This window comes from Dermochelys coriacea, chromosome 24 (assembly GCF_009764565.3).
Source record: "Dermochelys coriacea isolate rDerCor1 chromosome 24, rDerCor1.pri.v4, whole genome shotgun sequence".
Taxonomy (NCBI): Eukaryota; Metazoa; Chordata; order Testudines; family Dermochelyidae; genus Dermochelys; species Dermochelys coriacea.
Genome location: NC_050091.1, coordinates 16171024 through 16231971, shown reverse-complemented (window position 1 = coordinate 16231971; position 60948 = coordinate 16171024). Strand labels below are relative to the sequence as shown.

The 60948-nt window shown below is 52.8% G+C and overlaps 1 protein-coding gene and 1 long non-coding RNA gene across 2 annotated transcripts in view; one reads left to right on the top strand and one right to left on the bottom strand.

Annotated features, from left to right (window-relative positions):
• The first annotated feature begins 404 nt into the window (after positions 1-404).
• On the top strand, positions 405-40626 carry LOC119847611 (IgGFc-binding protein-like). The gene is given in 31 exon segments (XM_043502324.1): positions 405-462; positions 5768-5821; positions 9165-9574; positions 9685-10388; positions 10805-10905; positions 10908-11161; positions 11981-12326; positions 12365-12553; positions 14091-14359; positions 15410-15919; positions 16578-16674; positions 16677-17164; positions 21012-21494; positions 21496-21592; positions 22534-22730; positions 25903-26044; positions 26621-26735; positions 26737-26798; positions 26801-26949; positions 28367-28937; positions 29721-30020; positions 30140-30333; positions 32128-32400; positions 33096-33357; positions 33360-33643; positions 35040-35494; positions 35496-35608; positions 37170-37316; positions 38338-38393; positions 39219-39614; positions 40393-40626. Coding segments are annotated over 31 exon segments (8010 nt in total).
• Positions 40627-57118: 16492 nt separating this feature from the next.
• The window catches only part of LOC122457375, a 9099-nt gene continuing 5269 nt past the window's right edge, over positions 57119-60948 (bottom strand). Inside the window, exon 3 of the long non-coding RNA XR_006276882.1 lies at positions 57119-58462. This is a non-coding gene — a long non-coding RNA (uncharacterized LOC122457375). The remainder of the gene's footprint in view (positions 58463-60948) is intronic.

Sequence of the window (60948 nt, the reverse complement as noted above, 5' to 3'; positions counted from 1 at the left end):
TCTGTAAATCTGGAGTGACTCCACTGGGCATCATTCCGGATTCACCCTGTGTGAGAGAATCCAGCTCCATAGCATCTCCATTACTCACTAAACATACTGAAACAGCTAAAAATAACCCTCAAAGCTCCCCTAGCACTGACCGGGTCTGGTCTTCTCTGCCCATGTGGGCTTTGGGCCCGTTCCCCCGCTGCTGGCAGTCTGCCGTAGCACCTCTGGAGTCACGGAAGAGGGGCCGGTTCACACCTGCAGGGGATCCGGCCTTGAGGCCATGGGAGCCTGGGGCATGCGGGCCGGGTGAGGGGGAACTGCCTGTGGCTGGGCTGTGAGCTGCATGGGAACAGGGGCTCTCCTCCTTCTCTCCTCCTAACCACACCAGGCAGGGGTTAGCGCTGAGCATACAGCCGATGGGCCTCGCCCACCTGCTCCCCACAGCCACCTGGAGACAGGCAGGCGAGAGGTTATGTAAGGGCAGAGAGCAGGGCGGGGGCTCAACAGGGGGCACTGTGCTGCAGGAAGGGGGGGGGTGGGGGCTCAGCAGGAGGTGCCATGCTGCAGGGTGGGGGCAGGGGGCTCAGTAGGGGACACTGTGCTGTAGAGAGCAGGGTGGGGGGCTCAGTATAGGGGGTCATGCTGAAAGGAGCAGGGTGGAGGACTTGGTAGGGGGCACCGTGCTGCAAGCAGTGGGGTGGAAGCTCCACAGGGGACGCTGTGCTGTGGGGAGCAGGGCAAGGGGCTCAGTAGGGGGCGCTGTGCTGCAGGGTGGAGGCAGGGGGCTCAGTAGGGGGCACTGTGCTGTGGGGAGCAGGGCAAGGGGCTCAGTAGGGGACGCTGTGCTGCAGGGTGGAGGCAGGGGGCTCAGTAGGGGGCACTGTGCTGTGGGGAGCAGGGCAAGGGGCTCAGTAGGGGGCGCTGTGCTGCAGGGAATGGGGGCGGGGGCTCAGTAGGGGGTGCTGTGCTGTGGGGAGCAGGGCAAGGGGCTCAGTAGGGGGCGCTGTGCTGCAGGGAACGGGGGCGGGGGCTCAGTAGGGGGCACTGTGCTGTGGGGAGCAGGGCAAGGGGCTCAGTAGGGGGCGCTGTGCTGCAGGGTGGGGGCAGGGGGCTCAATAGGGGGCACTGTGCTGTGGGGAGCAGGGCAAGGGGCTCAGTAGGGGGCGCTGTGCTGCAGGGAATGGGGGCGGGGGCTCAGTAGGGGGTGCTGTGCTGTGGGGAGCAGGGCAAGGGGTTCAGTAGGGGGCGCTGTGCTGCAGGGAACGGGGGCGGGGGCTCAGTAGGGGGCACTGTGCTGTGGGGAGCAGGGCAAGGGGCTCAGTAGGGGGCACTGTGCTGCAGGGTGGGGGCAGGGGGCTCAGTAGGTGGCGCTGTGCTGTGGGGAGCAGGGCAAGGGGCTCAGTAGGGGGCGCTGTGCTGCAGGGTGGGGGCGGGGGCTCAGTAGGGGGTGCTGTGCTGTGGGGAGCAGGGCAAGGGGTTCAGTAGGGGGCGCTGTGCTGCAGGGGGGGGCGGGGGCTCAGTAGGGGCACTGTGCTGGGGAGCAGGGCAAGGGGCTCAGTAGGGGGCGCTGTGCTGCAGGGGGGGGCAGGGGGCTCATAGGGGGCTGTGGTGTGGGGAGCAGGGCACGGGGCTCAGTAGGGGGCACTGTGCTGCAGGGTGGGGGCAGGGGGCTCAGTAGGTGGCGCTGTGCTGTGGGGAGCAGGGCAAGGGGCTCAGTAGGGGCGCTGTGCTCAGGGAACGGGGGCGGGGGCTCAGTAGGGGTGCTGTGCTGTGGGGAGCAGGGCAAGGGGTCAGTAGGAGCGCTGTGATGCAGGGAACGGGGGCGGGGGCTCATTAGGGGGCACTGTGCGGTGGGGAGCAGGGAAGGGCTCAGTAGGGGCGCTGTGCTGCGGGTGGGGGCAGGGGGCTCAATAGGGGGCACTGTGCTGTGGGGAGCAGGGCAAGGGGCTCAGTAGGGGGCACTGTGCTGCAGGGTGGGGGCAGGGGGCTCAGTAGGTGGCGCTGTGCTGTGGGGAGCAGGGCAAGGGGCTCAGTAGGGGGCGCTGTGCTGCAGGGAATGGGGGCGGGGGCTCAGTAGGGGGTGCTGTGCTGTGGGGAGCAGGGCAAGGGGTTCAGTAGGGGGCGCTGTGCTGCAGGGAACGGGGGCGGGGGCTCAGTAGGGGGCACTGTGCTGTGGGGAGCAGGGCAAGGGGCTCAGTAGGGGGCGCTGTGCTGCAGGGTGGGGGCAGGGGGCTCAATAGGGGGCACTGTGCTGTGGGGAGCAGGGCAAGGGGCTCAGTAGGGGGCACTGTGCTGCAGGGTGGGGGCAGGGGGCTCAGTAGGTGGCGCTGTGCTGTGGGGAGCAGGGCAAGGGGCTCAGTAGGGGGCGCTGTGCTTCAGGGAACGGGGGCGGGGGCTCAGTAGGTGGTGCTGTGCTGTGGGGAGCAGGGCAAGGGGCTCAGTAGGGCTCTGTGCTGCAGGGAAGGTGGCAGGAGGGGCTCAGCAGGGGGGACCGTGCTGCAGGCAGTGGGGTGGCGGCTGCACAGGGGGCTGTGCTGTGGGGGCTCCATGGGGGTGCTCATTCTACCCCTCCTCTCATGGATGCTCACAGCCCTGGCTCCTCATGGCTGCTCCCCCAGGCTGGGGGTGGGTATGGCCGCTGGCACGCTCCCTGCAGTCAGGCAGAAAAGTTCCCCAGACAGAGGTGGTTGTGGGATACAGTGTCCAGGTGTGGGATCCCCTGAGCTGTGATGACAGAACGAGGAGTAATGGTCTCAAGTTGCAATGGGGGAGGTTTAGATTGGATATTAGGAAAAACTTTTTCACTAAGAGGGTGGTGAAACACTGGAATGCGTTACCTAGGGAGGTGGTAGAATCTCCTTCCTTAGAGGTTTTTAAGGTCAGGCTTGACAAAGCCCTGGCTGGGATGATTTAACTGGGACTTGGTCCTGCTTTGAGCAGGGGGTTGGACTAGATGACCTTCTGGGGTCCCTTCCAACCCTGATATTCTATGATTCTATGATTCTATGAGCCACGGTCCGCCTGGCATTCACTCAACCGTGGCCAGTTTGTGGGGAACCAGCCATGCCAGTGATGGACATGTGGAGCCTACCGTACACACTGTGTGAAAGGGCAGTGTACTGGGGTCCCAGCCCTGCAGCGACACCAGGCAGGGATCCAGGCAGCGGGTGAGGTGGGTGGCATGGGGAGTGCAGGCTGAGGGGAGGGGGATCAGGGGATCCTGGCAGCAGGGAAGGTGAGTGGTGTGGGGAGTGCAGGCTGGGGGAGAGGGGAATGGGGGGATCCTGGCAGTGGGGGAGGTGGGCAATGTGGGAAGTGCATGCTGTTCGGGAGGGGGATCGGGGAAGCAGGGGAGGTGGGTGGCGTGGGGAGTGCAGGCTGGGAGGGGTTGAGGAGGATCCTGGCAGTGCAGGAGGCGAGTGTCCACGGGGTGTGCAGCCAGGGGAGATAAGAGAAGGATCCTGGCAGAGGTGATGCCCAAGGAGCACAGGAAGGGGGGAGAGGGGGCTCAGGGAGAGATCCTGGCAGTGGAGCAGCTATGACAGTGCCTGCCCTGCCTCCACTGGTGTCAGTGATGGGATGAGGAAGCTATGCCTGCAGTGGCCCTGACCTGATCGAGCCTGGGTGAAAACAGTCACAAATATTGACACTAATGCGGGAGTGCTGGGTCAAGGGGTGGGGCCATGTTGGAGTGGGGGATAGGGAGAGGATGAGGATTCAGGGGGACAGAGGGAAGGGCTGGGAGCCAGGACTCCTAGGTTCTATCCCTGGATCTGGGAGGGGAATGGGGTCCAGTGGGTTAGAGAAGAGGGGGCTGGGAGTCTGGACTCCCAGGTTCCATCCCTCGCTTTGGAAAGTGAGGGGGGTCAAGTAGCTGTACAGGGCCCTGCAGCAGTGGCTCCTTTAATCGTGGGTGAATGGAGAGGAAATAAATTGGTGAAACACCTTCTCCCAGGAGAGGCATCCGACTCGCATCCCCCATCTCTGCCATGTCCACCCACTCACAGATGCTGCAGTATGCTGTCTCTGGCGGTCTTAGGGTTAGGGTTTGGCACAAGAAAGTAAAGAAACCGGCTAGCGGCATTTGGGGGTGGCGGGGCATTTCCCTTTAACTCAAGGCATTGTGGGTTTCTATCCCATAATACTCTGAGGCTCCCTCCTCAACTGCAGCAACTACTTAAGAACCCTGCCCTTTTTGCAAGCCCTGCTGAGTCCTTGACCTCAGGGGCACCCTGTGGCGAGGAGTTCCACAGGCCTCTGTTGCATTGTCTCATCCCCTCATTCTTTGAATTACAGGGCAAGGGGACCTGACTCTGCCTTTTCTCCCAGTCCGGAGATTGTAACCTCTGACAGAGCCCCTCCTATTTGTCATCTCTCTACACCTCATTCTCCAGCTCCCTTTGCCCTGACCCGACTCTGTGTAGAATTGCCCTCCTCCAGGAAGCTGTGATGGAACCCGGCCCATTTGCCTCACCCATTTGCCTCATTACCCTCCCGGGGGAATCCCTTGCCATATAAGCCCCACAGGCTCCGCTGCTGAGCTAGCCAAGTGCTCCCAGCAGGTAAGTCCAAATTTTTTCCTTTATCTCTTGCCCCAGCCACTCACTCTGTACAGGAGTGGGGTGGGGGAATCGGAGGGGACATTTTGGGGGCAGGAGATTTAATGCTGCTTGAATTCAAATTCAGTGGGCGTCAGATAAATAGATAGACAGATAGAGGTGTATATGGGGATAGAGAGAGGTGGGGGGGAGAGAGAGAAAGTTTGTATATAGGGATAGATAGAAGGTGTATATGTAGATAGAAAGATGATGGGTTCACATGGGGATGGATGGGTGGCTAGCTAGCTAGATGGTGGGTGTGTATGGACATAGATAGATCAATAGACAGCCGGATGTGCATTGAGGCATAGGGAGAGAGACAAGAGGGGAGCAGATACTCAGATAATGGAGGGTGACAGAGGAGAGCGTGGGGTAGATGGAGAAGGAATAGGAGAAGGGGGTTGCTCTGGAGCAGGACCACAGAGATAAACGACAGACAGGTATGCTTCCGTGGATGCTGTTTTGGGGTGGGGAACATATTGCAGGGCCCATATAAAGAATCATCTCTCGCTAGACCCAGGGGAACAGAGCAGACCAATGGGCCCATCTACCCTGGTATCCCGTCGCCAACAGCGACCAGTTCCAGCTGCATTAGAGTAGGTGCAAGACACGACCTGATGGCCAATGAAGGAATGATGTGCCACAGGGGAAGTTGCTGATTGACCTCATGCCAGGAGGGATGGGTCTCGGGGGGATCTGTCCATATGGGACCACATGCTTGGGGGTCTCCAGCTCCTCCTCCCACCTCCATTACCACTTTGCTAAGGTGATATATAGAGGTGGATGGTCCTATTTTAACCCTTTGTGGTTGGGACAGTATTGGGGTGTGGGAGAGATTGAGGGATAGCGAAATTCATCTGCATTAACCTGTAACAGACAGGAGACCCTCCGAGAGCTGGGAATAGAACTCAGAAGTACTGGCTCCCTGCCCTCGTCTCTAACCCACTAAACCCCTCTCCCCTCCCAGAGCTGGGGGTAGAATCCAGGAGTCCTGGCTCCCTGTCGCCTTGGGAATCCCAATTGCCCATCAGTGCTGCCTTCCCCCATCCCCATTCTCAGTGGGTCCCTGGTCTTCCCACCTCTGCTCCCCCCAGGCTCCCCAAATTTTGGAGCAAAGGTGATACCAAGTCCCCACTCCATCTCCCCTGACTAACCCCCTGATTAATCCCCTTGTGTTTCAGCCATGGTGACAAGAAGGTTGCTGCTGCTCTGGGCCGGGCTGGTGCTGCTGGCAGGTGAGTGGGGATCCAACCCAGGGCCTGGGGAGCTCAGGGGGAGGGTCCCGGGGGCAGAGCAGGGCATGGGGTTACTAGAGCTGGGAGTGGGGCAGTAAAGAGCATTCAGGGGCTGTGACCAGCCTTGGCCAGGGAGGGATGGAAAATTCTCCAATCACCCTGGGTAAATCAGAAGTGGCTCCACTGGGATCAGAGGGGCTGATTCCTCTTTCACACACACTGGTGTAAATCAGGAGTGACATCACTGGGGTAAATGAGGCTGATTCACCTCTTGCTCACCTCAGTGTAAATCTGGAGTAACCCCACTGGAGTCGATGGGTCAGATTTTTCTCTCTGTGTAAACTCAAGCTCACTGCTGGGCCAACCCCCTGAGCTAACCTCTGCAGTGCCCAGCATAGTCAGGGTCCAAGGTTGCTGCTCCAGATGGTCACAGTTCACGCAGCCGTGGGGCTGCTGTAACATTTGCAAATTGCTCCTGGTTCAGGGGGTGGGTGGCGGGGACCACGCCCCCTTGCTTTAGCCACGCCCCTATGCTGAATAAGGGGTGTGGCATAACTTCAGCTACTGCCACACTCTACCGGGGCATCAGCCATCTGCCCACCCCGGGTTGGGGCCATGCCCCAGATGTGCAAAGCTCAAGTGGCTTCAGTTTGCACACTCAGAGGGTGCATCACACTCACTTTTCACATGCAACGGGGGAGGGGGAGCTGAACAGAGCTCATCAGTGTGTGTGTGCTAGTGCATGTGTAAGCATGTATGCTATCGTGGATATGTGTGTCAGTGTGTGTAGATCTCCGTGTTTGTTTGCGTCAGCATGTGTCTGTGTCTGTCAGCGTGTCTCTGTGTATGTCAATGTGTGTGTACATCTGCGTGTTTGTGTGTGTATGTTAGTGTGTGTGGCTGTGTGAGCCAGCATGTGTCTCTGTGTGTCCCTGGATGTTTTATGTATGCCAGTATGTGTCTGTATGTCAGCGTCTCCATGTGTATGTCAGCATATGTTTCTCTGTATGCAACGTGTATGTGTATGTGTACGTCGTGTGTACATCAGCATGTGTGTATGTGTGTCAGCATATGTATGTGTGTCTCTATGTTTGTGTATGTCAGGGTGCAGGGGTGGTTTAGCTCTTCCCCTCTGCCCTGCCCCTCCTGCAGCCCGGTTCACTCCCAGCTGGGGAAAGGGGCTATGAATACAGCTGAGGATGGACGCAGAGCAAGGGTCTGCTGGCCAAGCCCCACTTCAATTTGACCACACCCACTTTCCCCTTTGGCCACCCCTTTCCTCTCTGAACTCACCCCTTTGCCTGCTGGTCACTCTTACATTTCCTCTGACCACACCCCTTCTTCTGCTGATCATGCCGCTTGTCCATCTGACCACACCCTCTTTGTCCACCCTTTTCCCCTCTGACCTCACCCCTTCTCCTGCTGACCACGCCACTGTCCATCTGATCTGACCACACCCATTTTCCCTTTCCTTCTCTGGCCATGCCTTTCCCTCCTGGACACATCCGCTGTTCGACCATGCCTGTTCCCCTCTGGCCATGCCTTTTCCCTGACGCTCAGCCTCACTTGCCCACAGCAGTGCTAGTGCCAGGGAGGGGTATGGTGGTCCCCCCAAGAGCTGGTTACCCCAGATTTAGGGGTGCTTCCTGCCAGGGTTGAGCTGACCTTTGAGGCTTGCAAGAGAGGCGGGGGGCTGGGAGCCAGGACTCCTGGGTTCTGTCTCTGACTCTGGGACTGGGGTCTCGTAGTTAGAGCAAGGGATTGGGAGCCAGGTCTCCTGGGTTCCATTCCTAGCTCAGGGAGATGTTTAGGGGTTAGAAACAGGAGTATCTGTGTAAGCGGGGGAATGGTCCCACTATTGTGGGGAACTTTCCTCGCTTATACACGACCCCGGTGAAATGGGCTAGCAAAAGGATCTGAGTCCTTGCTCCCACTACCTTTACCCAGAGACCTGCCTGACCTCTTCCCTTCCATCTCCTGTGTGGAAGAGTCATAACCCCAACAGGGCTGGGCCCAGGATTCCTGCGGGGCTCCATCCCCAACCTTGTTGTGGTCACTAAGGGCAGGGGCCAGGGTGTCCCCACTCCGGATGCTCTCTCTGCACTGGATGCTTCCCTGACCCACTGATCGTTACATACAGTTCAGAGCAAATACTACTTGATAAAACAGCAACCAATTTTAAAAAAATAAGGAAAAATGGGAAAGATTAAAGGAAAACCTGTCGCCCCGCTCTGTGGCACAGGGATGTCAAAGCCAGCGTCTCTGGGATGTCAGGGCAATTCAGTCTGTTCCTCACACGTCCCAGGCCCTGGCTGTGCTGCAGGGAGGCTGCGGGTCGGGCACTTGCTCTGGCGGTGGCCACACGTCCCCAGGCTCTAGGTGGCAGGACCCAGCATCGCCCCCACCCCGTCGGGGTTACGATCCCCCCCCAAGTCTGGCCTGCCAGACGTCTTGGCTGGGGGGTGTCTCCCTGCGCTGGGCCCACTGCCAGGGTCTCCCTCGCTCTCCCCAGCTGCTCCCCGCACCCAGCTCTGGACAGCTCCAGCCCCAGCCCCAGCTCCAGCTCCTCCATTCTGCCTCACCACTGATGCTGCTGCTGCTGCTCTGCCTCCAGCCCCCTGGGCTGCTTCTCTGGCCCGTCTGGCCGGCGCGGCCCTGCTCCCCAGCTCTGCTCAGGCCCCTGCTCTCTCCTGAGCTCGGCCCCACTCTGTCTGACCCAGGCAATTCCAGCTCACTAGGCGGATGGGACCCCCCTGGCCTCCTGACTCCCGCATTAGCCTGTCCGCCCTGTCAATCAGGCTGACAGGAGCATTGGCCTCTCCCCATTGCCCCTGGGGGCTGTCAGTGTCAGGGTCTGATTTCCCATCGACCCTTCCCCTTCCTTTTGGTCCCGGGAGCTTGCCAACCGAAACCCCAATGAGTTTTACTAAGGGGCCAACAGTCCCCTTATATTTGGAATCTGAAATCTGGTCTCCTGGCTCATTGCGGGTAAATCACTGGCATTAGGGATGAGCTGGCTCCAGACAGTAACAGCAGCACCTGCACTCAGCTCTCACACACCCGACTGTAACTTCCTTGGGGTTACTCCTCATCACACTACACTGAGCGAGAAGGGAATTGGCCCCACGGAGTGGCAAGCAGAGCTGTGTGAGGGGCTGCCCACGGCTGGGATGACAGGGGTCTACAGGTCAGGACTGAGGGGCATTGGCAGAGCAGTGTATGGGTTATTGAGAGCTTTAGCCATTGCTGTTAGCTCTTTTCCATCACTAAGACACATAAAAGCAGCACCAAAACCCTCTAGAGCTGCCGGCTTGGTCACCCCTCTCTGTCCCTCTCCCCTCAGGCACCGGCACGGCCACCCCCATGGGCCGGGAGTTCATCACGGCCCTCATGCAGAATTACCAGATTGGCTACTCCCAGGCTGACTTCCAGCTCTTCATCTCCGGCTACTCGCTGTCCAACACCATCACCGTCGAGATGCGTAAATCTCAGTTCCGCCACACTTTCCAGCTTGGCCAGGGCCAGACGGTCTCCATGAAGATCCCGGCCAATGCTGAGATGTCCAGCACCACCAAGTTCTGCGGCACTGTCCCGGTGCAGGCAGACAAAGATGTCTCAGTGATATCGCTCAATGCCAAGAAGCTGACGGCCGACACCAGCATGGTGTACCCGGTCCAGAGCCTGGGCATAGAGTACTATGCCATCACGCCAGCTGGAGATGTCTCTGGGACCTACAAAGAGTTCTCCATCATGGCATGGTGGGAGCCCTCCACTGGGAAATTCACCTGAAGGGCAGTGTGAGGTTCCAAGAGCGGGTCTACCCGGCCAGCAGCAAGATCACTGTCTCCCTTGCGCCCTACCAGGCTGTCCAATTCCAGAGCAACCAGGATCTCTCTGGCACCCGGGTGGTATCCCTGAAGCCGGTGGCAGTGCAGAGTGGGCACAGTTGTGCCCAGAAGAACACCAAGTGCAACCACGAGGCTGAGCAGCTGTTGCCTGTCTCCGGGTGGGGCACGGCTTTCTTTGTGCCACCAATGCCCTTCCAGGCCAGCTACGACCTGGTGTACATCGTCGCCTCCCAAGTCACACAGCTCACCTACTTCTCTGGCGGGGCCCAGAGGAGCCAGGGTCTGGTATCTGGGCAGGTCCTTCAGTTGGAGGTGAGTCTGGCCAAACCACTGTACTTCTCCGCCAGTGCCAGCATTCAAGTCTTCTTCTTTTGTATCGGTGGGACCCAGGGCACCATGCATTACGACCCCTTCTTGGTCAGCATCCCGGACATCTCCAGCTACTGCACCTCCTACTCCATCGCTGGCCAGCAGGGGTTCAAAAACTGTCATCATCGTGGCCAAGACCGCATCGGCCGCCGGCATCCCCATGGATCGGTGACTCCCGAGCAGGGTGAGCTGGAAATCGATTCCTGGCACGGAGTATTTCTGGGGAGTGTTCAACCTGGGCATCAGAGCCAGTGCCCACTCAGTGGAGAACCCCAGTGCTGCCTTTGGGCTGCTGAGCGTCGACATCGCTCAGCAGAATGGCTACGGCATGGCCACCCTTTGCCAGAGAGGTGAGTGGGGGGTATCTGAGTGAAACGGGGGCTATGGGGTGTATCTGGGTGCTTGTCCTGTTGTAATTGTGAAATCTTAGGGCGTTGAGCAGTGTGAATAGCCCCTACGGGGGACCCCATGCATGGATGGGTGTGGGGGTGCCTCTAGGGCAAGGGTGTTGCACAGGGAACCTGGCATGATCCTGTTGTGGTCACCCCAATAGCATTCACAGCAAAATCGATCCATCCATCCATCTCCAATCAATCCCACCAACCATTCTTCCCTTCCATCCATCCCTCCATACTTCACCATGTTATAATGCCATGTCTATCTGCTCTAAGCCACTAGGTCAACCCACTAGACCCTCTGGGTCGACCTAGTGGCCAGTTTGCTTCCTGTTATAATGTCCTGTCTATCTCTCTGCTTGCCCTTTCCTTCCTATCCTGTCCGCAGCATCCCCGGTGCTTTCCTGCAGTTCCGTGCAGTGCCAGAAGAAGGAGACCTGCCAGATGACCAATGGCAGACCCGTGTGCATGGCCACTCTATGGCAACTTGCTGGGTGCTGGGTGATCCCCACTACCACACCTTCGATGGGCGCAACTACGACTTCATGGGCACCTGCACCTACACCCTGGCCAAGACCTTTAGCTCAGATTCAGCTCTCCCAGCTTTCCACGTCACGGCTAAGAACGAGAACCAGGGCAAGCAGAGATTTGCCTACGTGGGCTTTGAGACCGTGCAGGTCTATGGCTACACTGTCTCCGTAGTCAGAAATGAATACGGGCTTGTGAGAGTAAGAGTGTGCCCATCCCCTTTTTTATCTATCCATCAAACTTTTCTTTGCTTTTCCTTCTTCATTTCTTTATTTTTCTTCCTTCATTTCTCTTTCTCCTTTCTTTTCTTTCTTCATTTTTCTTTCTTTTTTTTTCTACCTTCATTAGTCCTTCTTTTCTTTGCTTTTCTCCCTTTATTTTTTCTTTTTTCTTCCTTCATATTTCATTTTCTTTTCTTTTCTTTTCTTTTCTAAAATAAAAAAATAATTTCTGGTCAAAACAAAAATAATTTAGAAATTTTTGGCAAATTGAAAAGATGACTTTTTTGTTTTGGGTTAAACAAAAGTTTCATTTTTATTACAACATTAAATTTTAAAAAATTAAAGGAACTTTCGAATTGAGAAGTTTTCTCGAATTGAAAGATTGAAACATTTTAATTTTTTCCAGAATTTTTTTTTGAGGATTTTTCTTTTTCACTGAATTGTTTTGGTGTCATCAAATCTGCTTTTTTTTTGTCTGAAAAACTATTTGAGTTGAAAATTTCCTCCGGTTCTATTGCCAAGCAGGGCTGGGGGTCCACCTATCAGGGTCCCACCTCTAGCGGTAGCAGATGTTTCAGGGGAAGGTGAAGGGAACCTGTGGGAGGTGGTGGCAGAGTTATCTGGCCTGGGAAATCTCTCTTGTAAACACCAGGTGGCTCAAGGTGAAGTGAATTCTCTTGACTTGGCCTGGGTGGGCTTTGGACTTGCCTGGTTTTTAAGGGAGAGGTTGTTGGGAATAGGACATGGGCTGAAAGTGTTGCGTGAAACAATGACCATTGCTTGTGGTTGCCCTCCCAGGTGAATGCCCAGCACTCCCGCCTCCCCAACTCCCTGATGGAGGGGAAACTGAAGCAGTATAAGAGTGGGGGCTCTGTTGTCATCGAGACTGACTTCTCCCTGATGGTCTCCTATGACTGGGGCAGCTCTCTTGTGGTGAAGATCTCCAGCAGCTTCTGGGAGAGTGTGCAAGGCCTGTTTGGCAACTACAATGGGATGCTAGGGATGACTTTGCCACCCTGGCTGGGTTGCTGGCTGCCAGCCCTGTGGAGTTTGGGAAGAGCTGGAAGGTGGAGGACGGGGACAGGTTCTGCTGGGACAACTGCCATGTGGAGTGCAGGAGCTGCTCCCCAGAGCTGGTTGGCAGGTACAAAGCTGAGCCCTTCTGTGGCTGGATCACCAAAGAGGCGGGGGGCCCCTTCAGCCGCTGCCACTCCATGATCGACCCCAAAATCTACCTGGACAACTGTGTCTACGACCTGTGTATGAATGACGGCCTCAAGGAGATGCTATGCCGGGTGCTGATGAGCTATGCTGATACTTGCCGGAAAGAGGGGGTGGCCATCTCCGAGTGGCGAAGTCTTGCAGGCTGCAGTGAGTGGGGTTAACCCCTGGTTTGATTATGGCAGCTGGTGCCAAAAAAATTCAGAGCACTGGCTGGCTCAGGGGATGGGACATGGAGTCTTTCCCCTCTAGGGGGCACTGGCTCCCATCCGGCCCCAGGGTGGGGGACTGGCTGGCTCCGGGGGGGCTTGGAATTGGGCATGGGGTCTTTCCCCTCCAGGTGGTGCCATTGGGGGATGTGCTGTTTTAGGGAGGTGGGAACATGCTGGCCCATTTCTGGTGAGGAATTTGTGGCAGATCCTTGTTACACATTGCCTGTAACGAGGGGCTGGAGAGAACGGGTCCATTTATTAGCACATCTGGTCTGGGGAGGAGACCTGGAACCCACGTCTGTTGCCTCTCAGAGCTGCAACAGTGGTTCTCGACCTATTTACCATTGTGGATCTCATAACAATGTATTATGTGGGCTGCATCCAATACGACCTGTATGGCCATGAGGATGTCACATGGGCTGCAGCTGTGTGCTGATTGGCTGCAGATTGAGAACAACTGCGCGCGATAGTATCAGGAATTTGCCCTTAATAAATAAGGCAACCACTCCTCCCCCACCTCCTCCCCATTGTTCCAGTGGGACTGAAACTAGGCTGTACTTATGGGGCTCTGCTTCCAGGCAATGGGGGGTGAGGGGATAGGCTTGGAAGATGGTTAATTTGGGGGGCAGAGGAGGCAGCAGGGAGGAGACTAGGGAGCAGGCGAATATGGGAGGCAGGAGGGAAAGGGTCTGGGGGACAGAGGAATGCTGGGGGAGCAGTATGGGGGGCAAGGAGAGTTGGGGGGCAGAGTGTGCTGGGGAGAATTGTGAGAGAGCAGATGAGTGATAAGCTGGATGTTTGGGGTCCAGAAGGGGCTGAGGTTGGAGGACAGGGAGGAAAAGATGGGGTAGAAAGGGGGACAGCAGGAACACACACACAGAGCAGTGCCCATCCCCTCCAGCAGGGGGCAGCATAAACACACACACACACACACACACACACACACAGAAGGACCCATCCTCTCCAACAGAGGGCAGTGTTCACACACACACACACACACACACACACACTCTCTCTCTCTCTCTCTCTCTTAACCTGAGACTGTTTTACAATGCACCCTCCCCCAGTTCCCTCAGGACAGGGCTGTTTTCTGTGGACTCTGGCCTCTGCCTTGTTGCAGATGACTCCTAACAACAGTTGTTGGTGTTGGTGGGGAGCTGCAGGTTACAGAAGCTGGAAACGACCAACACCCACCTGGCACAGGATATTTATTTAATTTAACCTACAAAAATTTCATGAGTTTTGACCAATCTCCCCATTTTTCGGTGGGCTGGCTGCGGGATTATTTTAAGTGTCATGCTTGGTGAGAGCGCAGGTCTCTGGTGCTTGAGCTAAAGGAGAGCTCCCTCAGTGGGCAGCAGTAGTAGAGCTCTTATCCTGTCTCTGAGGCTGATGCAAGAAGCTGGTGGTTCAAGCTGCAGCAAGTGCTGAATGCAGCGATATTCCCAGTGACCCATGTCCCATCCCTTTGACAGCTCTGCCCTGCCCAGAGAACAGCCAGTACCAGCTCTGCGGCTCCGCGTGTCCTACCTCCTGCAATGACCGAGCGGCCCCTAACAACTGTTCCTTGCCCTGTGTGGAGACCTGCCAGTGCAATGATGGCTTTGTGCTGGATGCTAGGAAATGCATCTCCAAGGCCGGCTGTGGGTGCAAATTTGAGGGATGCCTCTATGCCCCTGGAGAGCAATTCTGGGGGGACAGCGCCTGCACGAGACGCTGCGTCTGCAACCCACAAACCAGGCAGGCGAGCTGCCAGGTCGCAGGGTGCAGGGCTGGGGAGCAGTGCCGGGTGGAGAAAGGCATCCAGAACTGCTACCCCACCAGCTATGCCAGCTGCATGACCAGCGGGGGCTCCCACAACCACAGCTTTGATGGGCAGAGGTTCGACTTCCAGGGCACCAGCTCTCTGGGCTGAGCAAGAAGAGCCAGGAGCTGGTGGATTTCTGAGTCCTGGTGCAGAACGCCCACTGGGGCGGCTGAATGGTGTCCTTCAGGAAAGTAGTGCAGGTCCATTTATATGGAGTGGAGACACCGTCAGCTGGGCCTATCGGGGAAAGATCATGGTGAGTGAGCCTGGACTGGAGAGACCCCAACCGGCCAAGGGCAAAGACCATCTCCCTAGCTGGTCTGATTCTTCGTCAGCCTGAGTTTCTGCATTTCCTGTCCTAAACTCTCCGTCCAGCAGTAGCCTCCCCCCCGGGCCTATCAGAGAAGTCCAAAGCACAGACGTTGATACAACCCCTTCCTGAGGCTGGGAAGTGCCCATTTCACAACTGGGGAAACTGAAGCTTTGACAGATTAAGGAACTGTCACACAATCACCCAGCAAGTCTGGACTAGAACCTATCATTACCCCGCCGGTGTAACCAGTAGACCCCACTCACCTCAGAGATGGGAACAGAACCCAGGAGTCCTGGCTCCCAGGCCACCCGCTCTAACCCACTAGACTCCACTCCCCTCCCAGAGTCAGGGAGAGAACCCAGGAATCCTGGCTCCCAGCTTCCCCTGCTCTAACCCACTTGACCCCACACCTCTCCCAGAGCTGGGCAGAGAACCCAGAGCTCCCAATACTGTGCCTTTACCTTGAGACCATCTGTTCTCCTCAGTAACTTGTGATCTGTGAATCAGCTTCCCTACCCCAGATGTGGCTGCATCTCAGAGCTGGGCAAACCATCCCTATGTGGCATTATGTCTGGCTGTTCCCCAGCTGCACCACCTTAGACGCAGTTGCATTTCTGCACTGGGGCTCAGTGATCGCTGCAGTCTTGTATCAAGGTGTCTGTCTCTATCCCTAGGTGAATGGTATTTTGACCAACCTGCCATACCAAGTGGGCACAGGGAAGATCTCCATGTACCAGAGAGGCTGGGATGCCATGATCCAGGATTTTGGCCTCACTGTTACCTTCGACTGGCACAGCCGAGTCACCGTCACCGTGCCCAGCACCTATGCCAGCACCCTGGGCGATCTGTGTGGCAACTTCAATGGGGACAGGAGTGACGAGCCAGCTGGGAAGGCCGGCGCAGGTGCCGGGCGCAGCTGGAGAGTGGCCGAGCCCCTGGGCTGCAGCGAAGTTGATGTGCGGGCCTGCCCTGACTTGGAAGCTCTCGCCCATCGCCAGCGGGGCATCAACACCGAGTGCAGGATCATCCTGGAAAACACCAGCCCCTTCAGGGAGTGCCACAGCAGAATTGATCCCAAGGGCTTCTTCCTCAACCGTGTGTCCGACTACTGCATGTCCAAGGGGCAGTTGGCCGTGCTATGGCAGGTGGTTGCTGGCTATGCCTCAGCCTGCCAGGCCGCTGGGGTGACTACATCCCTGGAGATACCATGTCTTCTGGAGTGAGTGTGCGCCCGTCACATGGCGCTGTCCGCTGGGCAGGGTTCCTGGGCTGGGCTACCACACACGGCAGGCCGCCCTCCTGGCCTCCGATCCATGACCCTATGGATTGCTTTATCCCTAATGAGGGAGAATATTTACAAACCTGGATAATCCAACCAGATCCCAGCTGGGGTCTATTGGCTGTACCTCCACTGGAGTCAATGTGGCCAGATCCCAGCTTGGGTCAATCAGCCATAGACCCATTGGAGTCAATGGGGCCACATTCCCCAGCTGGTGAGAATCTGCACGATTGCATTCAAACCAATTGTGTTACACTGACAAACAGCAACTGAGGTTTTGCTCTGTTTTTATCCCCTGAGCTGGCTGAGAGAATGGGCTTTTCCCCTCTAGGGGGCGCTGGCTCCCATCCAGCCCCAGGGCGGGGACTGGCTGGCTCAGGCGAGGGGGGGCAAGGAATGGGGCCTTTCCCCTCCAGGGGGCGCCAGCTCCGATCCTGCCCCAGGTTGTGGGGCTGGCTGGCTCAGGGGGGAAGGGAATGGGGCAAGGACCTTTCCCCTCCAGGGGGAGCCAGCTGTGATCAGAAACTGCTGCTCTGACACCTCATTCTGTTCCCGTCGCAGAGCCAGCCTGTCCCTGGAACAGCCACTACGAGGTCTGCGCCTGGGGCTGCCAGCCGACCTGCAGCAGCCTCTATGCCCCAGTTCAGTGCTCGGCCCAGTGCTGGAGGGCTGCGTCTGTGATGAGGGCTTTGTGCTGAGCGGTGACCGCTGGGTGCCCATGTCCCAGTGTGGCTGCATCCACCAGGGCTTTTACTACCAGGCCGGGAAGACCTTCCACCCAACATGCCAGGAGCAGTGCATTTGCCAGGCCGGCAGGGACGTGGCCTGCAAGGGCTTGTCCTGTGGCCCCAAGGAGGAGTGTAAGGTGGCGGGCAGTGTCCGGAGATGCCACCCTGTGGGATCCGCCACCTGCACGATCTCTGGAAGCTCCCGCTACATCACCTTCGACGGCGCTGCCGCCAACTTCCAGGGCACATGCACCTATGCCCTGGCCACGACCTGCACTGACGCCCAGAAGCTGATGCCCTTCGCTGTCCACCTGGAGAACAAGCCGTGGGGCACCGAGCAGGTCCCCGTGGCCAAGCTGGTGTCCATCCACCTCTATGGGACCACCCTTTCCCTGCTGCAGGGCATGAGGGGGCTGATCAGGGTAAGTCCTGCTCATGGGACGGGCCAAGTAGGAGCGGACTCAGTAGTGGGGTGGGCAGAACAGTAGGGCCGGTCCTTATATCTCAGAGACACCAGAGTGCCTGTTAGAATCATAGAATCATAGAATCATAGAATATCAGGGTTGGAAGGGACCCCAGAAGGTCATCTAGTCCAACCCCCTGCTCAAAGCAGGACCAAGTCCCAGTTAAATCATCCTAGCCAGGGCTTTGTCAAGCCTGACCTTAAAAACCTCTAAGGAAGGAGATTCTACCACCTCCCTAGGTAACGCATTCCAGTGTTTCACCACCCTCTTAGTGAAAAAGTTTTTCCTAATATCCAATCTAAACCTCCCCCATTGCAACTTGAGACCATTACTCCTCGTTCTGTCATCTGCTACCATTGAGAACAGTCTAGAGCCATCCTCTTTGAAACCCCCTTTCAGGTAGTTGAAAGCAGCTATCAAATCCCCCCTCATTCTTCTCTTCTGCAGACTAAACAATCCCAGCTCCCTCAGCCTCTCCTCATAAGTCATGTGCTCTAGACCCCTAATCATTTTTGTTGCCCTTCGCTGTACTCTTTCCAATTTATCCACATCCTTCTTGTAGTGTGGGGCCCAAAACTGGACACAGTACTCCAGATGAGGCCTCACCAGTGTCGAATAGAGGGGAACGATCACGTCCCTCGATCTGCTCGCTATGCCCCTACTTATACATCCCAAAATGCCATTGGCCTTCTTGGCAACAAGGGCACACTGCTGACTCATATCCAGCTTCTCGTCCACTGTCACCCCTAGGTCCTTTTCTGCAGAACTGCTGCCGAGCCATTCGGTCCCTAGTCTGTAGCGGTGCATTGGATTCTTCCATCCTAAGTGCAGGACCCTGCACTTATCCTTATTGAACCTCATTAGATTTCTTTTGGCCCAATCTTCCAATTTGTCTAGGTCCTTCTGTATCCTATCCCTCCCCTCCAGCGTATCTACCACTCCTCCCAGTTTAGTATCATCCGCAAATTTGCTGAGAGTGCAATCCACACCATCCTCCAGATCATTTATGAAGATATTGAACAAAACGAGCCCCAGGACCGACCCCTGGGGCACTCCACTTGACACCGGCTGCCAACTAGACATGGAGCCATTGATCACTACCCGTTGAGCCCGACAATCTAGCCAGCTTTCTACCCACCTTATAGTGCATTCATCCAGCCCATACTTCCTTAACTTGCTGACAAGAATGCTGTGGGAGACCGTGTCAAAAGCTTTGCTAAAGTCAAGAAACAATACATCCACTGCTTTCCCTTCATCCACAGAACCAGTAATCTCATCATAAAAGGCGATTAGATTAGTCAGGCATGACCTTCCCTTGGTGAATCCATGCTGACTGTTCCTGATCACTTTCCTCTCCTCTAAGTGCTTCAGGATTGATTCTTTGAGGACCTGCTCCATGATTTTTCCAGGGACTGAGGTGAGGCGGACTGGCCTGTAGTTCCCAGGATCCTCCTTCTTCCCTTTTTTAAAGATGGGCACTACATTAGCCTTTTTCCAGTCATCCGGGACTTCCCCCGTTCGCCACGAGTTTTCAAAGATAATGGCCAAGGGCTCTGCAATCACAGCCGCCAATTCCCTCAGCACTCTCGGATGCAATTCGTCCGGCCCCATGGACTTGTGCACGTCCAGCTTTTCTAAATAGTCCCTAACCACCTCTATCTCTACAGAGGGCTGGCCATCTCTTCCCCATTTTGTGATGCCCAGCACAGCAGTCTGGGAGCTGACCTTGTTAGTGAAAACAGAGGCAAAAAAAGCATTGAGTACATTAGCTTTTTCCACATCCTCTGTCACTAGCTTGCCTCCCTCATTCAGTAAGGTGCCCACACTTTCCTTGGCTTTCTTCTTGTTGTCAACATACCTGAAGAAACCCTTCTTGTTACTCTTGACATCTCTTGCTAGCTGCAGCTCCAGGTGCGATTTGGCCCTCCTGATATCTTTCCTACATGCCCGAGCAATATTTTTATACTCTTCCCTGGTCATATGTCCAACCTTCCACTTCTTGTAAGCTTCTTTTTTATGTTTAAGATCCGCTAGGATTTCACCATTAAGCCAAGCTGGTCGCCTGCCATATTTACTATTCTTTCGACTCATCGGGATGGTTTGTCCCTGTAACCTCAACAGGGATTCCTTGAAATACAGCCAGCTCTCCTGGACTCCCTTCCCTTTCATGTTAGTCCCCCAGGGGATCCTGGCCATCTGTTCCCTGAGGGAGTCAAAGTCTGCTTTCCTGAAGTCCAGGGTCCGTATCCTGCTGCTTACCTTTCTTCCCTGCGTCAGGATCCTGAACTCAACCAACTCATGGTCACTGCCTCCCAGATTCCCATCCACTTTTGCTTCCCCCACTAATTCTACCCGGTTTGTGAGCAGCAGGTCAAGAAAAGCGCTCCCCCTAGTTGGCTCCCCTAGCACTTGCACCAGGAAATTGTCCCCTACGCTTTCCAAAAACTTCCTGGATTGTCTATGCACCGCTGTATTGCTCTCCCAGCAGATATCAGGAAAATTAAAGTCACCCATGAGAATCAGGGCATGCGATCTAGTAGCTTCCGTGAGTTGCTGGAAGAAAGCCTCATCCACCTCATCCCCCTGGTCCGGTGGTCTATAGCAGACTCCCACCATGACATCACTCTTGTTGCACACACTTCTAAACTTAATCCAGAGACACTCAGGTTTTTCCACAGTTTCGTACCGGAGCTCTGAGCAGTCATACTGCTCCCTTACATACAGTGCTACTCCCCCACCTTTTCTGCCCTGCCTGTCCTTCCTGAACAGTTTATAACCATCCATGACTGTACTCCAGTCATGTGAGTTATCCCACCAAGTCTCTGTTATTCCAATCACGTCATAATTCCTTGACATCACCAGGACCTCCAGTTCTCCCTGCTTGTTTCCAAGGCTTTGTGCATTTGTATATAAGCACTTGAGATAACCTGTTGATTGCCCCTCATTCCCAGTATGAGGCAGGAGCCCTCCCCTCACAGACATTCCTGCCTGTGCTTCCTCCCGGTATCCCGCTTTCCCACTTACCTCAGGGCTTTGGTCTCCTTCCCCCGGTGAACCTAGTTTAAAGCCCTCCTCACTAGGTTAGCCAGCCTGCTGGCAAAGATGTTCTTCCCTCTCTTCGTAAGATGGAGCCCGTCTCTGCCCAGCACTCCTCCTTCATGGAACACCATCCCATGGTCAAAGAATCCAAAGCCTTCTCTCCGACACCACCTGCGTAGCCATTCGTTGACCTCCACGATTCGACGGTCCCTACCCAGGCCTTTTCCTTCCACGGGGAGGATGGACGAGAACACCACTTGCGCCTCCAACTCCTTTATCCTTCTTCCCAGAGCCACGTAGTCCGCAGTGATCCGCTCAAGGTCATTCTTGGCAGTATCATTGGTGCCCACGTGGAGAAGCAGGAAGGGGTAGCGATCCGAGGGCTTGATTAGCTAAGAGGGGTGCCCCCAGCTGAGCTCTGTCCCGCCATCTGCCTCTGGAACTGGCCCTTCCAGGACCGTAGCATTAAATGCCCCCTACACAGGGTCAGAGACCCAGTGGGGAGGGGAAGAGGACTCTGGAGTCATCCGTCTGAAATCTGTGAGCTGGCTCTGGATTTATCCTGGAGGAGCTGCAATCATAATCCAGCCCTGACCCTATTGCAGTCAGGGGTGACTCCGGATTTACACTGAATCTGGCCCTGGCTCTGTTGGGATTTACATGCGTAGAACAGAGTGGAATTCAGCTTGCGTGCTTTCCTATTGCATCTCTCCCCAGCCCCAGTGTCCGCTCCCCCTGCTCACACGGGATGCTCTGTCTCTCCCAGGTGGATGGGGTGTCCCACAAACTGCCTGTGGTCGTGGCCGATGGGCAGCTTTGGGCGTATCAGCACGGTGGGAACGTGCTGGTGCAAACCGACTTGAGCCTCACCGCGAGCTACAACTTCCCGTTCAACGTGAGAGTCACCGTCCTGGGGAGCTACCAGGGCCAGATGTGCGGCCTGTGCGGGAACTACAACGGGCGTCGGGACGACGAGTTCCTGCTCCCCGATGGCAGTGCGGCCCCTGATGTGGCAGCGTTTGCCTCTGCCTGGAAAATCCCAGTCCCAGGGGTGGCCTGTGCAGATGGATGCGCCGGGAACAGCTGCCTGGTTTGTGAAGAGACCAAAAAGGACGTCTTCAAACAGCACAACTACTGTGGGCTGCTCACGGCCCCCGACGGCCCCTTCGCTGCCTGCCATGGCACAGTCAGCCCCAGCGTGTATTTCAACAACTGCCTGTATGATGTGTGCCTGGGCAATGGGGCTGTACCCTGGAAAGGCCCTGTGCCAGAGCATCCACAGCTACGTGACGGCCTGCCAGGAGGCTGGGGCCCCCATCCAGCCCTGGAGGAGCGCCTCCTTCTGCTGTAAGTGCCACGATGCTGAATGGGTGCGGGGGGCTGTCCCGCTCACCCTCCTTGATCTGGGAGGCATCAGGTCTGGGCATCTCATTCCAGACCCTTAGCTTATCTGTTTCTTCTCATCCAGTTTTTCCTCATCTTCCCACTCTGGCTCCCTTTCCATCCATGCTGGTGCACAGAATAATCTGAGCCACATGTTCCTTAGTCCTAAAGTCCTGCACAGAGGGACGCAGGCTGGGCGGGTGGGGCTGTACCCTGGAAAGCAGCGACTCTAGAAAGGACCCAGGTGTCCTGATGGAGCCAGCTGCCCATGAGCACCCCGGGAGATGCTGTGGCCAAGAAGGTGAGCATGACCCTGGGCTGGAGAAGCAGGAGATAGTGAGGAGAAGCCGGGAGGTGGGGTCCCCTTGAGATACGGCATTGGGGAGACCACGACTGGAGACTGTGCCCAGCTCTGGGGGGCCTCACGTCAGACGGGACATCGGAAAAGGGGGTGGGGTCAGAGAAGAGCTACGGGAATGATCTGAGGACTGAAAAACCTGTCCGAGAGCCAGGGATTGAGGGAGCTTGATCTAGTGTGTTTAACCCAGAGAAGGCTCAGAGGCTAGTCTTTGTCTATCAGCACCGACCTGGAGAGGAGATTTCGGGGAGCAGAGGGCTCATTAACCCAATAGACAGAGGCAGAGCGAGAGCTGAGGGTGGGCTGGGGGATGGAGCCAGAGAAATTGCGACTGGGAATAAAGGGCAGATTTTCCCTAGGGTGGGGAGCTGACCCTGGGAACAACTCCCACAGCTACAGGGCAGTTTCCTGGTCTTTCTAGGGAGATCTCTCTCTAAAAGCTGCGCTCTAGCTCGCCATCAGATCTGGGTTGGGGCAGACTGGTTGCTCATGATGGTTCCTGCAAATCTATGACTCTGTGAATCAATAATTTCTCTCTTTATTTTAGCTCTGAGCTGCCCAGCCAACAGCCACTATGAGGTGTGTGCTGACCTCTGCACCGCGACCTGCGCCTGGATCACCGACTCCATCCCGTGCCCGGAGACTTGTGCCGAAGGTTGCCAGTGTGACGATGGCTTCTTCTTTGATGGCCAGGGCTGCGTGACTGTGGAGAGTTGTGGCTGCTTCGAACAGGGGAGATACAAGGTACTGCCCCTGCTGGTAGATGAGGGTCTGATCCTATTACCTCTAACTGGGAACCTAAGACTAGCTCCTCAGTTGGAGCGAAGCAGATCTACAGCCTAGGGGGCGTGTATTCTGGATCAAAACATTGGTCCCCTGGGCTTGGCATCCAACCCATTGGCCATGCTTAATTCCCGATCTCCTTGTGCTGCTTGTCACAACATTCTATAGTCAGCTCCTTGACCACACTTAGATGTGTTGTGAAAGATACCCAAGAGATCAAATAACCAACATCAGTTAGTTTTCTTGGTAACAGTTAATAGAGTAGAGTTAGAGTTGGTGTAGCTGCGTCTGTCCCAGGATATTAGAGAGGGGATGAGTTTGTAGAGTTTCCCTAGGAGTTGCTTGGGGAAGGATTTGATAATGTCCTTCAATTCCTGGGTAAATTGTGGTGTGAGGTCTTCTTGGAGTCCTTTATAGGAGTGTAGACACCCCCTTGTCTCTCTACAACTCAGCTTGGCAGAATTCAGTTTTTATGGTTTTATCATTTCAACTGATAATATTGATGTTTAAGCATTTTTTGTTTTTATCGATTTAAATTTTCATAATGTGCAAAATTGTGGGTTTTAAGCATTTATTTTATTTGGCTTATTTAAATTTTCACAGTTGCGCAAAACTGTGGGTTTTAACCATTTTAATTTTTAAAATTTATTTAAAGTTTCACAGTTGCACAACATTTGTGGATTGAAGCATTTTTAATTTTTTTAATGGATTTGAGTTTTCACAATTACACAAAATTATGGGGATGGGGTCAGACTATAATTAATTAATGACAGAAGATTCAAGAAGTTACAACTTTATAACCATTAAAACACAAATTGTCAACCTCACATCAAAATACACAAAGTGAACAGCCTTAAATCAAACTCTGATCAGTTGCAGCATTTTTCTTACTTTGCCTACCTGTGAATTTCGACTATTACGGATGAAAATATTTTTGTCCTTGGTTTGTGTGTACGGTGAAATCGATGTTTGCCAGTACAAATCTAATCCTTCCAAGCCTAAAAAATAGTTCAGGAAAAAAGAGTTCAATACAATAGAAACTTCTGGGAAGCTGTCACATGCTGCGTTGTTGAATTCCCCCTAGAAAGAAGGTGTGTGTCCAAAGTTACCGCTCCTTTTTTACACCCATCCTGTTTACAAATAAAAAGCTACTGTAACCATCATCCAGAGGCTAGATTTAACCAATCATCTTTGTATCTTGTTTTTCGGGTACTGTGGTGTTCCTCTTATCCCTGTGTTCTGACACATGGGTGTGAAGACATCTCCTCGGCTTGTACCAGGGTAACAACCCTATCTTAATCCTGACAGTTTTTCTATCAGTTTCAGCCAAAGTTAATGTAGGGCATTATGGGATACTTAGCACAAGTAAACCGGTTTATAGGAAGATGTAAGCCAGTTCAGGCTCTGTAACTTCTATAATGTTATAGTGCTTTGTCTGCTTAATGCATAGTCATAGATTAATCAATTTGTATATTTCAAGGCCAGAAGGGACCACTGTGGCCATCTACTCAGACCTCCTGCATAACAAAGGCCACAGAGCTATCCCCAGACCATTCCTAGAGCAGATCTGTTAGGAAATAACATGCAATCATGATTTAAAGATTGTCAGTGATGGACCTCACCCCGTGGGAAATAGTTCCAGTTGTTAATTGCTCTTATCATTAAAAATGTACTTGATGGAATTTGTCTAACTTCAAGTTCCAGCCATTGGATCATGTTAGATCTTTCTCTGCTAGAGCGAAGAGCCCAATATTAACTAGTTGTTCCCTGGGTGGATAATTATAAACTGGGATCAAGTTACTCCTTAACCTTCTCTTTGTTAAAGTAAAGAAACTGAGCTCCTTGAGTCTATCACTAGAAGCCATGTTTTCTAATGTTTTCATCATTCTCCTGGCTCCTCTCTGTCCCCATTCCAATTTATCAACATACTTCTTGACCTGCAGTCACCAAAACTGGATACAGGATTCCAGCTTCAGTCGCACCAGGGCCAGATACAGAGGACAAAATAATCTCTCTGCTCCTACTTGAGTTTCCTCTGTTTATGCATCCCAGGATCACATTAGCTCAAAAAATTTTGGCCACGGCTCATGTTTAGCTGATTATCCATCCTGACCTCTACAGATTAATGTGCATGGTGGGAATAATACATATCACTAATGTGATTTTTTATATGCATTAGCCCCGCATATATGGGTCAACACTGCCACAGGGCTGGGGTCATCTCCCTAATCAGCCTGTTCCCTGAAAGAGATTGGACCCTCCTGTAACTTGCTTTTCTTCTTCTCATCGTCAGACAAATTCAAATCGGAAATAAGGCACAGTTGTTTAGTAGCATGGGTGATTAACCAGTAGGACAAACTCCCAAGTGAAATGCTGGATTCTCCAGCCCTTGGTGTCTTCCAACCCCATCTGGCTGCCTTTGTGGAAAATGCTTTAGCCAAACACAAGTGATTGGGTTCAACCTGGGAATAACTGGGGGAAGTTTCCTGGCCTATGTTCTACAGGAGATCAGACAAGATGATCCAGTAGAAATCTAAGCAAGATCCTGCTGCAGCATCCTCTCTCTAACCTCCTGAAGCAGTGGGTTCCACAGGTTGATGAAGCAGAATGTCCTAAATTCTCCGGCCATCAATTTTAGGGGAGTGACCCATGTATTCTTTGGGTCTAAAGGAAGCAATGGATGTTTCCTTCTTAATCACCCAGGCCTCACTTCATGCCCCCCCATCTCTGCTTCTTTCCAGGCTGAATACACCATGAATTGTGTATACACAATGAATATACCATGAATACAATTGGGAAAGAAAAGGGGTAATTTTGGGGAAGGGGGTTGAGTGGGTTAGAGGAGGGTGGGCTGGGAGTCAGGACTCCTGGGTTCAATCCCTTGCTCAGGGATGGGAAGGGAGTGGTGTCTCACGGTTAGAGCTGGGCGGTGGGGTGGGCTTGGGAGCCATGGCTCCTGGGTTCTATCCCTAGCTCTGGGAGGAGAGCAGGGTCTAGTGGCTAGAGCAGGGGGGCTGACAGCCAGGGTTCTATCCTTAGCTTTGGTTTACCTCCAACAGAAGTTCTCACCAGTGAAAGGAAAATTTGATGTTTCTGCTCTGTGACATGGGATTATTTCCTCTTTTCCAAACAGTCCAACAAGATGGTGCTGGTGAACGAATGTCAGCAAAGATGCAGCGGCAGCCCGGCCCGAGGGGTGAACTGCGAGTCCCACAGCTGTGCCAGTGATGAAACCTGTGAGATCAAAGATGGTGTCATGGGCTGCATCAACAAAGGTAAAGGACAGTGGCTGATGTAAACATGCCGTGAGGGGTTATCGGAGCCAGAGAATATAGATAACAAGGAGTCCAGTGGCACCTTAAAGACTAACAGATTTATTTGGGCATAAGCTTTCGTGGGCTGGAACCCGAGTATATAGATGATTGTCAATGCTACCAGCTAAGAGTGGGGTCTAATGGTTAGAGTGGGGGGCAGGGCTGGGAGTCAGGACTCCTGGGTTCTATCCCAGCTGCAAGTGAGGAGTTGGATCTAGTGGTTGGGGTGGGGGTCTGGGAGTCAGGACTCCTGGGTTGTATCCCAGCTCTGGGCAGGGAATTGGGCCTAGTGGCTTAGAGCAGGAATGGAGGCTAGGGACCAGGACTCCTGGGTTCTTTCCCCAGTTCTGCTACTGCCTTGCAGTTATTTAAAGTCTAGCCCTGACCTCTGCTTTGTTCTACTGAGCTAAGTTCTGCTGAACATTCTGGCTGGACACCTCCGTAGGCTGATGGGGGAGGCTCTGAGCGTACCCCATGCCAGGTCCCCAACCAGCTCTCATCCCTCCGTTCTGCCCCGGCTGGGCTCTCTCCCTTCAGACCCGTTCAAATCCCTGAGATGCCGGACCAAGGAGACATGTAAGGTCGAGAACTGCCATGCAACGTGTATCCCTGACTACAAGAAGACCTGCTGGGGCTGGGGGGACCCGCACTATCACTTTCTACGGGCTGGACTTCGACTTCCAGGGCACCTGCACCTACACCCTGGCCAAGTACTGCAGGACGGACCCACCCTAGAGCCCTTCACCATTGATGAGAAGAACGACAACCGGGGGGGTAGCCAGGTTGTCTCCTATGTGCGCCTGACCAACATCTACGTCTATGGCTACAACATCTCCATCCACAAGAAAGAGGTCGGCAAAGTCCGGGTGAGTCTCCTGGGTCGGGTCAGGCTTCCAGTCAGATCAAGGGCAACACACCACGCTTCACACCAACACAACACAGCGCAGCACAACTGCAACACACCACACTTCACACCAACACAACACAGCGTAGCACAACTGCAACACAACATACTTCACACCAACACAACACAGCGCAGCACAACTGCAACACACCACACTTCACACCAACACAACACAGCGTAGCACAACTGCAACACAACATACTTCACACCAACACAGCACAGCATAGCACAACTGCAACACACAAAACCTCATAGAAACACAACACAGCTTTGCATAGCGCAACTGTGGCATGAGTCAGCACACATAGCGTCATGCCACCACAACACGCTTCACAGCAACACAACATATTCTTATACAGCTATACCCCCAACACAACACACAGTGCTGCCACTGTATTGTGTATAGTATCTTCCATAGCACCTGCAACACAATATACCAAAACACACAAGACAGACACAATATTCTATATAACGTTTTCTGTAGCACTGGTACCCCCAACACACCACAACACCCAATGCTGCCATAGTATTGTATATAGTATCTTCCAATACACCGGTACCCCCAACACAACATAACACAGTACCACAACATTGCCGCTGTATTGTGTATAGCATCTTCCATAGCACCTGTACCTGCAACACAATACACCACCACTGTGTTGTGTAGCATCTTCTGTAGCATCTGTATTCCAAACACAACACACAACGCTGCCATTGTGTGGTATATAGCATCTTCCAATACACCTGTACTTCCAGAACAACACTATTACTATATTGCTTATAGTATCCTCCATAGCACCCGTGCCCCCAGCACACAAGGCTGCCACTGTATTGTGTATGGCATAGAATCATAGAAGATCAGGGTTGAAAGAGACCTCCTGAGGTATCTAGTCCAACCCCCTGCTCAAAGCAGGACCAATCCCCAACTAAATCATCCCAGCCAGGGCTTTGTCAAGGCGGCCTTAAAAACCTCTAAGGAAGGAGATTCCACCACCTGCCTAGGGAACCCATTCCAGTGTTTCACCACCCTCCTAGTGAAATAGTGTTTCCTAATATCCAACCTAGACCTCCCCCATCTTCCAATACACCGTCACCCGCAACACACAACGCTACCACTCTACTGTGTATTGCATCGACCGTAGCACCTGTACCCCCAGCACACAAGGCTGCCAATGTATCGTGTATGGCATCTTCCAATACACCAACACTCCTAACACAACACACCACAACACACAACGCTGACCTATATTGTATAGCGCATCTTCCAGAGTACCCGTACCCTAACATGCCCCGCCCTGCCGCTGCGTTGTCATGCATGCCCTTTTCTGTCCCAGGTGTGGATGGCTGTGACCCTAATGCTCCTGCCCTTCCCCTTTCAGCTGAATGATGTCATCGCTATCCTGCTGCTGACCCTGGCCGATGGCAAGCTGCGGCTTTTCCAGAGTGGCCTGAGCTCTGTGCTGCAGACGGCCTTTGGCCTGGAGGTCTCCTTTGACTGGAACTGGCTGGTGGAGGTGACCCTGCCCAGCAGCTACTAGGGCGCCACCTGCGGCCGGTGTGGGAATTACAACCAAGACCCAGTGGACGACATGGTGATGCCGGCCGGCGCCCAGCCCAGCTCGGTGGTGGAGTAGGCTGCCAGCTGGAAGGTGAGGGACCGCGACCCATTCTGCTGGCACATCTGCCAGGGGAAATGCCCCACCTGCGAGGAGGAGCAGCGACAGCGCTACCACCGGGATGAGGCCTGTGGGCTGATCGCCAAGGTGGACGGCCCCTTCTGTGAATGCCACCTTAAGCTCAGCCCGGAGAACTTCTTCGACAGCTGTGTCTATGACGTCTACCTCAACAGGGGCACCAAGAGCATGCTGTGCCAGGCGCTGGGTGCCTATGCCGCCAGCTGCCGCACGGAGGGGGTTGTGGTCCGTGACTGGAGGATGCAATCCGGCTGCAGTGAGTGTGGGGCTAGTGGGGAGAGGGTTAGAGCAGGAGAGCTGGGCGCCAGGACTCCTGTGTTCTATCCCTGGCTCTAGCAGGGGAGTGGGGTCTGGTGGTCAGATCAGGGGGCTGGGAGCCAGGACTCATAGGTATTATCCTTGGCTCTGGGAGGGAAGTGGGGTTTGGTGGTTAGAGCAGAGGGGGGCTCAGAGCTGGGACTCCTGAGTTCTATCCCATCTGTGGGACGGGAGTAGGGTCTAGTGGGTCAGAGCAGGTTGGGCTGGGAGTCGGGATTCCTGGATTCTATCCTCAGCTCCACATCTCCGATGATGCACCAGAGCTATTGACTCCCATGATGCACCGCTTCCCCTTTCCAAAAGGGTAGAGCATGGTGCTTCATGGGTGATGCAGTCCAAACACAGAGCTTGGTTTATACATGAGAATGAGGCACCTGAACTGTGGCCCCCAGGAGGCACTAGGACAACATTTCTGAATAGAACTTTTTAAATTTCTTTTTGTTTGTTGTCAGCTGAAATTTTCACCCAAAATAGACATTTTCCATGGGGGGAAAAGCTCTCATTTTTCGATCAACACTCATGTTTCAGGGTATGACTGACTGCAGGGTTAGGAACGGATTTTTCTCCAGTCTGCAGCTAGCTGCTGCGGGTGTGACACTTGAGTGTGTAGCATCGTCAGAGAGAAGTGGGATACAGGATTGACTGGACCACGGTCTTATGCACTGGGACAGGTGTTTGGTCAGTTTTGCTGTTGTTAATTCTCCCCCATCTCTGATCCCAGCCCTGCCCTGCCCTGTGAACAGCAACTACGAGGCCTATGGGAATGCCTGTCCAGCCAGCTGCTCTGACCAAACTGCCTCCTCCTCCTGCTGGGAGCCCTGTGTGGAGACCTGCCAGTGTGACAATGGTTACGTCCTCAGCACCGGCCAGTGCGTCCCTGTAGGGAGCTGCGGATGTGACTATAATGGCCGATACTACAAACCCAGTGAGGAGTTCTGGGCCGATGAGAACTGCTGCTCTCGGTGCAGGTGTGACCCCAGCCTGGGCATGGTGGTTTGCCAGGAGACCAGCTGCAAGGCCAGTGAGAGATGCGCTGTGGTCAATGGGATCCGTGGCTGCCATGCAATCAGCTACTCCACCTGCATGGCCTCTAGGGACCATCACTACACCACCTTCACTGGGCGAAGATATGACTTCCAGGGCACATGCATCTCCAGGACATCCAGGGCAAACAGTTGTTTGAGCTCTGCTCCAAGGACCCCACGTTAACCCCCTTCAACGTCACAATCCAGAACAACCACGGCAGCAGGGCCTTGTCCTTTGCCGAGGTGGGACCGTGGAGGTGTACGGGCAGAACCATCACAGACAGCCAGCAGCACCCTCGCAGGATCCAGGTAGGGATGCAGCCATGGCCCTCTGAAGAGTGGGGATGTCAAGGTTCCTTCCCCACTCTGAACTTTAGGGTACAGATGTGGGGACCTGCATGAAAACCTCCTAAGCTTACTTTTACCAGTTTAGGTTAAAACTTCCCCAAGGTACAAACTATTTTACCCTTTGCCCTTGGACTTTCGCTGCCACCACCAAACGTCTAACACCGGTATTATTATTATTATTATTAGGAAAGAGTTTGTTTGGAAACATCTTTCCCCCCAAAATCCTCCCAAATCTTACCCCCTTTTTTCTAGAGAAGGTTTGATAAAAATCTTCACCAATTTGCATAGGTGACCACAGACCCAAACCCTTGGATCTTAAGAACAATGAAAAAAGCATTCAGTTTCTTAAAAGAAGAATTTTAATAGAAGAAAAAGTAAAAAGAATCACCTCTGTAAAATCAGGATGGTAAATACCTTACAGGATAATTAGATTCAAAACATAGAGAATACCTCTAGGCAAAACCTTAAATTACAAAAAGACACAAAAACAGGAATATCCATTCCATTCAGCACAGCTTATTTTCTCAGCCATTTAAAGAAATCATAATCTAACGCATATCAAGATAGATTATTTACTAAGTTCTAAGACTCCATTCCTGTTCTGTCCCTGGCAAAAGCATCACACAGACAGACCCAGACCCTTTGTTTCTCCCCACCTCCAGCTTTGAAAGTATCTTGTCTCCTCATTGGTCACTGTGGTCAGGTGCCAGCGAGGTTATCCTAGCTTCTTAACCCTTTACAGGTGAAAGGGTTTTTCCTCTGGCCAGGAGGGATTTTAAAGGTGTTTACCCTTCCCTTTATATTTATGACAAGGGCTCTTGGGGCCAGATCCCCAGTGGGTGGGAATGGGCCATCACTGAAGTGGAGTCAATGGGGCCAGATCCCAGCTGATGGAAATCCACAGAGGATGTGGGCTCTGGTGTCTGTGTAAACGAAGGAGCCCATAGTTAAGCAGATAGCTGGTATGGGGAAAATTTCAGTGCCATGTTGTGTGTATGATCCACAGCTACATAATGGGGGTGGGTGCTCAGTAGGGGGCTCTCTCCCCTCAATGTCAGTGCTCAGCCCAGCTGCTCAGCGTAGAGCTGTGGTGCAGGAAACGGGGAGGAGATTATTGTTACAAAGGTCAAGGATTCTACTCAGCTGTTCCTTGGTGATTTTCAGGCACAGGTCTCCAGGCTCTGTAGAAAGAATATATACCACTCCTGTTTAATTAACAGGGAAACTGAGGCACACAGCAGGACAAAGACTTGCCCAAAATTACATAGAGAGTCAGTGGAAGAGCTGGGATAGAACCCAGGAGTTCTGGCTCCCAGCCCTAACCACTAGACACCACTCCCACCCAGAGCCATAGATATGTCATGGACTCACAGGAATCGTGCTTCCTCTCGGCTCCGTACAATACCTGCGGGGAACCCCCTTCAGCACGACAGCCCTTCTCGGTGGTCAAGCCGTAGGCCCCTCCTCCTCCTGAAACCACACCCCTCTGAGCCCTCAGCACGTCTCGTTCTGGGCCCCCTCAGGGAGTCCACTCGCTCTGGACCCCTGGGGCCTCCACGCCAGAGGGAATAATGCCCCCCGATCTTTAGACTGAGGGGAAACACAGGGAAACAGGTGCACAGACACTATTCACGTAAAACACTACAAAAGTCCTTAACTTCATCACAGGGTAGAACTCTGGAGTCTTGGGTCCCTGTCCCCTGCCCCCTCTTTGCAGTGTTTATTCAAAATTAAGCCCTGGCCATGCCATGTCAGTTCCAGGCTGATGGAGTCTTTGTGGATCTGCCTTTCTACCACGAGGAGACGCTCCTGGCCTACATCAGCGGAGCCCAAGTCCTCATCAAGATTGCCTTCGATCTCAGGGTGACCTTCGATGGGAGCAGCCTGGTCCAGGTCACCATGCCCAACACCAACGCCAATGCCCTCTGCGGTCTATGTGGCAATGGCAACCAGAGCCCCGGCCAAGATCTAATCATGAGGGACGGGAGCCAGGCCGCCGACACCGTCCAGTTCGCAGAGAGCTGGAAGGTGGGGGAGATCCCAGGGTGCTTGTAAAGCTGCACCAGGGACTGCCCAGTCTGCAGTGAGGCTCAGAGACAACCCTTTAAGGGAGACCAGTACTGTGGGGTCCTCACAAGATGGGACAGGCCATTCAGACAGTGCCACGGGGCCATCGACCCAGCCCCCTTCTTCAATGATTGTTTCTCTGACACCAGCCAGTACAAGGGGCATCACTCGGCTCTGTGTGGCGTGATCGGCACCTACGTGACAGCCTACCAGGCTGGGGGCATCCAGATAGGGCCTTGGAGAACAGCCTCATTCTGCAGTGAGTGTCGTCTGTGGGACGCTACTTTAGGGACTAGCGTGTGTGCACCAGCCCCTGCTGCTGGGGACATGGGGGTGGATGTCAGAATTTCTCACCCACATGCCACACACATTTATGACTTATTGCTATCTAATGGAGATTGGCCTGAGGCTCACTCAGCTGGGGGAGGGATAGAACCCAGGAATCCTGGCTCCCAGCCCCCCCTCAACCACTAGACACCACTCTCCTCCCAGAGCTGGGGAAAGAACCCAGGAGTCCTGACTCCCAGTTTCACACCCACCCCAGTTCCGTCCACTGTACCTTAATGGGCCTTTTATCTCACCCCATCTGCACATTCCCTCTGATCTTCTCCTGCAGGCCCCACCTGCCCCCGTAACTCCCACTGCGAGCTCTGTAGGGGCGGCTGCCCTGCCATGGGCTCTCGGTGCTGGACGGCTGCGATGCCCCCTGTGCTGAAGGGTGTTTCTGCGATGCCGGGTTCCTCCTGAGCGGAGACCGTAGCGTCCCCGTCGCGCAGTGCGGCTGCGTGCACCAGGGCAGGTACTACAGGAAGGGAGAGGAGTTCTACGCCAGCGCCTCCTCCCGGGAGCAGTGCTGGTGCCAAGACAACGGGATCGTCGAGTGCCAGGCAGCCTCCTGTGGAGCCAGCGAGCAGTGCAGGTGGAGAACGGAGTCCTGGGCTGCCATGCCACAGGCTGCGGCAAATGCACCATGGCCGGCGATTCCCACTGCCTGACCTTGGACGGACGGGCCTTCGACTTCCAGGGCTCCTGCGCTTACACCTTAGCCGAGCTCTGCAGCAGCAGTGCCCAGCTGGCGAACTTCTCTGTGGTGGTGGAGAAGGAGAGCTCTGGCAATGGTCGTGTGGCTCAGACGAGGACACTGGTAGTCTCTGTCCATGGCTACACCATCACCATGGAGAGGCAGAGGAAATGGACAGTCGTGGTAAGGTCCCCGTGTGCTTTGAGCCCCGTTGCTGGCCAACTCCATATTTGCTGGTTATTCCGCAGCCTGACCTGGGTGCCCTGACGTCCAGATGTAGCATGGCTGGAGTGGAGGGGAGGGATGGCTCTCGTGGTGAGGGTGCTTGGGAGATTTGGGTGCCAGTCCCTGCTCCATCAGAGACTGACTGTGGGACCTTGAGCAAGTCCCTGTACGTGTAACCTGGGTGTTAACCCAAACCCTTCCACTGTCCACATGGGAAAACCTCTGACCTGGGGCTTTAAACCCTAGCTAGCTGACCCAGCTCCTGGTGGGTCAGAACTTCAACGTGGGCTGGCAGCTGACACAGGCTCAGTCATTCGAGTGTGGATGGTCCTCCAGTGCCTTCCCACAATTCCTGCCTAAGGACAGGCAAGTTCTCTCACAGTTGACTGGGAAAGGATCCCAGAGTGTCTCATCACTCAGGCTATGCCCCCAGGCAGAACGGGCGAGCCTGGAGACGGCGAGGGCACGGGAATGCGGGGAGGGCTCTGCAGTGGGGAGGCACACACCCAGGCTCGGCTAAGCTCAGACTCGAGTACCAATCACTCAAGTTAGCTGTGCAGTGAAGACAGATTCTTCATCCATCTGTGCCTCAGTTTCCCCAGTTGTACAATGGGGATAATGGCACTACCCTGCCTCCCAGGCAGATTGTCACAATAAATATGCTAAAGGGCTGCTCAGATACCAAATTAATGCAGACCAGATAAGGACTTAGAATAGAGCCAGGGCACCTGGGCTCTATCCTCAGCTGCTCTGCTGGTTGACCGTGGACAGGTCCCTTCCCCTTTATGTGCCTTATTTTCCCCAACTGTATAACAAACTCCCCTGATGCACCACAGTGCCATTTCAGAAATATTTTTTTATTTTGCTGAAAAAAGTTGAAATTTTCCTTGGGGCTGGGGTGGGAAAAAGCCCATTTTCAGGGTAGTTCTCTAACTCAGAAATGCCGGTGGTCTCATACACTGAGTCTAGAAGTAGTCTAGCCCCAAGAGTGGGGCAAAAAATGGTGGTAGTATGGGTTATATCTTCACAAACATCGGGGCAGCCTCTCCCCAAAATCCACCCAACCTCTCCCAACTGCATTTAAATCAAGATCCTGAATTAAGCTAAGACGAGATAAATAAAGAAATAGACGGCAAAGAGAGAAGCCTTGGCAATTTGTCTCATCCAGGTATGTGTCCTGGAGGACTAGCTAGAGGAGAGACAGAACTTGGCCTTGCCTAGGAAGAAGAGCCAATATGGGCTCAAGTCTCAGGAAGCCCAGTAGATCAGCCTATGGAAGCTACATGACAAAACTCAAGTCAGTCTTTCCGGAATCTAATGCAGTGATGGGCAAACGTCCCTTTCCTTGGCACAGGTGAACGGGGAACTCTACGCTCTGACGCTGGTCCTAGACAGCCGGAGAATCCGTGTGAACCAGGAGGGGAAGAATGTCGTCGTCCAGACCGATTTTGGCCTCAAATTCCTTTATGACACTTCCTACTACGCCTTGGTGTCCATCCCCAGCTCCTACAAGGAACACGTGTGCGGCTTGTGGGGCAAATTCAATGGCAACAAGAACGATGACTTCCTGCTGCCCAGTGGGAAGAGCGCCCAGAATGCAGATGAGTTCGGGGCCTCCTGGAAGGTGCCCGTTGATGGTGCCACATGCGCCAATGGCTGTGGTGAGAGGTGCCCTGTCTGCGATGCAGCCAAGACAGCGCCGTACCAGGTCGAGAGCTCCTGTGAGCTGATCAGAGCCACCTCGGGTCCCTTCAGAGGCTGTCACTCGCTGGTCAGCCCAGCTGAGTACTTCAACCATTGTCTCTATGACGTGTGCTGCCAGTGGGGTGGAAGAGACCCTGTGCCAGAGCCTCCAGGCCTATGCGGCCATGTGCCAGGCAGCTGGGGCCAAAATCAGAGCCTGGAGAACGGCCTCCTTCTGCCGTAAGTTTATAGAGCAACCTACAGCCCTGGGCTGAGATAACTTCCCAGACCTCATCCCTCCTCTGTCTGCTCCCCCTCCCCCATCATCCCCACTCCCTGAGACCCCAGATCTCTTGATCCCAACCCTCTCCTCATCCTACCTCTACCCCACCCCCCAAAAAACCTGATCAGCAGCAGCAGCTTGGTCTTTAAAAAACCAGACAAACTAGGAAACCTCCAGAAAAATAACTTGACTTGCTCAGGCCAAGGAGTCCCTGGTGGCGCTGGGAATTGAACCTAGAACACGGGTGTCTTAAAGGTGCATCTCCATGGCAACATAACCAACCAACCAACCAACCAACCCAGCCAAAAAAACAGAGCTTGGTCTGTGAATAGGATTGGGGGGTGGGTCTCAGAGCCCTGATGGGAACATCTGCACTGTTATTGACCCACGTAGCTATGTTGCTATGGGCATATGCTAAATAAGCTATAGGTATGGCTGAAGGCAGTAATGGAAAAGCCTGCAGGCCCCTGTAACAGTAGCATAGCCAAACTAGCTAAGGTTCAAGGTCTAAAGACTTGATACAAGCAACTAACCAATAGGTGCCATCTTGTGACAGACGGTCACAAGACAAGAGTGCTGTTATAAGCCAAAGTGCCGACAGGTAACCACAAGACACCTGTTTGTACCAGCTCTCAGCCGCATAGGCGACCTAGCTATGTCAGTGTACACACTACAGCCGTATCCCACTAATGTAAGTGCCCCAATACACCACATCATAACTCCACCCCCATGAGAGGCGGAGGGCTTTTGTCAGGGTAGTTAGGGCAAACGTCCGTGTAGACGCTGTGCTCCTTACAAGATCTGTTGGCTGTTTTATCAGTTTAAACGGCTCCATGCAGAAAGCTGGGCAGTTGAGCCTGACTGCCCCTGGTTCCCTGCTCTGAGCCAGGCTGTGCCTGCCTGGCTCCCCGCTCAGGGAGGTGTGAAGCACTTGTGGCGGTCCCCCGCTCCTGGCTGGGATTGGGGAGGCGAGAAGCCCAGGTGGCTGCCCCCCGCTCCTGGCTGGGATTGGGGAGGCGAGAAGCCCAGGTGGCTGCCCCCCGCTCCTGGCTGGGATTGGGGAGGCGAGAAGCCCAGGTGGCTGCCCCCTGCTCCTGGCTGGGACTGGGGAGGCGTGAAGCCCGAGTGGCTGCCCCAAATTCCTGGCTGGGACTGGGGAGGCGAGAAGCCCAGGTGGCTGGCCCCTGCTCCCAGTTGGGAGCTGGGAGCCTGGGGAGTTGGCTCCCTGCAGGGAGCTGAGAATCTTGGCTCTCAACCCCTCTCACTGGCCCTCTGCAGTCGGTGGAAGTGCTCCTGGTGATGACATGCATCACTGACAGAAGGAGGGTAGTGTGGACATCAGCCACTGCAGTAATTACATAGGTCAGCTTAAGTCTGTAGTGTGGACATGCCCTTATTCACCTGGTGTACGTGTGATGGATCTAAAACACATGGGTTTGCTGCAATGTTGCTTGGGCATTTACTCTTTGTTTTATTCCTCTCTCTCTCTCTTTCTCTCTCATTTGTTTCTCTCTCCAGCTCTGGCCTGCCTGGCCAACAGCCACTATGAGCTGTGCACTAGATCCTGTGATTTCACCTGCGCTGGCTTGTCCACCCCTGCCCAGTGCACGGGGAAGTGTTTTGAAGGCTGCCAGTGCGATGTGGCTACGCGGCCGATGGGGAGGGGTGTGTGTCCATGGATAGGTGCGGCTGTGTGCGTGACGGACGCTACATCAAGGTGGGTGCTGGGTTATCAGGGTGGGAAGTTTCTCAGGCTGGCTGCTGCCATTGCTACCTGCTGACCTGCAGGGTTAGCAGAGGACTGAAACAGGAGGAAGAGGGAGAGGAGCTGAGTTGAGGACATAAGGGGTCCAACTGAAAAAACAAAGAGGGTGTGGTACTTCCCCAAGCTCCACCCACAGAATAAGCTTCACCCACAAGTCACAAGTTGTACAGACCTTCAAAGTATGAGCTGGTTCCTTGCAGCAGCTGGGAGCAAGAACTGGGAAATGCACATAGACCTCTGAAATTCCTACTATGGAACTAATTGCATCTGGCTATTTCTAGCTCTGACCTAATGAATTGACAGCTTCTTTCAACATCAGAGGGTTACAATCCACCAACAGCATGGCTGAATTTTGTCCTTTACGTCTCGAAAGTTGTGGAGCACTGGTGGTCTTGCAACTAGAACTGGGTGAATTTTTGTCCCAGACCTTTTGCCCCTTTCCCCCCTCCAGAGAAAAATGCAGATTCAGTGACACCAAATTGTTTTGCGAATTTGTGTTGGTTTAGTTGAATTATTTCAGCCAAAAAACAACCTGACAAAAAATTCAGAAAAAATCCAAGTGTTTCGTTTCAAGATTTTTTAAATGGAACATTCTGATTATTTTGTTTGTTTTTCTCTTTTAAAATAAAATTAAAGGAAATTTTGAAACCAAGTTCATTTGAACCAAAAAAAATGCGAAAGTTTTGTTTCAGTGTTGAGCATTCTCAAACAGTTGTGGTTGTTTTTGTTAATAAAATTAAAGGAAATCTTGAAACCAGTGGCTTGCGATGCCTTTTGTAGTGGGGAATGCAACAACTTTTTAATTGAATACATTTTGCACTAAACTTTCAATCCTGATGAAGAATTCCTGCCACTGGCTCTGTTCTATCATGGATAATTCAGTTCTATGCTTCCATGCTGTTGGTTGTCCAACCTTTTTAGTGATGTCCCACAAAAGTGCCTCCTCCATGTGGAGTGACCTCGCATGGATGGTGCGTGTGAGGTCACATTGTGCAGAGATTAGAACACTGTTTTGTTGTAGAATGTGTGGTTGTGGGCTGGACGGAATACTCTCCTGTAGGCTGGATCCATCCCATGGGCTGCCTGTTGGACCAGGTTTTTTGTGAACTCTGGGGCACGCTACTGTTTGAACCAATCACAAATGTTTGAAAAGGGTCAGCTGTGAAACAAAACAATGTGGGGTTTTTTTGGTTCAAATCAGCTTTTCTGTTTCAAAATTTCCTTCAGTTGTATGAATAGAGCCAGTTTTGAGGGTGTAAAAATGATGGACATTGAAACAAAACATTTTGATTTTGTTGAAACAAAATAGTTGGTTTGACCCAAAACTATCTTTTTTGGACTTTTAAATGTGCTGAAAATTTTGACAAATTTCATTTTCAGTTTGACCTGAAACAATTTCTTCTGGAGTTGCCAGCAAGGCAAAAAAATTGCTGTTCACAAAGTTTACTCGTGTCTTTGTTGCTGTTTTCTAGTTGCTTGCTGCTTAATTCTGGGGGTGTTTGGATACCACTGATTCCAGGGATGTTGAGACTTGACTCCCTTAAGATGAAAAATGAAGGGAGAGACAAGAAGCTGCTTGAGAGGCTGGAAGCAGGCACCTGAAATCAGGCCTCTCCCAGCCGATCTGGGCAGTCTGTCTTGGCATTATCAGTGCTTCTGTATCTGTTCTTAGCAGGGTTCCCTCAGCTGCCCGTGTCAGGGTTGTTGGGGAGGGAGATATGGCTGCTTCCCGCCACTGATATGGAGACTTGACTCTCTCTCCAGTGAAAATTTAACAGAGTTGTTTGGGAATTTCCCTGCAGGCCGGGGAAAGAGTCATCTCCGGTGACTGCTCTGAGACGTGCACCTGCCGTGCCACAGCCAGGCTCATCTGCGAGCCACACAGCTGCCTTGCTGGAGAGGCCTGCGTGCTCCAGGATGGGGTGCACGGCTGCATGAAGCGGGAAGGCCGGTGCACGCTGCTCCCCGGAGCCCGGCTCACCTCCTTCGATGGCACCTCAGGGAAGGTGCTCGAGAGTGGGGCCTATGAGGTGGTTTCGCTCTGCAACAGCAGCGCCCCCTCCTGGTTCAGGGTGGTGGTAGAGGTCCAGCAGTGCAGCAACAGGGGAGTGGTGGCTGGTGCAGCCATCTACGTCTTCTTCCAGGAGGCTTTTGTCGTTGTCAAGAGGAACAAGGAGACATGGGCAAGAGGGGACTGGGTCAGAACTGGGGCTGAGACACAGGGGAGAGATTCCTTCTATTAGAGCCATTCTCTAACTAAAAAATAAAATCCAGGAGTCCTGGCTTCCAGCCCCTCCCCACCTGCTGCTCTAACCCACTAGACCCCACCACTCCCCTCCCTGAGCTGGGGACAGAACCCAGAACTTTGGCTCTCAGCCCCCCTGCTCTAACCCACTAGACCCCACTCCCCTCCCAGAGCCATGGATAGAACCCAGGAGTCCTGGCTCCCAGCCCCCCTGCTCTAACCCACTAGAACCCACTCTCTTCCAAGAGCAGGGGACAGAACCCAGAAGTCCTGGCTCTCAAACCCTCCTCACCTCACTCCTCTAACCTATTAGAACCCATTCTGTGCAGACCCAAGATGTCCATTGCCCTTGCTGTTGTGTGTGGACGGAACGGTTTTTTACAGTTATTGCAGACAGAGCTGCTGGGAATAAAAATCGTGGGAATATTGAACATCCACTTGAAGCAATTTTCGTGCGGCCCGTTTTGGAAATGGGCCAGGTTTTTTTTTTTAAACATTTTTCACCGATATATCAAATTGTTTCTATGCCAAAACGAGTCATTTGCCGAATGGGAAGGGAGAGGAATTCCACACTCCGATGGAGCCAGCTGATCCTGTTGCCCTGCGATGTGGCCCACGGACTCCAGGCCCTGCTGCCCTGCAACGTTGTCACTCAGTCTCACTCACCCCCATGTCTTCCTGTCCTCCCCGTCTGGGTGTTCCAGGCAAATGGGCATCTGGTTCCGCTCCAGGTGAAGATCTCCAACGTGTCTGTGAGTGAGTCTCAAGGCGGCGTGGCTGTGGTCCAGGCCTTGGGACTGCAGGTTCTGTTCAGTCCCAGTGGGGAGGTGATGCTGAGAGTCGGCGAGAGCCTGGCTAACAAGCTGTGCACACCCTGCGGGAACTTCAAGGGTGACATCTCCGATGACCTGCCGCTGCCCAGCCGCGAGGTTACAGGGAACTTCGCGGAGGTCGTTGCTGCCTGAAAGGCCAGAGACTTCTCCGGGTGCTGAGTGGCTCTGCAGACAGCCTATTCTGGCATCCTCAATACCCCATTCTGCGTGTCCAGAGGATGCCCAGATCCCATTGATTTTCAGACCCACACCCCACTTGGTCCCAACCTCTCTCTCAAGCCATCTAGCCAACATGGCTTCCCACTACATCTCAGCTCTAGTTATCGGTACTCTGATAGTGGTGGCCCACTGCAGAGCTCACTTCCGGGGTCCCTAGCAGTGTTGACCGCCATCCTGCTGGATGGGGTTTGCGTTTTATTTTGGCTCTCTCTTTGTCACCGTGTCAGGTACCTCCTGCAATTGTATGATTTGCAGGTGCCTCCTGCTGCCACCAACACAGACCTCTTGCCACATAGCAAGAGAGGCTCCCTGCCCCACTGTCTCTAACTAGACAAAGGGAAGGATGATCATGCCTGTTTCACAGGGGGGGGGAAATAGAGGCCCAGAAATTGTGATTTACAACATAGCCCAGAACAGGAGTGGAGACACTGCTGTAGCATTTCAGAACCTAGGAAGCCTGTTTCCCAGTTAGGAACTGAAACAAGATCTCTCATATCAGAATGCAGTGCTTTAATTACAAGGCCACTGTGTGTGGATGGGATGAGCCTTGTGTAAAAATTAGGATAGGTTGAAAAATTGGGGTTGTGTTGAAACTATTTCATCACACACACACTCTCTCTCTCTCAAAGTGTCGGTTTCCTATGAAAAAGTTAGATTAATTTAAAACTGAATACTGGAAAATCAAAATATTTAGATTTTGAAATGGTGCCATAGTGCCTGATGGAAGTTGTAGTTCAGGTGCCTCATGTCACCATTCTCATGTATAGGCTGGGCTCCCTTGCTGGAGCACATCTCCCATGTTGCAACACAGCCAGGCGACTGCCATGATAGACCCTCTCCCTTCACCAAGAGGGAAGATTGGTGCATCATGGTAGATATATTCCTGCCAGGGAACCTGGCCTATAGAAGAGAATGGGTATATGAGGAACCTGAACTACAGTTCCCATAAGGTACTGCAACAATATTTCAAAACTGAAATATTTCAGTTTGGGAGCTTTGTTTTTTTTTTTTAAACCAAAAAACCCCAAACACGTGGGGACAATGATGGACAACAAGCACAAAATTCATTCAGTTTTCCGGCAGAAAAATTTCACCTAACCATAATTTTTTGTTGTTTTTTCTTTTTGCCAAGTCCCCAACATTTTCCATGGAAAATATTGTCAAATGAATTTCATTTTTTGTCATTTTTCCGTGGGGAAAAATACAAAGAGACCTTCCCCTTTAGCGACAGGAAAAAAGAAAAATAACTCTCCCACTAAAGACAACCATCAGTTGCACGTTCTCCCTCTCAGAACCCATCAGTCCCGTACTCCTAATAACCCTAAGCTCTTCTGTGGTGCTTTTTATTGGTGGATCTCAACGCATGTCAGAGTTACCCTCTTTTACAGATAGGGAAACTGAGGCACAGAGGTGCAGTGACTTTCCTTAGCTTACCCAACAGGCTTGTGGGAGAGAACCTAGGGGGTCTTGGTCCCAGTCGAGCTCATGATGCACCAGATCACACATTTCTTCCACCTCCAATCCACCAAACCTTCCCTCCTAGAACCCCATGCTTCCCCTTTGCCAACATGTCACCCTACTAGCCCACATCTCCTACCATAGTGGAGGATGGTGATGCTACTATGGAGCAGCTCATCTATGTGGGGAAAGGAGGCCTCTTTGAGATGGAGGTTCTCTTTGGGTGGTGGTGGTGTAGACAGGGCTGCAGGTTGCCTGGAACTCCCAGACAGCTTGGCTCTACGTCTTACTGATGGAGCAATCAATATTATACAAGGGGTAGTATACTAGCCCTAGCCCAAGCCCTCCAGGGATAGATAGAGCAGCTATAGCAGGAGCCACAGATGTCCAAGTATTTTGAAGTGCTCAGCAAAGGGTCCCCCGCATAGGGACCGAGTCTATTCTAATCTTGTGAAGGCCAAAAGTATAATTGGGTTCAAAAAGAACTAGAGAAGTTCATGGTGGATAGCCATTGATGGACTTATTAGCCAAGATGACCAGGAACACAAGCCTTAAGCCTCCAACTGCCAGAACCTGGGACTGGACAACAGGGAATGGATCACTCAAAATGCCCCATTCTTTTCATTCGCTCTGGTGCATTAGCCCATCAGAGGCAGGCTGCTGGGCTGGCTAGACCATTGGTCTGATGAAGCATGGCCACTTTTATCTTCTACAGCTGGGTGAAGCTTTTTGCTTGAAATTTTTGGCACCAAAAAAAAAAAAAAATGCAGATTGAGCAACACTGAAACAGTTTTGACTTTGCTGAATTGTTTGTGTATGTAAAAACCTTTTACAATTCTGCTAAATCAAAACATTGTTTTGACAGTTTTTGAAACAAAAAGATTTTATTTAACTTCCAAAGGGACTTTTTCAGGTCTCCTTTACTTGCATTACATTTAAAATGTGGCCACAGACTGTTCTGATTTGGTCAAAACAAGTCACGTTCCAGCTAACACCAATATTGAGTTTTCAGTTTGCTGAGAGCTTGAACATTTTTGCTCAAACCCAAAATGACTTTTTGGCCTGCGAACCCCTTCCCCCACAATCCAGCAGTGGCCCAGCTCTAGTTCACATGTGTTTTTGATCAATGTGAATGCTAATTACTATTGTGTCTTTTAGCAAAGAATAGCTCCACCTGAAACAGTCCAAGATCAGCGCTGCACCTACACTGGACTCCGTGCATTGTCTAAACAATTGCTAACCACCCCAAGATACTTGTGATACCTCAGGGCCTGTTGTAAGACACTGTGATATGTCAGTGTCTCTAGAGCAATAAACCCTTGCAATCCTTTCAATACCATCTTCCAGCTTCATTGTCTCACCCTGTGTTCGTGTTATCTTGCTTTTAGCAAGGCATAGCATTTCAGAGCCACAGGGGGGTTAGCAAATTGTGATTTCATAGACAAGGCCAGACGATTGTAGACATCTACACACACTGGCCTCCTACATAAAACAGGACTTCACTGAATTTAATTCCTGCACCAATGAATTGAATAAGAGATCTCTTTGAAAGAACATCTAATCTTGATTTCAAAGTGATTGGAGAATTCCCCATGACCCCTGGTTAGTTGTTCCCCTGGTTAGTTACCCTCCCATTAAACATTTTGTGCCTTACTTCTGAATTTGTCAACTTCTATCCATTGGAACTTGTTAGGCCTTGGTTTGTGAGATTGAAGAACCTTTACCAAGCTTCTACTCCAGTACACAATAGAGTCCTAGACAGATCAGAACTCTGGTATGTCTGAATGGAGCCAGCCATACTGGTACCTACCCTAGTGAGCCCATGGTATAAATAAGTGATCATTTCACCTATGGGAAACCAAGACAGAGTTCCTGATTCTCAGATAAGAAGCAGCAGCATGAAGTCACCTTGACTGAAGGAAGCCCCAGGGTAGATCTGGGATTCAAACCTGCATATCCCACTGCCTTTCAGTCCAAGGCATCTCAAGGCACTGCTAGGAGAACTGTCACTAGCTGTCCAGGCTACAGAGCTTGCAGGAAGAAACTGATAGATGTTTTTAGAAGGTAATCGATGGGTTTTTGTACCAGGCCCTGTTTTTCCATTGACCAAGCACAGTAAGGCATTAAACAACTTTTAGACACCACAGTAGATCAAGTCTTCGTATCAGGAAGGGTTCTGGTGCCCCTAGGTACAACTCTAGCCATTTTGGTTCAAAATTGGCAGGGGGTGGGAAGGAGAGATGAGAAAAGGACACAGCTGGTGATCAAACAGCTGCAACCAGGTCCATTACCTGCCACTAAACGGGATCATAGAAGATTAGGGTTGGAAGAGACCTCATGAGGTCATTTAGTCCAGCCCCCTGCTCAAAGCATGACCAACACCAACTAAATCATCCCAGCCTGTGTCAAGCCAGGCCTTAAAAACCTCTAAGGATGAAGATTCCACCACCTCCCTAGGTAACCCATACCAGTGCTTCACCATCCTCCTAGTGAAATAGTGTTTCCTAATATCCAACCTAGACCTTCCCCATTGCAACTTGAGACCATTGCTCGTTGTTCTCTCAGCACCCTTCCATCTCAGCCCATCCTCCCACTGGATTTTATCAGGCTGAAAACCTGAATAACCTCACAGAAAGGAGGGAAAAAATGGGTGTCCACAGAGACCCTGGCATGGGGAAGAATGGAAATAAGTATGGGGGCACACACCTGCTGCTATGGTGGAGAAGGAAGACAGAGGGGGAATGGGAGAAGGAGCAGTGTGCTGAGCTTAGCCTACATCTTCTGGAATTTGAGATTCTCATTTTGTGAGCGTTTGACAATGGAGGGTCCTCCCCTTGCCCCCATTGGAAAGATCCCCGACTCATGCCCTAGAGCAGTGGTTTTCAACGTTTTTTCATTTGCAGCCCCCTTTGGAAATCTGAGACAGTTTGCAGCCCACAAAGGGTCTGCAGAGCCCATGTTGAAAACCACTGCCCTAGAAAGAAAAGTCTTACAAGTGAGGAGGAAATAGCCACTGAACACAAAAACACCAAGCCCCGAAGCGTAGCTTGTTCCTTAGTTTCTTCCCACCTCCCTGGGAAAGGGTAAGGGGGAGGGGGAAGAGAAGAGGCTGAATCAGTTAAAAAGGGCAGGGGGAAATCACCAGCTCTAGTCTGCCCTCCTGTAGGTACGTCAGGAGCCACCAGCCACCCACACTCAAAATCAGACCAATCTCTTACAATGTGCCTTCCTCCCCAACCCAGCCAACACAAGGAATGGAAGAAGAGAAGCTGAGCATGGCCCATGACTGCAAAGCTTTAGTTTTGAAAAATAGCCACAAAAAAGAGTTCCCCCCTCCCCCTGATTTTCTTTTGAGAAGTTGCCAAAACCCCCTAGATATGTTTGACAAAGGCTCATTGCTAGTTTGAAAGGCTAGAAAACCTCCACCAGCTGTATGGACAGTAGAGGAGGGCATTGAAGTTTAGAAACTCACCTTTCCATAAGGGTCTCATCTCTGGCCCACACAGCAGAGATCACCCTTTGCATGGTACATGGACACCCCAGTTCTCTGGTGTAAATCCAGAGTGACTCCCATTACAGTCAGGAGACTCATCCAGCTTTACACTAAGATCTAGTTCACAGTATGTGTAAGGCTTGGTGAGTACTAGATAAGGACCTGAACTTGCCTCAAAGTCAGAGCTGCCCCCAGTGTGATGGATACTGGGCTGGGTGGCATCTGTTATTGAATGATTCACAGCAGGGGAACATGGATAATTTCCTTGTGTTAAGTCCTTATTGACAACACTGCTCTGGCACTTGAAGGTGACACCAGAGGAATACACAAGGGACCAGATTGTTCCAAGAGATTTTTAAATTTGAACACTGAAGACTTAGTTTGCAGCTCTGAGCCTCTGAACTGGCCTGGACCCTGCATTTAGGATTCCTCCACTGCTGGGGGGGGGGGGGGGCGGGGGGGAAAGCAGAGGGGAAATATAGATCAGTGGGGAGTGGTAGGTCTGACACAGCTGGAACAAGTGACCTCTCTGGAGATGCCATAGCAGGTCAGTGGAGTCCCCCTATAAGTGGAAGCTCTTCTTACGCCCCGATTTGGAGCATGGCTCTAGTCCCAGTGCAATTTAGCTGCAGTCAGGATTATATCCTCTGTAGCCAGATTTCAAAAGAGCTCCACACCTAGCAGCTCCCCCACCACATGAGCATTAAATAGAACCCAGGAATTCTGATGCCCAGTGCCCTCCACCCATCCCTCTGGCTCCAACCCACTCCCTTCCCAGAACAGGGGATAGAACCCTGGAGTCCTGGCTCCCAGATCCTTCCCTCCCCCTGTGCCCTACCCACTAGACACTTCTCCCAAGAGAAAAGTTAGGAACTAGTGGTAATGCCCTTTCAAGTCTGGTGTGGAGGGCATTACAAATCAAGTTAAGCAAGCACCAGTTGGTATTGGGTTAGGGTTGCATGTCTTTCTCAACTCCAGCTGTAGACACATGGAGCCTGGGTCAGGGAGGAAGCCAGCTGCTTTGCATTTATATAGCATAGGGCAACACCCTTGTCTCATGGCTAGTCCACAGGCTCCCTGCCCTGGCCCTGCACTGCTCCAAGAAGCGGCCTGCACCACATCCCTATGGCCCCTGGGGGAGGTCAGAGGGCTCTGTGTGCTGCCCTTGCCTGCAGGCGCTGCCCTCTGCAGCTCCCATTAGCTGGAAACGGGAAACCGTGGCCAATGGGAGCTTCGGGGTGGTACCCACAGGTGAGGGCAGTGTGCAGTAGAGCTACCTGCCCCACCCTACCCCCAGGAGCCACTGCTGGACATGCTGGCCACTTCTGGGCGCAGCACAGGGCCAGCTGCTGCCACCCCAGAGCTGCTTGAGATAAGTGAAACCAGGCTGGAGCCTGCAACCCAAACCCCTGCCCTGAGCCCCCCACCCCCTGCCACACCCCAACCCCATGCCATGAGCTCCTGCCTGCACACTGCACCCCCTGTCCCAGCCCTACGTACAGTTTTCCCCACCCAGATGTGGCTCTTGTGCCAAAAAAAAAAAAGTTTGCCCACCCTGGGTTAGACAAACCTGCCAGGGATGGTCTAGGGTTACTTGGTCCTACCTCAGTGCAGGGGCTGCACAGGATCTCTGCCTGCCCTATATTTCTATAATTTCCATCTTCACATTGGTGGGAGGATAGTGGTGCCCCATCTGTATCATGGGGCACCAACAGAGAAGCTAAGGGACTTGCCCAAAGTCACATGGAGCTTGTGGCAGAGCTGGAGAATTGAACCTGGGTCTGAGTCCCCCCTCCCCCCCCCCCCAAAAAAGACATCCTGCCTCAATAGGGAATTTAATAGTGAGAAGTGTAAGGTTATGCATTTAGGGATTAATAACAAGAATTTTAGTTATAAGTTGGGGACGCATCAATTAGAAGTAACGGAAGAGGAGAAGGACCTTGGAGTATTGGTTGATCATAGGATGACTATGAGCTGCTAATGTGATATGGCTGTGAAAAAAGCTAATGTGGTCTTTGGATGCATCAGGCGAGATATTTCCAGTAGAGATAAGGAGGTGTTAGTACCGTTATACAAGGCACTGGTGAGACCTCACCTAGAATACTGTGTGCAGTTCTGGTCTCCCATGTTTAAAAAGGATGAATTCAAATTGGAGCAGGTTCAGAGAAGGGCTACTAGGATGATCCGAGGAATGGAAAACTTGTCTTATGAAAGGAGACTTAAGGAGCTTGGCTTGTTTAGCCTAACTAAAAGAAGGTTGAGGGGAGAGATGATTGTTCTCTATAAATATATCAGAGGGATAAATACAGGAGAGGGAGAGGAATTATTTAAGCTCAGCACCAATGGGTATAAACTGGCCACCAGGAAGTTTAGACTTGAAATTAGACGAAGGTTTCTAACCATCAGAGGAGTGAAGTTTTGAAATAGCCTTCCAAGGGAAGCAGTGGGAGCAAAAGATCTATCTGGCTTTAAGATTCTACTCGATAAGTTTATGGAGGAGATGGTATAACGTGATTTTGGTAAGTAATTGATTTTAAATATTCAGGGTAAATAGGACTAATCCCCTGAGATGGGATATTAGATGGATGGGATCTGAGTTACCCAGGATTTAAAGATCAATTACTTACCAAAATCCCATTATCCCATCAAGTAGAATCTTAAAACCAGATAGATCTTTTGCCCCCACTGCTTCCCTTGAAAGGCTATTCCAAAACTTCACTCCTCTGATGGTTAGAAACCTTCGTCTAATTTCAAGTCTAAACTTCCTGGTGGCCAGTTTATACCCATTTGTTCTTGTGTCCACTTTGGTGCGGAGCTTAAATAATTCCTCTCCCTCTCCTGTATTTATCCCTCTGATATATTTATAGAGAGCAATCATATCTCCCCTCAACCTTCTTTTAGTTAGGCTAAACAAGCCAAGCTCCTTAAGTCTCCTTTCATAAGACAAGTTTTCCATTCCTCGGATCCCAGCTGGAGAGAAGGAGACAGTGGTAGAGAAGGGAATTGAAGCCAGGCTAGTGCCATCTGTGCCAGCTACCTGCTGAGAGACCTAGTGCCAACCCAGGCAGAGCTAGCATAGCCTGTTTGGGTTAAAGGTGAGCCTTTAGGCCCATCCAGCAAGGCTGGCTTTGCCTAGAGCTAGGCTAAGGGAGAAGCCAGGCCAAGTCTGGGATTCTGAGGCCAGAAGGCAGCAGCAATTTCACTGAGATGCCCTGGTCTTGGGCCCAACAACTACAGTTAGAGCAAAACGAGTCAGTCCTCAGGAGGAGCGTGCGTGTGCCACATGCAGAAGGCACCTCAGCGTCTCCTGTTGCCAGTGCCCAGGAGATTCCAGTGATCTGCACTCCTGGGGGCAGAGCAGGCTGCTAGTGGTGCACTGAGCTGTTGAAGAGGTACCATTGGAAGCCTCTGGCATCTACAATTGAGTCTGGACCCAAGTCCCATTCTTCACACAGGCCTGCTCAAAACCTACCTGAGAGGCTGACTACGGGGGGGGGGGGAAGGGGAAGAGAAGAGGGTGTTGCTGGGAGCAAGGACTCCTGGGCTCTATCCCCAGGTCTTGTGCTTACAAAAAATTCACAGCCTTCTTGGGCAAGATGCTTCCCTTCCATGCCCCATCTCTAAAGTGGGGAAGCTTGACTACTTAATGGGGCTGTTGAGGCTAGCGTCTCATTAGATAAAATCCTTTAGCTTGTCAGCTTAGCCCAGGCTCTCAAGAGCCTTTTCCTTCATGAAAGGAAGAGTACGGTTCCTGTTGTGGAACTAGACTAAGGTAAGGGGCAGTTTATACAGATGTTAAATTGAGGCACAGGGGAAACCACTGAACAAGTTGGCAGTGGGGGAGGGAAGAGAATCTGGCTTCTGGTTGCCCCTGCTCCAACCACTAGACCCCCATCCCAGAGCTGGGGACAGAACCCAGGAGTTCTGGCTACAAACTCTGACTACTATTGGGAGGGGTCCCCCTCAGATGGCGTTCTCACCTGCAGATATTGCCCTTCATATGTGGTGCAGCCACAGGCATCCAGGGACACACATGCTTCTCTGTCTGAGGCCAAGCCCCACTCACACTGGCAGCCCTCAAAACATCTGTCCAAACATCTGGCCAGGCCAGCAATGGTGATGCACTCCATGTCACATGTGTGCATGCAGAGCTTGTAGTGGCTGCAGGAGAGGGCTAAGGAAGGAAAAGAGCCCAGAGCCGAGACCTGGCTGAGCACAGCAGTGCTAGAGGACAACCTTTAGATTGCCCCCCCATTGAGACCAGCTCTTCACTCTGCCCAGACCTGCTCCAGACAGGGCCTGGGCTGAGCTATAGCAGATGCCAACAAGGAGGGTGGGTGCTAGTCAAACTCAGATGGGCAGACCCCATCCCCACTAGTATCTTTGCCCCTGCTCTCAGCCAGGCCAACATCTGGTCCCACTTGCTATTGTTACCAGCAGCTCCCAAGGAAGGGTGCCAGGAGTACAGAATAGCCCCCAGCCGGGGAAGTTTGCCAGCCCCCTCCCCTTTGCAATATGTTGAGATCGCCATCTAGCCAGCAACAAGTGGTCTCTTTGCAGGTCACCACCTCACGTGGCCAGGGACCTTTATTACAACTCTAGGGGGTCTACCTACTTTGCCCACTAAGCTGGGGCAGTGACTTAGGTTTGAGCCCAAGCCCCTGCCAAGGTTCTGGACTCTGCCAGAGGATGGGTCAGAGCCAAAAAGTCCTGCTGTGAGTTGGTCCAAGCCCTGTCATTTTGTTGTGTGGACAACTCAAGGTGCAGTCTAGAGTCAGGTCTGTGCAGTGCAGTAGGGAGATGTTAGCATGGCTGGGAGACCCCCCCCCCCCATCCACTCATTGTAAACTGAGGTTCACAATGCACTGGGGATGCTCACATGGGGGCTTATAAACACCGAGTCCAGAAGCTAGACTTCCACTGACCCAGTTTTCTAGTGCAGTGCAGACATACTGGGTTGGGGGCCTCATGCAGGTTAGTGGCCATTGGGCCTAGGTACTGGACATAGTGGAGACAAGGCAGCGGGTGGGAGAGAAGAGTCTCGTCTGGGAATCGCATGGCCAGCCAGTGGTAGAGTTGTGACTAGAACCCAGGAGTCCCAATTCTCAGCCCCACGTCCGATACACTGATTACATCACTGAGTGGCTAAGGCCTCCAGAAAGTCTAAGGGTGCAACACCATCTGGGACAGAGGGTTTGGGGTAAGTCCCACCCCTTTCCTCATCAGCAGCCCAAAAGATGGTGGGATGGAGTCATGTGCAAGGACTGTGGGATGTCTGGCTCTTTACCTCACACATTCCAGGCCATCCTGCATGCTGTCTCTGCCTCAGGCCATGCTACACCACAGAACCCCTTGCCATGCAGAGGGGCTCATAGGAGGCAGACACTCCCACCCCTTGAGCATGCACATTGTCACATCCCTGGTGATAGCCACCCGCTGGTGGTTCCAGGCAGGGTCATTTATGGCAGAAGGAGTTGTTCCTCCAGGGCTCCAACTGGACACCGGCTTCTTGGCATGCTGCAGCATAGGTCTCAAGGCTCTGGCACAGTAAAGCTGGGTCCCATCCTGCCATGCAAAGCTGGGAGATGCAGGCGTCAATGTGCATCACGGGGCTGACCAAGGCATGGCATCTCTTGAAGGGTCTATCAGCAGAGAGCCTGCCACATGAATCTTCTCTGGCATAGTTGTCCTCCTGGGTGCATGGGGGAGAAGGTATTGTCTCCTGCACCTGGGAGGAGCATGGGGCCATGGCACCCCACACAGAAGCCAGGACCCTCTTGGATTCCCAGGAGTCACTGCAGAGGCCACATACCTGGCTCTGGTAGGCAGCTGGCAGGGTCAGCACTGCATAGACCCCTCTGGAGTGGAAGATTAACCTCAGCCCAAAGTCTGTCCTAAGGAAGATATTGTCACCCTCCTGGGAGAGAGTCGCTGCCCTGTCTGGCAGCTCCAGAGGCAGGTGGACAAGCTCCTCATTGACCTGGGAAGCAGAGGAAGAAGCTGTGGGGATGGCAGCAGGCCCATGGGACAGCTTCTTCCATTCTGCAGGAAGAGCCCTAAACCTAGCTGAGGAAGGAGGCCAAAGGACTCAGCCCAGTCCACGTCCATCTCCATCCTTCCATGGCTCAGGGGAGGAGCTGGGGAGAGAGGCACCATGGACCTGGATCTGTGTCTTTCGCACTTCATGAAACAGGGCTGCCCTTTCCCAGCTCACAGACCTTCCCCTCCCATCTACTTTCAGGTCCCCAAACAAGCCACAATGCTTTGGAGCAGAGGTTTCTGGGGCATGTGAGGGATAAAGGCTGCTGAGAGACCAGTGGGGAGAAGAGGAGACTTGCCCCAGCCCAGCTATAGGAGAACATGGGGCTGGCCAGTCCTCACCAAGTGTCTTAGTGGAAGGGTTGACTTTTGTCTTTGCTTCTTCAGTCAAGGCAAAGGCTGCTAGAAGCGTTGGGGGAGGGAAGAAGGGGGCTGGGAGCCAGGACATCTGGGTACCATCGCTGGTTTTGCCAAGGCTTTGACATGCTTGAGGCCCCCCTAACCCCTTGAAGGAGGAAAAATTTCCTCCTTTGGCTCCTACAGACAGAACCCATGAGCTTTGGCTTGATGGGCCTTGCCTGCCAATTCTCACCCACCTTGGCCATCCACCTCAGCCTGGGCTCCATGGAGATGTTGTATCCAGCCAGGCCCACGGTCATCACCTGGATGCTGCTGCCCATTTCCACAGTGACACTGAAGTTGGCAAGCTGGCTGGAGGCTTTGGCCAAGGTGTAGCTGCAGGCTGGCAGGGGGCCCATGTCAAAGGGGATGTAGGTGGCATTTCCCAGCAGGAAGCAGCAGATGTTGTCCCCAGGTGGATAGCAGCCCCGGATGCCGGCAGCCACGTGGCACTCGTGGCCATTGCTGCAGGTGGAGGGGGAGCAGACAGCATGCCCGGAGTGGCAGCGGCAATGCTGCAGGCAGAGGGGGTCAGGGTAGAAGGCCTTGTCCAGTGGGTAGAACTGCCTGTGGTGTGTGCAGCCGCAGGCCCGGACAGGCATGCAGGCCCCAGTGCTGCTCCACACTGGCACTTGTGGTCACAGTGGCAGCCCTCTGTGCACGAGGTGCAGCCTCGTGGGGAGGAGAGGCTGAGACAGGTGAGGGCAGCCTGGGCCACAGAGCTCATAGTGGCTGAGCTGGGGGCACTGGGGGAGAAGAGGAGATCAGAAGTGGGGCAGGTGTCTGGTGATCTTTAAACCAGGTGGAGCCTGGTTGCCCTCCAGTGACTGGATGGTGTCCAAGACCTATAGGAGGCTGTTTGTGCCACCTGCAGATTTGGAAGAGGTTCTGGTGTTGAGCCCAGGAGTTCAACCTGCCCCCCAGACGACAATCCATCAAGGGAGGTCATAGTGGTGAGGGCCTGATCTATGTCCCCAGGAGACACCCACCCCCAGCACCCGTTAGGCAAGGGCCAGATGCAAGCATCCCTCAATGAGGTTCTGAGGAAGGCCAGATGAGATAATCCCTCCCAGAGACTCCATAATTAAGAGCTTCAAGATCAGTCCCCCCCCAAAAAAAAGATGGTTTGCCCCGATGGTCTGTTCTCCAGTGCTTTCCCCCAATCTGCAGACATCAGGGAACATGTCTGCCACCCTTCTGCTTTGTAGGCAGAGACCTCATTAGTCCCCCTTGCCCCAGCCAGAGGTGGTTTCTGTTTGCTGTCCAGCCAATAGGTCTGCCTGCTCCCCCCCCACCTGACCTTTGTTCAATTGTGTCCATGTGCCCCCTGCTCTCAGACAATCCCATCTATAGTCTGGGAAGCTGTTTGGGGCTGGATATGCACCGATCACCCATGGGGGAAGTGTGGATTAGAGCCCTGGAACCAGAGGGCCAGATGAAAGGGCAGGTGCAGCAACTGCTCCCTCAGTTGGTAGCAATAGTAAGCTGGACCCTAGAAGGTGCTATTGTACCAGATCAGTGCCCCACAGCGTCCCCAACAGGAATGATGAAGCTGCTGCAAGATACTCACTGCAGAAGTGGTCTGTCCTCCACGGATACCAGCCGCTTGGCACACAGCTATGTATGCTGCTAAGGCGTTGCAGGCTGCTGCTGGGCGGCCCTGGTACTGACACGTCAGAGATGCAGGCCTGGAAGAAGCTGGTGCTGTTGACATGGGGAAGGCACTCGCTGAAGGGGCCATTGGTTTGTATCAGGAGACTGCAGTCTCATGTACCATATTTCTGCCTTGCTGCGTGACTGCACCTGGTACAGCCCATCTCCCTGCAGCCAGTCAGGCAGCTGGTGCTGCCGTGCACTTGCCAGTGCTGGCCCAAGGCCTCTGGTCCCTGTTCTCCCAGGTCATCCTGGCTGTCCTTGTTATAGTTGCCGCAGAGCCCACAGATCATACCAGCGTAGGCCATTGGCACCGTGACTGAGGCAATGCGGTTCCAGTTGGAGGAGACATGGAGGCCGAACTCCATCTGAATGACCACAGACCAGCCACTCCGGTAAGTGATGAGCTTATCGCTGTCCAGGGACCAGAGCAGGGCGGTGTTTGTGCCATTGACCTGGCAGAAGAAAGGTGTGAGCAGACAATGCATGTCTCAGGGACTCATCCCAGAGGGATCACTTAAAAACGTAGCCACTTCTGGGGAGGAGCCACAACTCTAAACAGAGGAATAAGCTCCCCTCAGTAGCATGCAACTCAAGCTGCTCTAGTTCCAAATTTTGGGGATGTTTACAGCTTCCTGTATGGAAGAGGTCAGGCTAGATGGTCATAAGGGTCCCTTTGGGCCTAAGCATCTAGGATTATCAGCCTAGCTTTTAAGTGGGGTGGAAAGGAAAGGTATTTTGGGGGCAAAAGCGACAAGTCAGGTTCCTACTTGGGCAAGGATTGATTTGCCACTAGAGTCTGTGGCTGCAAATGAGAATCATAGCTAGAGAAGTCAGTGTAAGACAGGGTTGTTTGATATGTTACAACAGCCACGGCAACATGCTGTGAGTCACCACTAGGCAGTAGAATTTAGCAGCTGGCTTTAGTGTGCTCCAAATTACACCCCAGGCTCAAATCCCAGGTCAGTCCACATGGCTCCCCCTACCACAAGCCCTGCCTTCCTCCCTGGGGTCAAGCCAGGTTCATTCTGGCTCTAGGCTAGAGAGATTCCTGCTGACAGTTTGCAAAGTGAGAGCCCCGGATAAAATCCAGACTGCTTAACAAAAACACCAACCACTAAGATTTGAGGTCTTCATATACATTAACTCAGCCACAAGTTACTGGGAGTGTTTATGCCCCCCCAGCCTGAGCTGTACAATGGACAGCTCCTTCTACCCTCAGAGTTATTTAATATGTAAACTTGTCCTCTTAATGAGGCTGGCCCACTGGTTAGACATGTGGGCAGAGACCTGCATTTGATTCCCTGCTGTGCTCAAGGAGTCTATGGAAAGTCACGCACTGCCTCAGTTTCCTTTTCTTTAAGATGCAGACTACTCTGATGCCTCATGTAGTTTGGATGCCTCATTCCAACTCCCTTCACACCCTCCCCCCCATAGGCTGAGCTCCCTGGCTGTACACCATCTCCCTTGAAGCATCATAGTCTTTGAGGGAAGATGGTGCATCATGGGAAACGTAGTTCCAACTGTCCAATTTTTTTTTCTGTGTCGGAACAAGTGACTTTGGTGGTTTTTCCTATGGAAATGAAATTCCTCAAGTTTAGTTTAATTTTAAAAACATTGGCCCAAATCAGAAGTTATTTCAAAATGGTAAAATCATCAAGTCTGTGCTCTATTTTTATTCTGAGAAATTAGAGAAGTCTGCTGTCCTTGGGAAGTTTGAGCAGCTCTGGGAGCTTAGTGCCTTCATAGGATGATTCATAGATCAAGGCCAGAAGGGAACGTTGTTACCTACTCTGATCCCCTGTATATCTCTGTAGAACTTCTCCAAAGTAATCCCAAGAGCTCTTTTAGAAAGTCTTCCAATCTTTATTTAAAAAGAATCCACCACAACCCTTGTTAAGTTGTTCAGTGATTAGTCACTTAAATTTTATACCTTACTTCTAGGCTCATGGCTGGAAGTTGAAGCTAGACAGAACGCCACTAGCCATCACCTTCAGCCCCCAACTAAAACCTCTCCAACGCATCATCAAGGATCTACAACCTATCCTGAAGGATGACCCATCACTCTCACAGATCTTGGGAGACAGGCCAGTCCTTGCTTACAGACAGCCCCCCAATCTGAAGCAAATACTCACCAGCAACCACACACCACACAACAGAACCACTAACCCAAGAACCTATCCTTGCAATAAAGCCCGTTGCCAACTCTGTCCACATATCTATTCAGGGGACGCCATCATAGGGCCTAATCACATCAGCCACACTATCAGAGGCTCGTTCACCTTTGCATCTACCAATGTGATATATGCCATCATGTGCCAGCAATGCCCCTCTGCCATGTACATTGGTCAAACTGGACAGTCTCTACATAAAAGAATAAATGGACACAAATCAGACGTCAAGAATTATAACATTCAAAAACCAGTTGGAGAACACTTCAGTCTCTCCGGTCACTCTATTACAGACCTGAGAGTGGCTATCCTTCAACAAAAAAGCTTCAAAAACAGACTCCAACGAGAGACTGCTGAATTGGAATTAATTTGCAAACTGGATACAATTAAGTTAGGCTTGAATAGAGACTGGGAATGGATGTGTCATTACACAAAGTAAAACTATTTCCCCATGTTATTTCTCCCCCCACCCCACCCCCCACTGTTCCTCAGATGTTCTTTTTAACTGCTAGAAATAGCCTACCTTGCTTGTCACCATGAAAGGTTTTCCTCCTCCCCCCCCCCCCGCTGCTGGCGATGGCTTATCTTAAGTGATCACTCTCCTTACAGTTTTCAGAGTAGCAGCCGTGTTAGTCTGTATTCGCAAAAGTACTCCTTTTCTTTCTCCTTTCAGTGTGTATGATAAAACCCATTGTTTCATGTTCTCTCTGTGTGTGTGTGTGTGTGTGTGTGTATATATATATATCAATCTCCCCTCTAAGAAAAGGAGTACTTGTGGCACCTTAGAGACTAACAAATTTATTAGAGCATAAGCTTTCGTGAGCTACAGCTCACTTCATCGGATGCATCCGATGAAGTGAGCTGTAGCTCACGAAAGCTTATGCTCTAATAAATTTGTTAGTCTCTAAGGTGCCACAAGTACTCCTTTTCTCTTTGAGGCAGAGAGGGGCCATACCTGCCCAGCATACTCTGGCAAGTCAGTGGTAGAGCTGGGAATAGGTCTCAGGTCTCCTGGATCCCAGAGCTCTATCCACTAGGCCACCCTTTTGGTGGTGCTTCACTGCCCTGGTTACTGGTATAATATCATCAAGTGAATCCTTGCTACCCTGAGCCAATAAAAGCTTCCTCCACACTGTGGGAGGATTTTTTGTGCCAGGGTAGATACCAGAGTCTTTACTAGAGTGGTCTCAAAGCCAGTTCTCCCCTGCACAGGCAAGTTCGGTTCAATTTGGCTTTTGTGATTTGTTGGACAGGAGACTGGTTTGATCAGGGGGTGGAAGCTTGTGAAAGTTAACACGCAGGCTGCATATTTGACTAGCTCCATATGGGCATGTCTAGGCTACAGAATTAAAGTGGACCAACTTGCTGGTACAATAGCATTTACATGAGTGGCTTCTTCCAACATTGAAGGGAATCACCCCTCTTCACACCCCGACACAGCTATGCCAGACGCAGCTTGTAGGTGTGCCCAAGCTACACTTCATGTGAGGTCAGCACAGCTGCAGGGCTTTTATAAAGACTATGCTGGAGAGAGTGCTCATTAGTGTAGTTAATCTTCCCCCATGAGTAGCAGTAGCTATGTTGACAGGAGAGGCTCTTGCTGTCTACATGGTGTGGATGTAATTATATCAATAAGTCTGTAGCATAGGCCATGTCTAAGGTCTGGTCTATTTCACACCTTGTCTAGGCGATCCTCAAAGGCTGTGTCCACACAGGTAAGCAATAGGGCTTGAACCCTGGGTATCAGCTTGGCTCAGACTTGAAACCTTGGGCTTACACTGCTGTAGCACCATACCCAGAGGTAGAACCTTCCTTTAGTCCTTGCCTGGGAAGAGGCTTTGCTATATTGCATGGTGCTTGGCATGACTGGACCCCCTTTCTCCTAGGGTGCTGGTTCTGATCTAGCCAAGGAAGGGTTCCATTAACTAACCCATTCCTTTTTGCTCACCCACCATGCCCCATCTATTCCAGGGACGGGGAGGGTGGCATTCACGGCAGGAAGCCAGGTCCTGCCAGTGGCCAATTGTGATCCCTGCAACTTGGCACATGGTTGCTTAGCTAGCCATCACACTGCAGTGTATGGTGGTGCTGTTCCCCAGGCAGACATCTTAGAGGCAGCCATCGACGTAGGCTGTGGGTTCAACAGCAGAGTGGCAACTGCTGAATGGGCTTGTCCCTGGCCAGCAGGAGATGACAATGTTGGCTTTCATGGCTGGTGCATGGGGGCTGCTGGCCCTCCCCTTTTGTGTAGCAGTCCTCCCCCATGTTGGTTCTCCAAGCAGAAGAGAAGGCAGATGCGTAGGGAGACTGAACCATCCAGCAGTGTGAAGTCATCACTTGAGACACCATTGTAGTTGCCACAGAGGCCGGCCACATGCCCCTGGTAAGGTCCTGGGATGATGATTGTTACAAGCGAGGCCCCATCATAGGCAACTTAGAGGCCGAAGTCAGTCTCCAGGCGGAGAATTCTGCCATGCAGGAAGACACGCACTGAGCCACTCAGATCCAGGGGCAGATAGCCCCACATGCCTTCCACCTGGGGAGGAACAGGCACCTGTGCTCAGCAAGGCCATGGGCGATAAAAAACAACCCCCAGGTCACCAGCAGGGTCTGAATATGTGATCTTCAGCACAGGCTGGCCACTCAAGTTAGCAGTGGTTCTTTGCTGGAGCAGCCACTATGAGCTATGGACATAGAATCTAGTACTTGTGGTTGTCTTGGCCCTCTCCTTGCAAGCCAAGGAAGGGATCTCAGTCTCTTCCCCCCCACCATCTGCAAGCTTAGCTGGCAGGAAGCCTCCTGCAAACCCTCACTTCCTAGGCCTTCTGCTCCATCAGCTGGGGGAAGGGCACACATTGCAGTGCTGGTATCTCAAATGGGGCTAGGGATTAACCCCATTTTAGTGAGGGTGAACCCCAAGTCTGAGGGCTCACATAACCTCAGATCAGTCAGCAGGCTAGAATCCCCCATGAGCTTGGGATAATCAGCCCATGCTCCCTTCCTGGAGCAGGATCCAGGAGTCCAACTCCCCTCCCAGGCAGCAGCTCCCAGTCCCTTCCTAGAACAGGAAGAGAACCCAGGAGTCCTGACCCCCTGCTCCAAGCTACTAGCCCCTCCTTCCATCCAAACCAGCATCAGAGCCCAAAGCACATGCTTGTTACTCACCTGGATGGCTGTAGTGCCCCTGGACAAGGTAAGTCTATGGCCATAGACCCTGACCTCTGGCCATGTCTCCTGGCTAGCTCCTCTCAGCAGCCAGACAGCAAAGCCAGTCAGGTTACCCCTGGCCTGTGTCTTGGCCAGGACATGGCTGCAGTTCCCCCGTAGGATGAATGCCATCTGGTCAAAGGAGATGTAGTTGCTCCTACCAAAGGCTGAGCAGGTCCCGAAGAGGGCAGGGTGGCAGCTTCGTATTCCTGCATGGATTCTGCACTCCTCAGGGGCCCTGCAGGTGTGGGGCTGGCATGCCACCCTCCCAGGGGCCTGGCAGGTGCACCTCTCCTCACAGGAGGCTGTATAGAAGGAGCTGCCCAATGGCCAGTACAGGCCTTGGTGCAGACAGCTACAGCCTGCTGTGGGTACACCCTGGTCCCCGCTAAGCACATGGCCTGGGGTGCACTGACAGCCCTCCTGGCATGGCAGTGGGCAGGGGTGTGGGAGGGAGAGATTGTAGCAGGTGGCAGGGCAGGCCAGAACACAGGGGTCATAGTGCCTGTTTGGAGGGCAGTTGGGATCTGCCGGAGAGAGAGGCAGAAGGTTGGGTGAAGTCCAATAGCTTCAAGGATGCTGCCTGAACATCCCACCATGGGCAGGGACTGAGCCCAGGGTCTTTGACACTGGAGCCAGAGGGGCAACTGTTATCCCCACCCGCAGCCTCTTGTATGGCCAACAGCACCCCTCTGTAGCCACTGTGCCATCCTCTTCCAGTACTGGGGGATCCAATGGTGTCAAGGGGAGGTGGCTCTCTGCAGCCCTGCCCCACATGGGGTGGTGACAACTGTGGGTCTTCTAGGAGGATATTGCTCAGACCCCTGTGCCTAGCTCCAAACAGGAGCATTGCTGTGCCCCCTCCGCCCAAATGCACAGGGGCAGAGAGTCAGATCTGGGCTGGCCACTGATCCACCCATGTTCCCATCTGTTGTACAATAACAGCACAGCTGAGAGGTGGATGCAGTGATCAGAACCCACATAATGGAGGGGAAAGAGTCAGGATCCCATCCTCTTTCCCCCCCTTTCACGCTCTCATGTAGGTGGGAGCCCCTGGGCCACCCACTAACTTCCCAGCAACAGAATCCAGGAGTCCTGGCTCTACCCACCAGACCCCACTCCCAGGTCCAGCCCATCTCACTTACTGCAGAAGCTCCCATTTCTCCACAGGCCGACAGGCATCTGTGCTTCTTGACAGGCAGCTGTGTAAGCTGCCAGAGCACGACACAGGACAATCTCATTCCCCTGGTGGGAGCAGAGGTCAGAGATGCAGTCCTGGAAATACCCGCTGGGGTCTATGGTGCTGTGGCACCTCATGAAGGGCCCATTCTCAGCCATCATCATGCCACAGCGGTCCCTGGCCCTATATCTCTGAGCCCCATTGCAAGCTGTACAGTTCCCACTGCACGGGACCAGGCCACACTCTGTGGCAGGGGCTTGCAAGCCCCCCAACTCCTGGGGCTGCTCCCTGACATGTTGCTGCACAGGCCACACACCCCAGCAACATGGGCAGCAGGAAGGCTGAGCCGGAGCTGACTGTCCCAGTCAAAAGCAACCCTGAGCCCAGAGTCGGTCTTCACCCGCACATCCCAGCTGCTACGGAGGACCACGAGCTGGTTCTTCAGGATATAGGGGAGGTGAACCAATATCCCATCAATTTGGAAGGCAAGAGGGACATGATTAGCTGCAGGGATTGGGAGCAGAGGACTTCTCTTTGAGGGGCTTTCCTGCTTGTTGTAGGGCTCTTGCTTAGGACCATCACCCACCAGGGCACCTCTCCAGCTGCCTAAAAACCAGTCCTGTTTAGGTTCTCTA